Source organism: Jaculus jaculus, chromosome 12 (assembly GCF_020740685.1).
Source record: "Jaculus jaculus isolate mJacJac1 chromosome 12, mJacJac1.mat.Y.cur, whole genome shotgun sequence".
In the NCBI taxonomy this organism is placed as follows: domain Eukaryota; kingdom Metazoa; phylum Chordata; class Mammalia; order Rodentia; family Dipodidae; genus Jaculus; species Jaculus jaculus.
Window position 1 is genome coordinate 24306203 of NC_059113.1, and position 62825 is coordinate 24369027.

General features: G+C 44.1%; 2 protein-coding genes and 2 pseudogenes across 5 annotated transcripts in view; 2 read left to right on the forward strand and 2 right to left on the reverse strand.

Annotated features, from left to right (window-relative positions):
- Pomk (protein O-mannose kinase) overlaps window positions 1-6471 on the forward strand; it is a 15220-nt gene extending 8749 nt beyond the window's left edge. For all 4 annotated transcript variants that reach the window (XM_004671506.2, XM_045130903.1, XM_045130902.1 and 1 more), the window contains exon 3: window positions 5496-6471. In XM_004671506.2, the coding sequence (XP_004671563.2) occupies window positions 5496-6266 (771 nt within the window). In that variant the 3' untranslated portion in view covers window positions 6267-6471. The remainder of the gene's footprint in view (window positions 1-5495) is intronic.
- A 2258-nt stretch (window positions 6472-8729) lies between these two features.
- Window positions 8730-9057, reverse strand: LOC101609359 (annotated as a pseudogene).
- A 9050-nt stretch (window positions 9058-18107) lies between these two features.
- Hgsnat (heparan-alpha-glucosaminide N-acetyltransferase) lies at window positions 18108-55917 on the forward strand. Its single transcript, XM_045130901.1, has 18 exons — window positions 18108-18244; window positions 20197-20312; window positions 26008-26144; window positions 26339-26451; window positions 29461-29530; window positions 35770-35839; window positions 36854-36963; window positions 38544-38620; window positions 40064-40094; window positions 42576-42736; window positions 44347-44462; window positions 48409-48530; window positions 49112-49238; window positions 50604-50690; window positions 52997-53074; window positions 54027-54097; window positions 54198-54310; window positions 55262-55917. Exons 2-18 carry the CDS (start codon window positions 20223-20225, stop codon window positions 55441-55443), a joined length of 1755 nt encoding a protein of 584 aa, XP_044986836.1. The 5' UTR covers window positions 18108-18244; window positions 20197-20222; the 3' UTR covers window positions 55444-55917.
- LOC105944991 lies at window positions 47825-48377 on the reverse strand (annotated as a pseudogene).
- Window positions 55918-62825: the final 6908 nt, after the last annotated feature.

Genomic DNA, 62825 nt, shown 5'->3' on the forward strand with positions numbered 1-62825 from the left:
GAGAAGAAGAGTCCCTTTGTCTAAGCGAGCATGTTCTGTTTGTTAAAGTGAATCGTAACTAGCTGGTGTTGTGGCACATGCCTGTAATCTCAGCTACTAGGGAGACTCCAGGCAGGGAGAAACAGTAGCTAAGTCTACTGCGGGCAACATAGCAAGAAAGGAAAGGGGGAAAGGAAGGGAAAGGGTGTGAATGAAATTCCATAATGACTTAAAAAAATTTTTTTTTGTTTATTTTTATTTATTTATTTATTTGAGAGCGACAGACAGAGAGAGAGAGAGAATGGGCACGCCAGGGCCACCAGCCACTGCAAACAAATTCCAGATGCATGCACCCCCTTGTGTATCTGGCTAACATGGGTCCTGGGGAAACGAGCCTCAAACCATGGTCCTTAGGCTTCACAGGCAAGCACTTAACCGCTAAGCCACCACTCCAGCCTCCATAATGATTTTTTTCTTTGAGGTAGGGTCTCACTCTGGTCCAGGCTGACCTGGAGTTCACTATGGAGTCTCAGGGTGGCCTTGAATTCACAGTGATCCTCCTACCTCTGCCTCCGAGTGCTGGTATTAAAGGCGTGCACCACCACACTCGGCCCCATAATGACTTTTTAAAAACTATTTTATTTATTTGTTTGAGAGAGAGAATGGGTGCAACAGAGGATCCAGCCACTGCAAACAAACTCCAGACGTGTGCGCCCCCTTGTGCATCTGGCTTACGTGGCTCCTGGATAAACTTGGGTCCTTTGGCTTTGCAGGCAAGTGCCTTAACCACTAAGCCATCTCTCCAGCCCAGCTCCCCCCGTCCCCGACTTTGGTTGAAGCTTGGCCTCCTGTTAAAATATTTGACCAGGGCTGGAGAGATGGCTTAGCGGTTAAGTGCTTGCCTGAGAAGCCTAAGGACCCAAGTTCGACTCCCCAGGACCCACGTAAGCCAGATGCACAAGGGGCGCACGCATCTGGAGATCGTTTGCAGTGGCTGAAGGCCCTGGTGCTCTCATTCTCTCTCTCTCTCCCTCTCTCTCTCTCTGTCTCTCTCTCTCTCTGCCTCTTTTTCTCTCTGTCTGTCACTCTCAAGTAAATTAATAAAATAAATAAAAAAATGTTTTAACCACATGAGTGTTGTTAGCAGCATGGGTCAGGAACCTGGCCTGCCTTGTCCCCAATTAGATCCCCAGTTCCTGTGTGAGGGCTGTTCAGGCGCAGAGGCAGCTTTCATTATCCTGAGTTCAGTCACTTACTGAGCAGCCTCCCAGGAACCCATTTCCCACGCTTGCCTCCACTTGTCCCCATGCCAGCCCCCACAAACTCTGGCCCTTTCCAGGAAGGAAAGCACAGGTTTTTCTATAGGAACTTCTGAGGTTCCTACTTTGAAACCCGCCAGGATTTTCTAGCTCTCTGCTAGATTTCCTCAACTTTTGTGACACCTCAGACTCTTGAGCCCATTGCTTTTATACTTTCTGAAATGCCATCCTTGGGGTTTTATTCTCATCATTGCTTCACAGAGTTTGCGACAGCCATGTGGGAGAAGGAGAAGTGCCCAGCTTCCACACACACCTCAGCTGAGCCCTCAGCCCAGCCCAGCCTGCCTCAGTAACTCCATTCCTGCTCTGTCTCAGCTAACCGTCTTGTCTTATGAGTTATGAAAATAGAAGCCATCCACAGGGAACCTTTGAGCCCTCCTTGCACAAGGTCTGCAAGCCTTCCTGACTTCCCACACTGTGATTTATGGCAGTGGTGCAACCCATTCAGAGCTGCGTGCCTGTTCATGCAGACAAGCCCTCTTGATAAGGAAACCAGGCCCCCTTGGTTCCCCACTCCTCTGTGGCTGCCAAATTTTCCTGTCCCTGCTACAGGAAAGCCACCCTCACTCTGTCATCTTTGTCCTCTTCCAGTGCACTTTCCAAACACAGATGCCAAGGACACTGCTCTTCTTAAGGTCGCCAGCTAACTGCAAGGTGGACACTTTATCTTCTTCCTTGATCCTTTTAACAGTTTTGGCCCAGATGACTCCTGTCTTTGCACTGAGGCCTTCTGTGGTAACATCCATTTTTTGTCTCCCTCCTCCTTTGCTGACCTACATTCTTGTCTCACCCACAAGTCAATGGTTGTCAGCCAGCAGCAATTTTATCCTTGGGAGTCATTAGCAGTGTTCGCAGATGTGTGGGTGTCACTATTGGAGAGTAGATCTCTTACTGGCCTTCAGTGGCTGGAGGCAGGGGTGCCGCCAGGCTCTCTGTAACACAAGACAGGCCTGTGCCCCGACAGACAGTTGTCTGGACTGAATCGTGGTGTTACTGAGGTTGAGAAAACATGAAGTTTCATCCTTGGATATAACCTGCTATTGAGACTTAATCTACTTATATTGCTTTTCATGCAAAATGTCCTCCAAGAATCTTAGATGTCTATCTCTAGCCAGTCCCTCTCCCCTGACCTAAGCCAGATTATATGCATCCAAATAGTTATTTGACATCTCTACTTCAGTTTTCTAAGCCTGTCAGTATGTCCAGTGTGGAACCTGTATGCGTATATCATGTGTGTGTGTTTTCTTTACATATATGTTCATTTTTATTTATGTATTTGAGAGTAGCAGAGAGAGAGAGAAAGAGGCAGATAGAGAAAGAGAATGGGTGCGCCAGGGCCTCCAGCCACTGCAAACAAACTCCAGACGTGTATGCCCTCTTGTGCATCTGGCTAACATGGGTTCTGGGGAACTGAGCCTGGAACCAGGGTCCTTAGGCTTCACAGGCAAGCGCTTAACCACTAAGCCATCTCTCCGGCCCAGTGTGTGTTGTCTTTTTGAGTCAGGGTTAATCACTGTGTAGCGCAAGCTGACCTCAAATTCATAATCCTCCTGCCTCAGCTTCCTGAGTTCTGAAATCACAGGCGTGTATCCCCACAGCTGCTTCGTGTGAAACTTTTGATAGTCGCCCTTGTGGAGCCTCATGTTCTCCATTGCAGTTGCTATATCTCCATTGGCCCAGGTGCTCAGACAGCAGCCTGAAAGACATCTTGGACACTTCCTTCCTCCTCTCATGTGCTTATAAAGGTTGTGCCTTATCTCCAGTCCCTTTCCTGGCACCCACAGGATTAGCTTCTTATGCCACTGTGAGGCTCCATCTTGCTGTGGAGTCAAGTGACCATGGTTAGACCCTCTGAAGCCATGAGGAAAACTAGATCTTCTCCTTCTTTAAGTGTCCTTGTGGCAGCTTTTTTTCAAGACAGGGTGTCATGCTAGCTCAGGCTGACCTGGAACTCACTCCATAGCCCAGGCTGACCTGAAACTCACTCTGTAGCACAGGCTGGCCTCAAACTTACAGCAGTCTTCCTACCTCAGCCTCCCACATGCTGGGCCTAAAGGTATTTTCCACCACACTTGGCTCTTCTGTTGAGCTTTTTTTTTTTTTTGAGGGGGGTGCGGTTCAAGGTTAGGGCTCACTTTAGCCCAGGCTGACCTGAAATTCACTCTGTAGTCGAGGCTGACATGGAATTTACAGCAGTCCTCCTACTTTGCCTCTCAAGTGCTGGAATTAAAGGCATGTACCCACCATACTCAGCTTTACTTTTAACCTTTTTGTTTTGTTTTGTTTTGTTTTGTTTTTCAAAGTAGGGTTTCACTGTAGCTCAGGCTGGGCTGGAATTCATTATGTAGTCTCAGGGTGGCTTTGAACTCATAGCAGTCCTCCTACCTGTGCCTCCCTAATGCTGGAATTAAAGGCATGTACCACCACGCCTGGTTTTTGTTTTTTTTTTTTTTTTTTTTTTTTATTGACAACCTTCATTCATATACATAGTGTAACCTGATCATGATCCTTTCTTTTCTCCCTCCTGAGTCCCCATCCACTGAATCTCTTCTTTTCAACGAGTCTCTTCTCTCTTCACGTCATTTTGTTCCCTCCTATAACGCGGGTCTTATGTAGGTAGTGTCAGCTACTGTGAGGTCATGGCCGCTTTGTCTGAAAGACAGTATTATAAACACCCCCCCCCTTCCTTTGGCTCTTACCTTTTTTCCACCACCTCTTCCACAGTGGTCCCTGAACCTTGGAGGGTGTGATGGAAATGTCTCAGAGCTGAATACACTCCACTATTATTTCTTCTCAGCACTTTGATGAGTTTTAAGTCTCCCCAGTGGTCACTGACTTCTGAAAAGAGAAGCTTCCCTAACCAAAAATGAGAGAAGCATTAATATTGAGGCCTAAAAATAAGTACTTTGAAGGCAGTTTGGTGGACATAATTTGTCCATTTAGCCAGACAGTAGTAGTAGTTCCCCCCTCGGGCTTATGACTTCCTTAGCCATGGGCTTTTCATTAGGTTTTTAGTAGGTATGAATTTTCTCCCATGGAGCAGGCTTCAAATCCAATCAGAGTAGTTGGTTTCTCCCATAACAGACATCCATCATTGTATCGGTTGGCACATTTTGTCTGGCTGGCGAGCCATGTGGCTTGCAGGGTCCACTGCCAGTTAAGACTGTTGGTGACTTTTCTCTCCCAAGAGGCTGCATAGCACTTTGTAGCACCGTGGCATATTGCCTTAAATTTAGATGTTGAAGTTTTGCTTTAAACCCACTCCTCAAATACTGCTTTTGAAAACCTTAACTTTGCAGGCCAAGCGTGGGGCTCAGCAGTAGAGCACTGGGCTAGCCTGTGGAGGTCCTGGGTTCGATCCCTCATGCCACAAAACAAGCAAGCCCCCTAGCCTGTCTTAACAGTAGAGACATGTGCAGCCTGGGGCAAGAGTTCTTTGACTCCTGAGCCTGATGACTGTTTTACAGCATTCTGCCTTCTCTCTTAGGGTTTAAACAAAAGACCAGAGGTTTGTTCCTTAATTGTGGTGCTTTCTGCTAGACTTAGCTAATAAAAAAAGAAAATCCACGGTGGTATTGTGTACTCATTCTCCTGTTACCTATGCCATATGGACAGGTCCTGCTTTGAAAACAGTTGGAAGTGATGGGAAACTGTTCCTATTTATGGTGTGCTGTGCCATTGTCATTGGTAGCACTGATTTGTGTCTTGCTCGGGGCCTGACTCCCTTACAGAGCGGGCTTTTCAGACTCTCCACACACACCCTTTCCAGGCTCCACCCTCCCCCTCCCGCCTCCTCCCCGCCCTTTCTACTGGAATAGGGTGGACCTAGAGTCCATTGCCAGTCTGGGCCTTTATGCATGTAACCTCCCCTCCAGGCCCCAAACCCACAGTCCTGCTCACCCTTTGAGGTCAGCAGTCAGGAGCAACCCCACTTCCTGTCTGGCTGGCTTTCAGACACCGGAGGGCATCCCTGTTGCCCCACTTCCTCTGACACTTTTATGTGTTAATACGCTTTTCATTTGCTGCGTGGTGTGTGTGTGTGTGTGTGTGTGTGTGTGTGTCTACAACTAGAATAAGTGTGGCCCTAGGATGGCTGGGTCTGTAGCTCATTCATTTCTGTCCTCTGGACCTTCCCTGCCTCGTAGGCAGGCACTTGTTTCCCAGCTCACTACTGGGTGATGTTCTGCATTGTCTCAGGTCTTTCTGTCTGAGTGGAAAGAACGTAAAGTCGCGCTCTCGCGGCTCACCAGCCTAGAAATGGAGGATGATTTCATCCACGGACTTCGGATGCTGAAGGCTCTCCAAAGCAAACATGTGGTCACACTGCTTGGCTACTGTGAGGAAGACAAAACCATTCTTACTGAATATCACCCCTTGGGTTCCTTGATCCACCTGGAAGAAACACTAAACCTTTCCAAGTACCAGCGTGTGAACACCTGGCAGCACAGGCTGCGGCTGGCCGTGGATTACGTCGCCATCATTAACTACCTGCACCGTAGCCCGCTGGGCACACTGGTCATGTGTGACTCCAATGACCTCCCCAAGACGCTGTCCCAGTATTTGCTGACAAGTAACTTCAGCATTGTGGCCAATGACTTGGATGCCTTGCCCCTGGTGAACCACAGCGCTGGGATATTTGTGAAGTGTGGACACCGGGAGCTCCACGGGGATTTTGTGGCTCCAGAGCAGTTGTGGCCCTATGGAGAGCACATGCCTTTCCACGATGACCTCATGCCCTCATATGATGAGAAGATTGACATCTGGAAGGTTCCAGATGTCTTCAGTTTCCTTTTGGGGCACGTTGAAGGGAGTGATATGGTTCGGTTTCATTTGTTTGATATCCATAAGGCCTGTAAGAGCCAGGCACCTAAAGATAGGCCCACAGCTCAAGAAGTTCTGGACACATATCAGAAGGTTTTACAGTCACTTGGAGATGCTGTGTCATCTCAGACGAGAGAAATGCTCTAAAAACCAATCTTTTTTGTTAAAGGATGGGATTTACAGGCTGAACGGAAGTTATAGCAGCTGTGTTCTGCTGACACAGGTGTTGGTGTGAGCTTCCTGTTTTGTTGATTTTTTTTAAATTATTTTTATTTATTTATTTGTAAGTGACAGAGAGATAAAGAGGCAGAGAGAGAGAGAGAGAGAGAATGGGCATGCCAGGGCCTCCAGCTACTACAAACGAACTCCAGATGTGTGTGCCCCCTTGTACATCTGGCTAATGTGGGTCCTGGGGAATCGAGCCTCCAACTGGGGTCCTTAGCCTTCACAGGCAAGCGCTTAACCACTAAGCCATCTCTCCAGCCCTGTTTTGTTGATTTTTGCTGTGAGCCCTCCACCTGCCTCTCCTGGAAACATGGATAGAAGTGCTAAGAAAAGAGCAAATGAGGCCTGATTTAAATCTTGGTTCCTGGTAAAGATACAGAGAAGCAGTGAATCCACCCAATATTTAAATAGAGGCAATAAAGCAGTAGTCCCATCACTTACTACAAATAGCAAGATATGTAAGATGGTAGGAAAGAGAGGAAATCTTAAAATGGCAGCATATGAAAGATCATGTACTGGGTCTTCAAAGAACATTTTTCCCCACCTCATTAAAAAAATGTCGAGGGCAAGAAGTATAGCTCAGTAGTGGAGCGCTTGCCTAGTTTGTGCAAATTCCTAGGGTCAGTCTCCAGTGCACATGTGTGTGTACACATACACACACACCAGTAATGATGGTACACACCTGTAATCCCAGCACTTGGGAAACGAAAGCAGAAGGATTAGGAGTTCAAGGCTGACTTGGGCTTCATAGTAAGACCCTGTCTCTTCCCCCCCCCCCCCCAGTTCTTTGCCGTGGCACTGTCACTGTCATGTGCAGGTGAGGAGGGATTTGTATTTGTGGTCACTAACACGGTAGTGCCTCTTCCCCGAGCTTGGTCAGAGTCACCTGGAGTCACAGTGAGCTGTGCCCATTGCAGAGACTCTGACTCCATAGATCTGACGTCCAGAAGTTTGCATTTGTAACTGGTTCTCAGTGCTGCTGATGCTCTGGGGACTACATTTTGTGAGGCCCTGCCCTTAACCATCAGACTGTGGAAATCGGCAGAATTAACACTGTACTCTGTTCTGCTGCCTGTGGTGAGTTGGGTCTTGTCGCTGAGAGGATAAGCTACCCAAGGTGTCTCAGCTGTCTCTGTGACGTTCGCAGCATGCTCCCTTCACCTTGAATTTATTTTCTTAAAAAAAAAAAACTTCCTTCGTAGCCCACTGGGTTAAGGATATTAACTAGTGTTTGTGGCAGTATGAATTAGCTGGAAAATGCATGATGTTGCTGGGGGAAACAGTCTGATAGGTCCTCACACATTTAGCATGGAGTTACCAGATGTTCTAGCAGTTCTTCCTCCAGGTAGAAAGGCAAAAGAGTTGAACACATGTTCACACTGTCTATGAATAAATAAAAGGTAAATATTACCTAAGTGTCAGTCAGTCATTGACTAGGTAAACAATATATGTCTGTGTACTGGCATATTATTCAGTCTTAAAGAATGAAGCTCTGGTGCTTGCCACAATGGGCGAACATTGAAAACGTTATTCTGACTGAAAGCAACCACTCACTGAAGATGGCACGTTATGACTACATTTGTATAGAATATCTAGGCCTAAAATTCATAGCAACAGCAAGATTGGTGTTTTCTAAGAACTGGCAGAGTGTTTGCTGTTGAAGAATGGGAATTAAGTGTTCTGTGCAGAGGGATGTTTTGGTTGGTGGAATGTGCTGAGTTACACTTACGATGGCTGCACAATTCTTACTGGACTGAGCACCGCTGAAATCTCAACTCCGACTTCCAGTTACTGAGTGTACGGTTCTCTGTATTAATCACCAGACTTCTCAGGTTTACAGTGACCACTGGATCCACAACTTTGTCTCTACTAATCACCACTGAATCAGATTAAAGAGGCAAGTTTTATGTTATTTTAAAAAGTTGTAAAGTTTAACAAGACTTTTACTTGGTATTTTTGAAAGTTTTTCTTCATCTTGGGCTTTGCATGTGAGTAGAACTGTTAGCTTTTTAAACTAGTTTACATATTTTTCTTTTTTTTTTTCAAATTTTTATTAACAACTTCCATGATTATAAACAATATCCCATGGTAATGCCCTCCCTCCTCCCACTTTCCCTTTTGAAACTCCATTCTCCATCATATCCCCGGCCCCTCTCAATCAGTCTCTCTTTTATTTTGATGTCATCATCTTTTCCTCCTATTATGACAGTCTTGTGTAGGTAGTGTCATACGCTGTGAGGTCCTGGATATCCAGGCCGTTTTGTGTCTAGGGGGAGCATGTTGTAAAGAGTCTTACGCTTCCTTTGGCTCGTACATTCTTTCTGCCACCTCTTTCACAGTAGTCCCTTGCTTTTCCAAAGAAGTGGCAAGGAAGAGCTTGGTGGCTCAGTTGGAAAGGCTCTCCGAGAAGGCGGGCTTGGACCGCTGCAGGTGCTCCAGGCGGCTCAGGATGAAGTGGCTGGTGTCGAGGAAGCGCCCCACGCAGTTCACGAGGCAGCCCTCGGCCCTGCCGTCCAGCCTGGGCCCCGGCCTGTCCGCGCCCTTGTCCCTGCACAGCTCGGTCGTCTGGTGGATGAGCCGCTGCGCGCTGCTTCTGCGCGTCCGCGTCCAGGAACCGCTGCAGCTCGGGGTCCAGCGACGAGGACCATGGGCCGTCCAAGCCCAGCTCACGCGCCACTCGCCGGTGGCAGTTTACATATTTTTCAAAGAACATTTGTTTCTAATTGTTTTGATTTTTTTTTTTCCCAAGGCAGAGTCACATTCTAGCCCAGGCTGTCCTCCTATCTCAGCTTCCCAAGTGCTGGCATAAAGGTGTGTGCCAACACAACAGGTTCCAATTTACTTTTAAATATATTTTTAATAATTTATTTTATTTTTAATACATTTATTTATTTGAGGGGGGATGGGCACAACAGGGCTGCAAATGAACTCCAGACTCATGTGTCTCCTTGTGCATCTGACTTACATGGGTCCTGGAATTGAACCTGGGTCCTTTGGCTTTGCGGGCAAGCGCCTTCACTGCTAAGCCATCTCTCCATTCCTGCATTTTATGTTGACAGTGAAGCCCAAGTAAACAACACAGTGCAAGGGAAAGGCTGCTCACTGGACAAAGGTTAGAAGACCCGAGTAATCATCCCAACTCTTTCAATGATTAATGGTGTGAACTCAGCCTAAAATGAAATTTTTTTTTTAATTTGTATGTTCTTATATTTTTATTTGCCATTCTGGCATTTTCAAATAAAATTTGTTTTTGTTGATTTCTTTCTCTTCTGCTATCTCCAATCTCCTTCTCCTTCCTCCTACCCCACCCCAGTTCCTCTCCCTTAAAGTGAGAAAGTTTATGGGAATAATCTCCAAATTTCCAAATTCTGTCATGCCTACTTAGGCTTTCTGTGCTGTTTTATAGTGCCATGCTAATCAGGGCCATTGTTTGTTGAGGTTCAGCTTTTTAAAAAAATATTTATTTATTTGAGAGAGTGAGAATGGGGAAGAGGCAGACACACACAGAAAAAGAGAGAGAGAGAGAGAGAGAGAATGGGCGCACCTGGGCCTCCAGCCACTGCAAACAAACTCCAGATGCATGCGCCCCTTGTGTGTCTGCCTTACGTGGGTGCTGGGGAATTGAACCAAGGTCCTTTGGCTTTGCAGGTAAATGCCTTAACTGCTAAGCCATCTCTCCAGCCCAGATTCAGCTTTTTAAAAACATTTTTGTTTGGTTTTTTTTTTTTTGAGAATGTGTATGTGGTCACACCAGGGCCTCTTGACACTGCAAACAAACTCCAGATGCATGTTCCATGATGTGCATCTGGTTTTACATGGGCACTGGGGAATTGAGCTCTGGCCAACAGGCTTTGCAAGCAAGTACCTTTAACCACTGAGCCATCTCCACAGTCCAAGGTTCAGTTTTTAGCTCATGCTTGGATTCAGTTCAGTATCATTAGAACTACAGAAATTATGAGAGGAAGTCATATTTAACTGAAACTGAGATGGAGAACTCATTGCCTTTGTGACTTGTCTCATTCTCAGAGATATCAGATGAGACAATGACATGGATCATTCTCGAAAGTACCACCAAGCATTCCATGCCCTCCCTGCTTATCTGAGTCCAAGTATTAAAAAAAAAAAAAAGAAAACTCCAGAGCCAGGTATAGTGCAGCATATCTTTAATCCCAGCACTCTGGGGAAAGAGATAGGGGGATTGCTATGAGTTCGAGGCCAGCCTAGGACTACAGAATGAATTATAGGTCAGCCTGGGCTAGAGTGAGACCCTACTTCAAAAAATTGAAACAAACCCCTCCAGTTTGTGGTTTGCAATATAATTCCACATTTTCTCATGTAAACACAGTGATTTTTTTTTTTTTTTTTTTTTTTTTTTTTTTGGTTTTCGAGGTAGGGTCTCACTCTAGCCCAGGCTGGTCTGGAATTCACTATGGAGTCTCAGGGTGGCCTCGAACTCACAGCAATCCTCCTACCTCTGCATCCTGAGTGTTGGGATTAAAGGCATGCGCCACCACGCCTGGCAACACAGTGATTCTTAATCTTTCAGCAGAGACAGAAAGAAAAGTTGGAAGTCCCTCAAGTGGGGTGGATGCTGACCTCACACAATTTTCATTGGAAAAAGTCCTATATTGTGTCCCTTCCCCACGTTTTACTCATCTTCAGTAATCATTCCCATATATATATATATATATATATATATATATATATATATATATATACACATATATATATGGTGGTTTGATTCAGGTGTCCCCCATAAACCTAGGCGTTCTGAATGCTAGGTTCCCAGCTGATGGATATTTGGGAATTAATGCCTCCTGGAGGGAGTGTATTGTTGGGGATGGGCTTATGGGCTTTATAGCCAGTTTCCCCATGCCAGTGTTTGGCACACCCTCCTGTTGCTGTGTTCCACCTTATGTTGGCCAGGGGGTGATATCCACCCTCTGCTCATGCCATCGTTTTTCCCTGCCATTGTGGAGCTTCCTCTCGAGCCTGTAAGCCAAAATAAATCTCTTTTTCCCAGAAGCTACTCTTGGTTGGGTGATTTCTAACAGCAATGCGAACCAGACTGCAACAGTAAAGTGGTACCAAGGAGTGGGATTGCTGCTAGACACCTGACTATGTGGCTTCAGCCTTTTCTAGCTGATTTTCAAGAGGAAAGTGGAAGGAGTTGAAACCTTGGCCTAAGAGATGCCTTGCAGTGCTGTAAGTACAGCCTGATGGACTATTCTGGTCTGAGCTGCAAGACCTGAAGGCAGTAAGAACTACGGACTGTGAGGTTTGGCTTATGAGGGTGAGAAAGAGCTTTGCCTGGACTGGGCTAGCAGTTTGTGTGAGAAGCTTGCTCTTATGCCCATGTCCTGAGAAGTTGTGCAGGGTTGCTTTGCGTAGAAATGAACTGGTGTGTGTAGAGGGATATGGCACAGAAAGAAAAATCTTTGGGTGAACTGTTGCCCGTTCAGCTGCAACTGAGAGATTACAACCTTTGAGACTGGGCTAGCTGACCTGCGCTGGGGCAACAAAAAGAATGTCAACTCTTTTGAAGGGCCCTGAGTGCTCAAGGAGTGTCCTGTTCTTCAAAGTCTGCTTTATTCCCCCCTGGATTAACAAATTGGCACCCTACCTGGTATCGTGGAGTATAAGAAATGCTGGAAAGAAGGTCATTGAGTTTGCAACACGGTCTTGTGTTTTGGAAATGGCCATGGGTAGTGTGAAGCGGGTTTGCTGGTTGCCTGCATAGAGACCCCATGGGGCCATGAGGATGAGCCATGGCTTGCAGTGGAGACCCAGTGGAGATGCCGGGACCATGAGATAGCTGCCGAGGAGCTGCCGGCCCCGATGAAGTTTCCCAGGACGGTGAGTAGCCTAGCTGGAGGGGCGGAATTGGAATGCCAGAGACTTGTTGCTGGTTAGAATTATCGGACTTGAAGATTTGTCACTGGCTAGAGTTGCTGGACTTGAAGCTACAGAGTTTGATGTTTGCCCTGGTTGTTTTAAATCTTGTATTGGTTGAATGTTTCTTTGCTATGCCCAATGCCATCTTTTGCAGTGTGAATATTTATTCTGTGCCATTATGGGTTTTTTGAGGTTATATTTTGGTATTATGGCTCAGTTAAAAGATCTTGAACTATGGGGATGTATGATCATCATTGAGATTGATAAAAACTATGGGACTTTTAAAGTCAGACTGAATGCATTGTATTTTACATCATGCACGGATATCAGTTTATGGGGGCCAGCGGCGGAATGTGGTGGTTTGATTCACGTGTCCCCCATAAACTTAGGTGTTCTGAATGCTAGGTTCCCAGCCGATGGATATTTGGGAATTAATGCCTCCTGGAGGGAGTGTATTGTTGGGGGCGGGCTTATGGGCTTTATAGCCAGTTTCCCCTTGCCAGTGGTTGGCACACCCTCTTGTTGCTGTGTTCCATCTTATGTTGGCCAGGGGGTGATGTCCACCCTCTGCTCATGCCATCATTTCCCCCTGCCATCGTGAAGCTTCCCCTCAAGCCTGTGAGCCAAAATAAACCTCTTTTTCCCAGAAGCTACTCTTGGTTGGGTGATTTCTACCAGCAATGCGAACCGGACTGCAACAAGTGGTATGTGTCAACAGCAAATGTCAGACAAGGAAGTTAATAAATCCCATTTATAAAAGCTACCAAATAGGACTGGGGAAGTGGTTCAGCAGGTAAGAGTGTTTGCCACGCAAACATGAGGGCTTGAGTTCGATCCCCAGCACACAGATAAAAGGCTGGGCATGGCCTCGCACACCTGTAACCCGTCCTCAGGGGAATGGAGACCACTGGGACTCACTGGTCAGCCAGTCTGACTCAAAATGGCAGCTTCCAGTCCTGTGAGAGACTGTCTCGAGTAGAAGAGCAGAAAGAGAAGGACACCAACATTCTCCTCATGCATTTGGACGCCTATGCATGGGGGACACATCTGCACATGCATGTGCATGTACCACATCACACCACACCACACATACCTCACGTGCAAAAAAAAAAATAAGCTACAAAATCATATGCCAATTTCATAGGTAAACTATCTCTACAACAAAAACTAAAAAACAGGTGTGCCTTAAAAAAATATTATTGATTTATTTGAGAGACAGAGATAGAAATAGGCAAGTAGAGAGAGAATGGGTGCACTAGGACTTCCAGCCACTGCAAACGAACTCCAGATGCATGCACACCCTTGTGTATCTGGCTCATATGGGCTCAGGGGACTCGAACCTGGGTTCTTTGGCTTTGCAGGCAAGCACCTTAACCGCTAATCCATCTCTCCAGCCCAGGTGTGCTTTTTGTTTTTTTTTTTTTTTTTTTTTTTTTTGGTTTTTCAAGATAAGGTCTCACTGTAGCTCAGGTTGACCTGGATTCCACCATGTAGTCTCAGGGGGGCCTCAAACTCATGGTGATCCTCCTACCTCTGCCTCCCGAGTGCTGGGATTAAAGACATGTGCCACCACGCCAGGATCCAGGTGTGCTTTTTTCATAGCACTTGGAAGACAGAAGTAGGATGATCAGGAGTTGTAGGCCAGTTTCAGCTACATAGTGAGTTTGAGACCAGCCTGGGCTACATCTTCAAAAACCAAGCAATAAAACACTAAGTAGCATTTATGAAAGAAATTAAAGACAACACATACATAAAATGGCAAGTCACTCTATGTTCCTGAAGTTGAAGGATGTTGTTAATACCCCAAATATCTATTCAAGTGGATATATATCCAAAGAAAATGAGTATGGGAGGACACTCACTCCTTTGTTAACGTCAGCCCAGAAACGGAAACATCAGTCTGATGGATAAAATGTGATACGTAATACACAAATACCATTCAGCCACACATTCAATGTCAATGTCATTCTTCACAGAACTCATAAAAGTAGCCTCAAAATTCATATGGAAGGCCTGGCATGATAGTTCACACTCAGGAGTATCGTCATGAGTTTGAGGCCAACCCAGACTACATAGTTCCAAACCAGCCTGACTACAGAATGAGACCTTGTCTCAAAACAACAAAAATTGTATAGAAACCCGACCACACTGGAAAAATAATTCTGAAAAAAAAAAATGGTTATGCCCATGTAGAAAAGTGAAACAGATCACTATCTTTCACCAGTGAAAATATTCATCTGGAAATGGGTTACTAACTTAAATGTAACAACTAAAACCATGAAACTTGCCAGGTATGGTGGCATGTGCCTGTAGTCCCAGAATTTGGTAGGCTGAGACAGAATGATAGTGAATCCCAGGCCAGCCTGGGCTACATGGCAAGACATTGATGGTTTGAATCAGATGTCCCCATAAACTCATGTGCTTTAAATGCTTGGCTTTGCCCCCCCCCCACAGTTGAGGAGGTGCATTGTTGGGGGTGGGCTTTGGCTGTAACAGCCAGCTCCCCCTTGCCAGAGGTCACCCCACTCCCTTGCTCTTGTTTCCTAAGTGCTGTGGCAGAAACGATGTTCAGCCTCTGCCCATGCCATGCTTCCTGTGCCATCATGAAGCTTGCACTGCTACTGTAAACCAAAGGAAAAGCTTCCTCCCATCAGCCGCTTGTTTGGGTGTTTTGCCCCAGCAACATGAAGGTGACTGTAACAAACACCATCTCAACAAACAAACAGAAACAAATATCACATGGTTATCTACAAGCATATATATATTTTTTTAAATTTACTTGAGAGAGAGAAAGAGGCAGAGAGATAATAGGCATGCCAGGTCCTTCAGCCACTGCAAGTGGATTCCAGACATGTGGGCCCCCTTGTGTATATGTGTGACATTGTGCACTTGCATCACTGTGCGTCTGGCTTACATGGGACCTGGAGACTTGAACATGAATTCTTAGGTTTCACAGGCAAGCACCTTAGCCGCTAAGCCATCTCTCTAGTCCCAGTAATTTTTTTTTTATGCATCTATTGAATGTATGTTGTGTGTGTGTACCAGTGTGCATGTGGAGGCCAGAGGTTGACATTTAGTGTCTTCCCTGAGTGCTCTCTTCATTTTCTGAGGCAGAATCTCTCACTTGAGCCCAGAGCTCAATAATTCACCTAGTGTAGCTAACAAGCTTGCCGCACACTATTCTGTTGCCACCTTCCCCAAGCCCACATTCATGTGCATGCATGGATCTGCGGTTTGGTCCTTTCTCTTGTGCAACTGTTGCTTTACTGCAGAGGCATCTCCCCAGACCAACGAAATTATTATTATTAATTTTTTGTTGTTATTTTATTTATTTTAGAGCGACAGACAAAGAGCAAGAGATAGAGAATGGGCCCGCCAGGGCTTCCAGCCACTGCAAACGAACTCCAGATGCGTGCGCCTCCTTGTGCATCTGGCTAACATGGGTCCTGGGGAATTGAGCCTCGAACCCGGGTCCTTAGGCTTCACAGGCAAGTGCTTAACCGCTAAGCCATCTCTCCAGCCCTGTTTTTTGTTTTTGTTTTTTTTTTGAGGTAGGGTCTCACTCTAGTCTAGGCTAACCTGGAATTCACTATGTAGTCTCAGGGTGGCTGCGAACTCACAGCAACACTCCTACCTCTGCCTCCTGAGTGCTGGGATTAAAGGTGTGTGCCACTATGCCTGGCTTTTCCAAAATTAATTATTTTTTTAATTTTTATTTATTTATTTGAGAGTGACAGACACAGAGAGAAAGACGGATAGAGGGAGATAGAGAGAGAGAATGGGCGCGCCAGGGCTTCCAGCCTCTGCAAACGAACTCCAGACGCGTGCGCCCCCTTATGCATCTGGCTAACGTGGGACCTGGGGAACCGAGCCTCGAACCGGGGTCCTTAGGCTTCACAGGCAAGCGCTTAACCGCATAGCCATCTCTCCAGCCCAAAATTAATTTTAAAATACCAAAAATTAGCTTCAGAATCAATTATGAATAAATTAAACTTTGTTTTGTGCCTTATTTATTTATATATTACAATAGCTGTTTTAACATTTGGGAATGGGTTATGTATGTATGAGAAATGCTAGAAACTTGTAAGATAAAGAATGTGACAAGCTGTATATACAGTGTACATAATTATGGCCATGCTAGTCTATAGTCATCCTCATCTAGCCTGGAACTGCTGTTAAACTATCCTCCTAAATTAGTCCACAGAAACTGGAAGAAGTAATAAAGTTGTCAGAAAGTAATTCAAACTTTGTCAGATTTTAGACTTTTCTTAAGTATAATTTTGCATGGTTCATTTATTGTGATAGTAGGCAGATTTATCTTTTAGCAGGACACTCCATTTTTTAAAAAAATTAGGTTAAAGACAGAGAATTGTTTTAGGATTTGATCAATTAATACTGGGTAATATGCCTCCATCATAATAAAAAAGTGCCAGAGGTACACAGTGGCACATGCATCTGGAGTTCCTTTGCAGTGGCAAGAGGCCCAGAGCACCAGTTCCTGCCCCTCACCCCTAATAAATAAATTTGGGAGCTGTGGAGAAATGGCTAAGCGGTTAAAGTAGCTTGCAAAGCCTGTCAGCCAGGTTTGATTCCCTAGTACCCAAGTAAAGCCCGATGAAGAATAAAGTGGTGCATGTCTCTGGAGTTGTGTGTGCGTGCGTGCGTGCGTGTGTGTGTGTTCGCGCGCATGTTGGCAAAAGGCCTGGGACGCCCTGTGTGTCGCTCTCCTCCTCTCTCGCAAGTAAATAGTTTTTAAAAAAGAGTTAAAGAGTTAAGGCCCTAAAATCACTTAGGAGGTAAGTGGTAAAATGGCAACTGGCAAATCAGTGTAACTTCTTTAGCCTGAAGCCGGACTTGGAGGGGTTGTGGTGCTGCATCTTCTGTAAATTGTAAATGTCTACCTTAATCTTGAAGAGCAGGACGAAGATACAGCATCTCCGTTCTTTGGAGTCCTGTGTCCCTGACTTCCTTGTTTTTCACTTTTATTTTAGAGATAGGTAGAATAAGAATCCAGTACCTCCAGCCATTGCACACAAAGATCAGTTGCGTACGCCGCTTGTGCACCTGGCTTATGTGAGTCCTGGGGAATCGAACCAGGGTCCCTTGGCCTTGCAGGCAGCGCCTTAACCACTAAGCCATGTCTCCAGCCCCTAAGCTGACTACTTTTTGTACTTTGCTCTAGTCAGTGTCCACGGGGGGCGGGGGGCGGGGAGGCGGGCGCGGCGCAGCTGCGTCTTCCGGGCCCGGGCCGAGCCACCCCCGTTCACGCGGCGAGGGGCCTGGGGAGGCTGTTCCGGGCCGGGCGGGCCGTGGGGCGAGACCGGAGCCAAGGGCTGTCTGCGGGACGCTGCCCTCCCGGAGGACGAGGCCCGGCGGCGCAGAGCCTCCCTCTCCGAGCGGCGCTCGGGAGGAAAGTGCGCGTCGCAGAGACCGCACGCCGCCCTCTCCCGGAGGCCCCGCCCCGCCCCGCTCCGTTGCAGGGCTCCGGCGGCCGTGACGGCGCGCGGCGGCGATGACGCGCGCGGGGCCGCGGGCCGTGCGCAGGCGGGGGGCGGAGGAGCGGCGCGGGGCCGCGCCAGGGGCGTCGCGCGGGCCGGAGCGGCGAGGGGCGGCGGGCGGCATGCGCGCGGCGGCGGGGGCCACGGGCCCGGCGCTGGCCGCGCTGCTGCTGCTGCTGGCGGGCTCGGTGTTGAGCGCCGCCCTGCTGGGCCCCGGGCTGCCGGCGCGGCCGGGTGAGGAGAGAGCCGGGCGGCGGCCGCTGGTCCCCGCTGGGGAGGGGGAGGCCTCGCGTGGTTCCGTGCAAGCGGGAGGGAGAAGCCCCGGTGTGCCGGGCTGGGGGCGGGGGGCAGTGTCCACCCCGGCTCGCTGGCCGCGTCCTGCAGCGTGTGCGCCTGGGACCTCTGGTTTACTGATGAGCCTGAGACGGGGCCGGTTCGGAGTCAGGCTCAGCTAGCAGAGAGTGGATGTTTCACTGCTGGTGTTCGGGTCCTGAGCACCCCTCCACTGTAAGCTCTCCACAGGACACCACTGAATAGAAAAAAGTCAGAGTTACCTACTGCATTCTGTCCTTACTGAGGTCAATCACGGTGAACTCAGATTTTGAAAAAATGAGAGATTTACGCTAAGTGAAAAATCCGTGAATTAGTCATTTTGAGGAGTAACTTGGGAGGCCTGAAGGAAGCTTTTTGGTTTTGTTTTGTTTTGTTTTGTTTTTTTCGAAGTAAGGTCTCACTGTAGCCCAGGCTGACCTGGAATTCACTGTGTAGCCTCAGGGTGGCCTCGAACTCACCAGGATCCCCCTACCTCTGCCTCCGGAGTGCTGGGATTAAAGGCGTGCGCTACCACGCCCAGCTACGAAGCTTTTCTATTTTAAAATAAGAGACTAAATTCATACCATTTAGTGGTTATTAGGTTCCCTTCACATTTCCTTTTTTTTTTTTTAAATTTATTTCAGAGTGACAGAGGGAGAGAGAGAGAGAGAGAATGGGCTCACTAGGGCCTCCAGCCACTGCAAACGAACTCCAGACGCGTGCGCCACCTTGTCCATCTGGTTTACTTGGGTCCTGGGGAATTAAGCCCCAAACCAGGGTCCTTAGGCTCCTTAGGACCACAGGCAAGCGCTTAACCACTAAGCCATCTCTCCAGCCCCCTTCACATTGCTTTTAATTAGAAAGTAGAGGGCCATGATCAAGAAACTAGAGAGTAAATTCATTTCTCTTTCACCTATCACTGCAGTGTGGACCATTTAGTTTAAATGAATCACTGTGCTTTAACTTTAGACAACAGAAGTTCCCTTTGTTTTACCAAATTGACAAGACATAATTTTAGACTATTCAGCCATATTTGTGTGTGTGTGTGGTTTTAGGCTTTGTGCAGAGTAGACATATTCTGTACTATGGAACCGTATACTCCAGTGTCTGAATGTACATTATCTGTGTATCATTCTAAGAATGTCATCTAAGAAGCTGGTGCCCTGTCCTTTTTTTTTTCATTTTATCTTGTACTTGTCAATTAATACATATAATGTATTTTGATCATATTCATCCCTTTTACTCCCTCTTACACCCTCCTTTTTCCCCTAAACCCATTCTTCCTAACTATGCCTACTTTCGTGTGTGTGTGTGTGTGTGTGTGTGTCTGTGTGTGTGTACGTGCACATGTGCTTGTGTGTGTAACCCACTTAATTTAGAGTTGCTGTTTGAGCATGGAAGCTTGGATGGGAGGTTGTTTACTGGAGCATACTCCATAACTCATCACAGGGGAGAGTGTCCTTGTGCTCTTGGTTGAATGCTTATGCTTGGGGTATTTCTGCCCTTAAGACTGCTAAGTCCTTTCCCCTCTCAACTCTGTCATGAAAACTGGAGGGAAATTCAAGACTCCCTACCAGAGTGATGGGAAGCAGATCTCAAACTGTAAAAAGGTTCATTGGCCTAGGAATCCTGCCTGCCTGTGCATGGAACTCAGAAGGGCTGCAGTATGTGTCCCTCACAAGCTGCCTGGTGTGAGCTCCAGCATAGTAGAGGAAAGTCTGGATGTGGGAATCATATGTTTGGCTCACATCAGTAATTTCATTGAGAAATTATGGTCAGGGACATGGGCAATCAGTCATTTTAGCTTTAATTTATTCTTCCATAGAGAGAATACCTAGCTCACGAGGTTGTCATTATTTCAAAGAAAGTACTAAGTTGAGTACATATCACATCTCAGCACCTGATGTATACTGGTTCCTTACAAAGTCCTTATGCACACTGTAGGAGAGCCATCTGCAGTAGGGTGTGTGTGTGTGTGTGTGTACACACGTGCGCGCTCTTGCACATGGGTATCTACACTGAAAGCTGGAGCTTGTGAGCCCCAGATCAGGTATTTGAGAAGCACTTCTGGTATGTTTGCCTTTAGCACACCTATCAGGTTGGTTTTGTTGTTTTGCTTTTATGTATTTTTTTCCCACTCCTTTCAGATTTGGACCAAAAAAAGCACAAGGAGATGAAGATGGACCAGGCTTTGCTCCTCATCCATAATGAGCTGCTGGGAACAAACCTGACTGTCTACTGGAAATCCGAGCTCTGTTACCAGGTATGTTCTGTGGGCAAACTCAGTTTGGTTGTTTTGGGCTTATTTGGTATGCTCTTCAGTGCTCTCAGATCTAATACTTTTTTCATGTTAACTTCAGACTTGATGTAAGGAAGCACAGGCTATAATAAGGAAGTAGATGGGAGAAAATTAAGGTAGAATGCTTGGCAGTGAGCACTGTTTCTTATGCTTTCCATACTTTTATTTATTATTGATTCATTTATGAGAGAGAGAGAGAAAGAGGCAGAGAGAGAGAGACAGGGAGAGAGAATGGGTGCACCAGGGCCTCTAGCCACTGCAGACAAACTCCAGATGTATGCAACACCTTGTGCATCTTAGCTGGGGATGGTGGCTCCCAGCACACTGTGAGATGGGAGGCAGAGACAGGAGAATTTCCAGGAAGCTTGCAGTGAAGAACAGCAGGAGAGCAAGATTCATAATCACAGAAAACAGTTCATAGACTAGATTTTATAGCTTTGCAGACAGCGTAAGACATAGGAAAATCTTTAGGCTATGCCAAAACAATTACTCTGAAAATTTTAACTGTAAATGTTTGTAAGATAATAGAAGCTGTGGCTGCTGTTGACCAAGAGGTTATCTGTGTCCCATGCACACCTTTGGTCCTCCTTAGTGCAGCAGAGAGGGTTATGTGAATGATGGCACTGAGATTTCAGGAAATGCCGTGACTTTTTCTGAGTCACCTGTTAGGTAGCATCTGTAAATTTTTTTTTCTTTTAATATTTTATTTATTTGAGAGTGAGAGAGAGACAGTGAGAAAGTGGGTGTGCCAGGGCCTCTAGCCACTGCAAACAACTGTAGATATATGTTCCATCTTGTGCATCTGGCTTATGTGGGTACTGGGGAATGGAACCGAGGTCCTTAGGCTTCTCGTGTCTAAGGACCTCAGTGCCTTAACTGTTAACCCATCTCTCCAGCCCCCCCCCATTTTTTTTTTAAAAATTTATTTATTTATTTATTTATTTGAGAGTGACACACAGAGAGAAAGACAGATAGAGGGAGAGAGAATGGGTGCGCCAGGGCTTCCAGCCTCTGCAAACGAACTCCAGATGTGTGCGCCCCTTGTGCATCTGGCTAATGTGGGACCTGGGGAACCGAGCCTCGAACTGGGGTCCTTAGGCTTCACAGGCAAGCGCTTAACCACTAAGCCGTCTCTCCAGCCCCAGCCCCCTTTTTTTAAATTTATTTTTTATTAACATTTTCCATGATTATAAAAAAATCCCATGGTAATAACCTCCCTCCCCCCTCACACTTTCCCCTTTGAAATTCCATTCTCCATCATATTACCTGCCCATCTCAATCATTGTAGTTACATATATACAATACCAACCTATTAAGTACTCTCTTCCCTTCCTTTCTCTTCCCTTTATATCTCCTTTTTAACTTACTGGCCTCTGCTATTAAGTATTTTCCTTCTCATGCAGAAGCCCAATCATCTGTAGCTAGGATCCACATATAAGGGAGAACATGTGGCGCTTGGCTTTCTGGGTCTGGGTTACCTCACTTAGTATAATCCTTTCCAGATCCATCCATTTTTCTGCAAATTTTGTAACTTTATTTTTCTTTACTGCTGAGTAGAACTCCATTGTATAAATGTGCCACATCTTCACAGTTGAGGGACATCTAGGCTGGTTCCATTTCCCAGCTATTATAAATTGAGCAGCAATAAACATGGTTGAGCACGTACTTCTAAGGAAATGAGATGAGTCCTTAGGATATATGGCATCTGTAAATTTATCCCCTCTCATTTCAGAGGCTATGCTCCCTCAGAATTCTGCTTTATTAGTCAAAAAGAGAAGGGGAAATGCAAAAGTGTTGAGTTAGGGATCTCAAAGTTTTAGAGAGCTAACAATGTAATATAATTAGAAACAAGAGAATTGAAGTGAGCCAAGCTAAGACATTTTAAAGTAAAAACCTGCACAGTTGCTAGGCGTTAACAAGCCTTACTTCCTTATAGTGTACTAAATAAACTAAAAAGCAGAGTGTGGTGGCACACGCCTTAAATTCCAGTACTTTGGGGGCTGAGTAGGAGGCTCACACTGGGTTAAAAGCCAGCCTGGACTAGAGTGAGACCTGTGTCTCAAAAAAAAAAAAAAAAAAAAAAAAAAATTAAAACTAAAGAAGAAGAAAAGAAAAAGAAAAAACCTGACACAATTGATAATTTCACATAATAGTGGAAATTAAGGAAACTAGAGACTAAGATAAATATGTCAACTGAAATTAAATATTATAGTCCAGCAAGCAGCTATAAGACGATAAGACTCAAAGATTGCTAGGCATGGTGGCTGGCATCTGTATTCCAAGCACTCAGGAAGGCTTAGGCAGGAAGACTGTGAGTTTGAAGCCAGCCTGAGTTTCAAAAGGATTTGGAAATCAGCCTAAGCTGTGTAGTAAGAAAGACTTTGTTTCTGTAAAACATAAAAATTGATTTCCAGGCTGGTAATACAAGCTCAGTGGCAGACCCAGTGCTTAATATAGGTGTAGTCCCAGCACTCTTCAGAAGTTTTTAGTTTTCTGTAGAAATATAATTTGAAAATGAGCTCAAGAAATACATAAAAACTGAGTAAACTGGGCTGGGTGTTACAGTGCACACCTTTAATCCCGTTACTTGGGAGGCAGAGGGGGGAGGATCGCTGTGAGTTCAAGACCACCTTGAGACTACATAGTGAATTCCAGGTCAGCCTGGGCTAGAGTGAAACCCTATCTCAAAAAACCAAAAAAGAAAAAAAAAGTTCTTATCCTATGTAAGTTATCATCTTCCACCCCAAATGCAAAAATAACAAAAAGGGCTTATGGTCTGATTTGTTCTGTAATATGTATAGTACCTCAGTTTTATTTATTTATGAGCAAGACAAGCATGCCAGACCCTCGTGATGCAGGATTTTTGGGTTCTGTACTACCTTTAATAAAGAATATATGAATTATTAAGTTTATGTAGGGGGAGATCACAAATTGTGGGGTTTATTTAAAGGAGATTGGGGTCTAGGAAGGGAGGCTAAACACATGGAAAGTAGGAAACATGTTCTCATGTGGAAACACTGTACAGTATATAAGGTTCATTTAAGAGAAATTGAGGTCTTTAGAAAAGGACTAGGATGGAGTTGTAAGCACATGGGAAGTAGAACTTGGATGCATATGTAGAGAAACTCAGAAAACACACATGGCATTCGCCATGTGCTTTCCTGAAGAGGGAAAGTATCAAAGCAGAAGAGAAATTGAGGGGGAATTAAACTGAGACTTTTAAAGAGAGATTAGGACAAAGCTGTGAGCATGTGGACTTAAGAGAAACTGAGGCTTTTAAAGAGAAATTAGGGTAAAGCTGTGAGCACGTGGACTTAAGAGAAACTGAGACTTTTATTTATTTTTTATTTATTTATTTTTTTAAATTTCCTTTTATTATTTATTTATTTATTTGAGAGCGACAGACAAAGAAAGACAGATAGAGGGGGAGAGAGAGAGAATGGGCGCGCCAGGGCTTCCAGCCTCTGCAAACGAACTCCAGATGCGTGCGCCCCCTTGTGCATCTGGCTAACGTGGGACCTGGGGAACTGAGCCTCGAACCGGGGTCCTTAGGCTTCACAGGCAAGCGCTTAACCGCTAAGCCATCTCTCCAGCCCGAAACTGAGACTTTTAAAGAGAAATTAGGGTAAAGCTGCAAGCATGTGGACTTACGAGAAACTGAGGCTTTTGGAAAGCAGACTCTAGAAGCTTGTAGAGGGAAAACTGCGAGCATGTGCACTTAAGAGAAACTGAAGATGACAAAACAGTGAGGCTCAAGGAAAAAGACTGAGAGGGCAGTTATCAAAGAAGAAACCAAGAAATTCAGAGAAAGGAGTGATGAAGAGAGTTACACTCATGGTTACCCCGAGTTTAGAGTAAGTACATAGGTAGCAAGTCTAGAGATGGTGACAATACCCACAGTATATTTGGAGATCAAAGTCATATCATGTCATTAAAGTGAGAAGTTACCCCAAACTAAAGCAGAAGCAAGTGGAAAAGGGTAGATCAAGAGACTACGTAATGCTCTCCTGGGTGGGGGTCGAGGCCAGACTCACGGGTGTCAGAACAGTACAGGATAAGAGCCAGAGAGACCCACACACACCTGGGGTCACCCCAGAGGAGAAGGAGGGGCTGGAAGGCTGCAGCCTTTATAGCATCAGTAAGGGGAAGACCTGATAGGCTAGTAAATTTGGAGGATGAACCTGAGGGTCAGCCCACCCAGGTAGTGCAGTAGACTGGGTAGCAGGGGTGCTGCAGATATGTCTGGATCAGATGAGTTTCATTTTTGTCAAGAGTTTTGTTCTTGTGTTAGGGCAAGGTGGCATGTGGGTCAGCATCTCATGGTTTTCTTTGAGCCTCAGTCCCTAATTGAAACTGCCTAAAACAGCTAGTTTTCTCCTACCGTCCTTCACTCCTGCTGCTGTAAATAAACTGCAGGTACATGTGCCACTTTGTGCATCTATCTGGCTTTTTGTGGATGGGTACTGGGGAATTGAACCTGGGATGTCAGGCCTTGCAAGGAAGTGCCTTTAATCACTGAGCCATCTTCCCAGCTCCAGGATCTTAGTTTTAAAAATCTAAGTCAAAGATAAGAAAATAAATACAAGTCAGTCTTTCCAGTTAAGATGAATACAAAAATCTTAAATATTTTTTTGTTTGTTTGTTTGTTGTTTTTTTGAGGCAGAGTCTCATTCTAGCCTAGACTAACATGGTACTCACTCTATAGTCCTAGGCTGGCCTCTAACTATCTCTGCCTCCCAAATGCTGGTTAACCCAACTAAAATCTTTTAATTTATTTATGTAATTGGGAGAGAAAATGGGCACATTAGGGCCTTTAGCCACTGCATTCTGAATGCTAGGTTTCCAGATGATGGGGATTTGGGAATTTACACCTCCTGGAGGCAGTGTATTTTGGGGGGCGGGCTTATGGGTGTGTTATAGCCAGTTTCCCCATGCCATTGTATTTGGGACACTTTCCTGTTCCTTTTGTTCATCTGATGTTGGCCAGGGGGTGAGGTCCACCCTCTGCTCTTGCCATTGTTTTCCCTGCCATCATGGAGCTTCCCCTCGAGCCTGTAAGCCAAGATAAACCTTTTTTTTTTTTTTCCCCTAAAAGCTGCTCTTAGTCGGACGATTTCTGCCAGCATTGTGAACCTGACTGCAACAAGTCCCCCATAGTCTCAGGTGTTGTATGAAGATTGTAACTTGGGTCTCCAGGCACTTGGCTGGAGGAGATGTCACTGGGGGTGGATCCTGGGGCCCAGACAAAGGGTGTGTGTGGGGACTGATCTGATTCAAACCCAAAGGTGTGGGGAGTAGCAGTCTGAGCTCTGTGGGTACTGCTTGCTGCAGGTTCATGCTTGCTGCTTTTTGGGGTGTTTGCTGGTTTTTTGATGGCTTCTGCTTGGTTCTATGAAAGGGGGCCAGCTCCTTCTGCCATTGTGGAACGTCCCTTGGATCTATAAGCTTGAAATAAATCCCTTCCTCCCATAAACTGTGTCTGGTTTGAATGTTCATCCCAGCATTGTGGAACTAACTATGACAACATCCTAAGATCAAAATTTATGATATATGTATGAAAATATAAAACATGGAATAAATAAATAAATAAAAACTGTTTAAAAAAAAAAAGAGAGAGAGAGATACCTAACAGTTTTTCCATCATGCTTTTATCTTCCAGTGCTTGTTTCAGTTTCTGGCAAATGTTTCTGCGAGTGAAGATCTTGGGAGACCAAATATTGCAGCAGTCTCTGTCAACACCCAGCATGGGTCCATCCTGCAAGTTAATGATCCCTCAGAAGAGAGAGGAGTTTGTAGGTCTGTGCCTGCCTTGGTGTGATCACACTGGTCTGCATTCTCTTTTCACACTCTTTCCTCCATGGTTCTGCTTTTCTTCTCTATAAGCTTTTGGTATCTAGTAATGCATGTCATTCTGCATTGGTGATGTTAGCAAAGCCTAACTCCTTAATCCTGGTCTAACCACTTGTCTTAATTTTCCTTTATTTTTGTAGGCTGGAATACAAATTTGGAGAATTTGGAAATTATTCTCTTTTCGTACAGCGTACCTACAATGAAACTGCCTGTGACATACTTGTTAATGAGAATCCAGTTGACAGTAACCTTCGTATGTATATGCACATCAGTGGTCTTTAAATTTGCATTTTCCAAGGTGTCCATTTTAAGTTGTTAAATAAAATAGTCCATGATACTTCTGTATCTTAAACTATAGATTCTTTTATATATATATGTGTGTGTGTGTGTGTGTGTGTGTGTGTGTGTGTGTGTGTGTGTGTATGTATATTGCTAGAGATTAAACACAGAGCTTTTCATATTCTAAAAAGTGCTCTAGTGGGAGCCCCCACTCCTAGCTCCAGTTATATTTTTATTGTCATGGGTATAATTATGTGATGTATTAAAAAACTGCATATCAACACATTTTAATATTATTAGGTTTAGTTATGAAACATACATTTTAAAAGTTATTGCAGTGAAAGGAAACTAGAAATAGAGCAATTAACTTTGTTTTGGATTTTAGCATGTGGTGCTTCCTGTGTGCCTTACACTGACAGCCAGCTCAAAGCCTCTTTTATTCTCAAACAATGCCATTGAAAGAAGACCACCACCCTGAGCTCCTCATGATAATGCTGAGTGTTAATGATTTTAAGAGGTGAAAGTGAATCTGTCCACAGATAGCTATTAAGACTGGCATTTTAAAAAGTATTTTAATTTTGTTTATTAGAGAGAGAGAGAGAGCGAATGGGAGCACCAGGGCCTCCAGCCATTGCAAACAAACTCCAGACACATATGCTACTATGTGTATATGGCTTACATGGGTACTGGGGAATCAAGCCTGAGTTCTTAGGCTTCACAGGCAAGAGCCTTAACCAGTAGGCCATCTGTCCAGCCCAAGACTGGCATTATTTTGAAAGAATGTAGAGCTGATATGAAAGGCCTAATGTGGGATATTTTAAGCATTAAAAAGAATAATGAATTTCACTGATACATAACAATATGCCCCAAATCTTAAAGCTACAGGGTTACTAAAAATATAAAAATAAAAGCAATTGTTTGGTAGACTTTGGAGGTCACAAGGGTACTTAATGTTGAATGGAGAAATTTAAAATTTTCACTTGGAAGTTCTAGCTAGTTGGGTGGTAATCCCAGTTCATAGCAGGCTACACCAGAAGGATTGTGAGTTTGAGGCCAGACTGGGCTACATACAAGTCTCTGTTTCCACATAGAAGAAAGATTTATAAATATATCCAGTTGGGGGCTGGAGAGATGGCTTAGCAATTAAGGCACTGCCTGCAAAGCCTAAGGACCCCATGTTCTGCTCTCCAGATCCCATGTTTGCCAGACACACAGAGGTGAGGCAAGTGCAAGGTCATACATGCCCACTAGATGGTACAAGCATCTGGAGTTTGATTGCAGTGGACAAGGCCCTGCCAATTCTCTCTCACCTCTCTCTCTAAAATAAAAAATAAAAATAAAAAAATATATATCCAGTTGGTCCTAGTGGCATGGCCTGTAATTCCAGCTACTTTGAGGTGAGGTTGGGGCTGAGGCAGAAGAATCACAAGTTCAAGATCTTCTGAGCTGCAGAGCAAGTTCAAAGTTACTGTGAGCAACTTAGTTGAAATATCAAAAGTAAGAACAGGGTTCAGGGGAGGTAGTTCAGTGGTGAAATGATTGCTTAGCAGTCTGATCTCCAGTACCTGAAAAAGAAAATGTGTCTTACTCTTCCTATATTAACTGTAACTCAAGGCAAACAATTAGTCTTATTTGGCAAGATTTCATTCTTTTTTTTTTTTTTTTTTTGGTTTTTCAAGGTAGGGTCTCACTCTGGCTCAGGCTGACCTGGAATTCACTATGTAGTCTCAGGGTGGCCTCGAACTCACGGTGATCCTCCTACCTCTGCCTCCCGAGTGCTGGGATTAAAGGCGTGCGCCACCACGCCCGGCTAAGATTTCATTCTTTAAAGAATTGCAGCTAATTGGCAAAATGGTAGGATATTTTGCAAGTCCTAATGAATAATCAATTCAGGCAAAAAATCACAAGATGAAAGGAAAAGTAAATACTGGAGAGTCAGGTTTTCACCCAGCCGGCACAGCCATGTCGCTCAGTGGGTGGTAGAAGAGGGGAGCTCCTCAGTGTGTCTGAAGACAATGACGTCGGTGTTGTGGTTATAAGATAGTTTTAAGTTAATAGGAATGTTACAAAATTTTTTCTAGCTGCTCTTTACCTGCCTTCACTTATGCTCTTAAACTGCATAATCATAATTGCCCTGTGTACAATGATTGCAGCTAGGACCTTAATGTTTTTGCAGTCCTGATCTATAGACGTTTACACTTCTCCAATTACTCCTTGGAATGTCCTTTTTGAAGTCCAGGATGTAAGCTAAGAGTGAGTATTGTGCTGAGTGTACAATGGCTATGGTTCTTCAGCCCACCATGGCCCTCCAGCCTTTGTCTCTTAGGACCTGGGTGGTTTGAGGAGTCTGGGCTGTTTTGTAGACTGCTCCTGGATTTGGATTTGCCTGATGCTATCTCAGGACTAGGTCGAGATTTCCTGTTCTGCGACAGAGCACTGTGCAAGTAACGCATTCTCCAACATGTGCCCAATCAGGAGATTCATGAGGTTAGCATGCCTTCTACAAGGCCCATGCACTAGAGATGCGCTGAAGTGTGTAGGTATGAAGTGACATGAAGTCTGCGATTTATTTAAAACACGTTAGCAAAAATGGACGTGAGTGTTAGTAGTAGACAAAACAGTGCGATCATCTTCGTTTTGCTGAAAACACAACCCAGGGTGTTAGGAGTTCTAGGCAAGTCTCCTTCACTGAACTACCTCCCCAGCCCCAAGAGTGACAGTATCTTGATGGTTCTAGAATCTGGGTGATAGGTATATGTGGGTTTATTATACATTCTTATGCATTTTTGTGAATATGTAACATTGTTCATGAGAAAAATTAGTATTTCCCTCATGATAAGTTCAATGTTTATAGAATATTTTCATAAAAATGTGAGTTTTTCCTGCATCTCTTTATTTTTCATTGACAAAGCAAATGTAGTGATATGAAATTTTAATGCTTATCGTGGCATTTTGGGAATAATGTTTTTGTTTTCTTTTCTAGCTGTGAGTATTGCATTCCTTGTTGGCCTAGCGCTCATCCTTGCAGTATTCTTCTTAAGGCTCTTGCTGAGGTAAGTTGGTGGGAAGGAAATAACTGGGAAACACAGAACACGGAGGTAATAGATCCAGAAAGGGGAGTTTGGCCTCCAAGCAACCATTGTTCCTTTCCAGTGCCATCACCAAAACCAAACACACAAAGGTGACAGTTACTTTTTGATTAAATGACCATTGGTGCATGTACCGTGTCTATTCTAGTCCTGGCTGTCAGAATGTGTGTAGACTAAGACGTGGTCTCTGAATATAGGCATTTGATAATGAAGGTGCTAATGGATTTTTTCCCTTCTGTTCTTCCAGTGAAGAAAATGCTTAAGAAATAATTATTTTCTGTTTTTTCTCTCAGTCCCACTGAACCCCTTCTTCCCAACTAGTTCCCCTTCTACTTTGATCTTTTTTTGTTTTCTTCTGACACACTGAGTTTTAGGTTTGCTTGTTGGAGCATGGGCTATTTACCAATGGCTAAACCACTGAAGAAACTGTCTTCCCTTCCCCAGCAACCATTAACTACAAGTCCCTCATCAGAGAGGGGTAGGGCCTCTTGAGCCTCCTCCCTGTCCACGATGGAATGTTGATGGGTCCAATCTTGTGCAGGTCTAATGCGGCCATTGTGAATTCATGAGTGCAATGGCCATGTCATGTCTGGAAGTCAGTGCTCCACAGCACTCCTCCCCATCTTCCAGCTCTTGCATTCTTTCCTTCTCCTACTCCATAATGTTCCCTGAGCCTTGGAGGGGTGATACAGATGTTCTATTTAGGTCAGAGCACTCAGCAGTCCCTTCTTCTCAGCACTTTGACCAGTTATGAGTCTCTGCAGTAACCAGTGCTCACTGCAAAAAAGAAGCTTCTTTTACCAAAGCAGAGAGCAGAACTCTTCTAACCATGAACATGAGTATTTGGAAGGTAGCTTGATGGGCACATCATGTCCATTTATCAAAATGACACTAGTAGCTTGCTCCTAGGGTCTATGTCCTTCCCATCTGCTGACTAGGTTTACAATATCAGGCATCCCTCCTGCGGAGTGGGCCTCAAATCCAGTCAGAAATAAATAATTATTTACTAATGAATCTCCCAGGTTGCCATTTAGTGAATAGAAGTGGCTAATGGTAATTTTAGGAGGAGGCTGCTACACTGGACTCCCTGCTCTCTTTCCTTTGAGCCCCAAGATAGCCATTCCAGTCCAAATTCCCCATGCCTGCTGACCCAGCAGCCTTGGGGCCAAGGAAGAGCACAAGGGCTATGGATAACTGATCACCCCAGTATGGACTCTGTCCTTTGATAGAGGCGGCTGATTGGAGAGGGCATTTGCTCTTCTCTGGTTAACAGTCACTGTGGTGAGTGAATCAGACTAGAGAAGAAAAACAAAGTAAGTTAGATACAGGCGTGGTTTAATCAGCTGTTTTTCAGGTTCTTTTATGACTTAAAAGGAATAAGTGGTGGCCATGGTATCACACACCAATAATCCCAGCACTTGGGAAGCAGAGGCAGGGGGGTCTTGAGTTTGAGTTTAAGGCCAGTCTGGGCTATAGAGTGAATTGTCAGGAGAAAAAAAAAAATAATTGAGTTTTGCATGCTTATCCTGCTAGGATCTCAAGAAGGACCACAGATTTTTATTGGTGAGCTGTATCCAGACTGGAAGAAAGAAAATTTAACCTTTATGTTGACTATGTTGAGGAAACCGTGAAATTTCAGGGAGTTTATGTTTTCTAACTTTTTAGCTTTAGGAATCTTAGATAATTTGATTCAATGTCTGAGAGACCTGACAGTATTTGTAAAAGTACTACTTGCTGCTTAATAGTAGATATTTAACTCAACTGCATTTTAGGAGCATAGTAGAATTCTATTCAAGTCTTACTTTTTTTTTGGAGTAAGGTATTATCTTGTCAATCTTTGGTTCTAGCTTAATGTGTTTTCATGTGAATAGATCTATACCATCCCTACAAAGCAATTTTGACAACTGAAATGCAAAGAGGAGATTTCCATCTCACTCTGCTGTGCCATTAAAACTCCTGTTTGTGTGCTTCTGCCTCTGCTGCCTGTGGTTAGAATGCCGTCGTGGCGTGTCGCCGTGTCTCCTGTCAGTGGTGGAATGCCGTCGTGGCGTGTCGCCGTCTCTCCTGTCAGTGGTAGAATGCCGTCGTGGTGTGTCCCCGTCTCTCCTGTCAGTGGTAGAATGCCGTCGTGGCGTGTCGCCGTGTCTCCTGTCAGTGGTAGGATGCCGTCGTGGCGTGTCCCCGTCTCTCCTGTCATTGGCAGAATGCCGTCGTGGCGTGTCAGCGTGTCTCCTGTCAGTGGTAGAATGCCGTCGTGGCGTGTCGCCGTGTCTCCTGTCAGTGGTAGAATGCCGCCGTGGCGTGTCGCCGTGTCTCCTGTCAGTGGTAGAATGCCGTCGTGGCGTGTCAGCGTGTCTCCTGTCAGTGGTAGAATGCTGTCGTGGCGTGTCGCCGTGTCTCCTGTCAGTGGTAGAATGCCGCCGTGGCGTGTCGCCGTGTCTCCTGTCAGTGGTAGAATGCCGTCGTGGCGTGTCGCCGTGTCTCCTGTCAGTGGTAGAATGCCGTCGTGGCGTGTCGCCGTGTCTCCTGTCAGTGGTAGAATGCCGTCGTGGCGTGTCGCCGTGTCTCCTGTCAGTGGTAGAATGCCGTCGTGGCGTGTCGCCGTGTCTCCTGTCAGTGGTAGAATGCCGTCGTGGCGTGTCGCCGTCTCTCCTGTCAGTGGTAGAATGCCGTCGTGGCGTGTCGCCCTGTCTCCTGTCAGTGGTAGAATGCCGCCGTGGTGTGTCGCCGTCTCTCCTGTCAGTGGTAGAATGCCGTCGTGGTGTGTCACCGTCTCTCCTGTCAGTGGTAGAATGCCGCCGTGGCGTGTCGCCCTGTCTCCTGTCAGTGGTAGAATGCCGTCGTGGCGTGTCAGCGTCTCTCCTGTCAGTGGTAGAATGCCGTCGTGGTGTGTCGCCCTGTCTCCTGTCAGTGGTAGAATGCCGTCGTGGTGTGTCACCGTCTCTCCTGTCAGTGGTGGAATGCCGTCGTGGCGTGTCGCCGTGTCTCCTGTCAGCGGTAGAATGCCGTCGTGGTGTGTCGCCGTGTCTCCTGTCAGTGGTAGAATGCCGTCGTGGCGTGTCGCCGTGTCTCCTGTCAGTGGTAGAATGCCGTCGTGGCGTGTCGCCGTGTCTCCTGTCAGTGGTAGAATGCCGTCGTGGTGTGTCGCCGTGTCTCCTGTCAGTGGTAGAATGCCGTCGTGGCGTGTCGCCGTCTCTCCTGTCAGTGGTAGAATGCCGTCGTGGCGTGTCAGCGTCTCTCCTGTCAGTGGTAGAATGCCGTCGTGGTGTGTCAGCGTCTCTCCTGTCAGTGGTAGAATGCCGTCGTGGCGTGTCGCCGTGTCTCCTGTCAGTGGTAGAATGCCGTCGTGGCGTGTCGCCGTGTCTCCTGTCAGTGGTAGAATGCCGTCGTGGTGTGTCGCCGTCTCTCCTGTCAGTGGTAGAATGCCGTCGTGGCGTGTCGCCCTGTCTCCTGTCAGTGGTAGAATGCCGTCGTGGCGTGTCGCCGTCTCTCCTGTCAGTGGTAGAATGCCGTCGTGGTGTGTCACCGTCTCTCCTGTCAGTGGTAGAATGCCGCCGTGGCGTGTCGCCCTGTCTCCTGTCAGTGGTAGAATGCCGTCGTGGCGTGTCAGCGTCTCTCCTGTCAGTGGTAGAATGCCGTCGTGGTGTGTCGCCCTGTCTCCTGTCAGTGGTAGAATGCCGTCGTGGTGTGTCGCCGTCTCTCCTGTCAGTGGTGGAATGCCGTCGTGGCGTGTCGCCGTGTCTCCTGTCAGCGGTAGAATGCCGTCGTGGTGTGTCGCCGTGTCTCCTGTCAGTGGTAGAATGCCGTCGTGGCGTGTCGCCGTGTCTCCTGTCAGTGGTAGAATGCCGTCGTGGCGTGTCGCCGTGTCTCCTGTCAGTGGTAGAATGCCGTCGTGGTGTGTCGCCGTGTCTCCTGTCAGTGGTAGAATGCCGTCGTGGCGTGTCGCCGTGTCTCCTGTCAGTGGTAGAATGCCGTCGTGGTGTGTCGCCGTGTCTCCTGTCAGTGGTAGAATGCCGTCGTGGCGTGTCAGCGTCTCTCCTGTCAGTGGTAGAATGCCGTCGTGGTGTGTCGCCCTGTCTCCTGTCAGTGGTAGAATGCCGTCGTGGTGTGTCGCCGTCTCTCCTGTCAGTGGTGGAATGCCGTCGTGGCGTGTCGCCGTGTCTCCTGTCAGCGGTAGAATGCCGTCGTGGTGTGTCGCCGTGTCTCCTGTCAGTGGTAGAATGCCGTCGTGGCGTGTCGCCGTGTCTCCTGTCAGTGGTAGAATGCCGTCGTGGCGTGTCGCCGTGTCTCCTGTCAGTGGTAGAATGCCGTCGTGGTGTGTCGCCGTGTCTCCTGTCAGTGGTAGAATGCCGTCGTGGCGTGTCGCCGTGTCTCCTGTCAGTGGTAGAATGCCGTCATGGTGTGTCGCCGTGTCTCCTGTCAGTGGTAGAATGCCGTCGTGGTGTGTCGCCGTGTCTCCTGTCAGTGGTAGAATGCCGTCGTGGTGTGGTAATGCCTCTGCTGCCTGTGGGTAGAATGCTGTTGTTTGGAAAGACAGTCTTTATTCTTGCCCTTTTCTTTTCCTTTATGCCTATTGGAGTCTAAGAGAGGTTTTGTTATTTTGAGCTAGAAAATGTAGAAAGAATAAAGAATCTCTTTTGCTTTCACTTGATGCACAAGCATATGTAAGAGAGGGGTTTTAAATTTACTTATATTTTTTAAATCTCACCTTCTCCTTTTTGGTCCTTCCTTTAATGTGCCTATTTTAATGTCTGTCATGTAATGGTGACATTAGCAATGCTGATTATGCTGGAAATGGTAGTTGTTTGGAGGATGAAACCGAGAAATTACAAGTGGAAGCATCAGTTTACATGGATTATGTTTGGATACTGATTTGAACAACTGAACCATGAAAGATATATGAGCCAGAGAAACTGAACTGGCTATTTGATAATATTAAGGAATGACTGTTAACATTTAAAATGTGATAGTGGTATCATGATGCTGGTTAGAAATAAGTGTAGGTTTTATATTTTACAAATGTTAAGTATTTATGAATGAAGTGATGCCTTAACTTTTCTGTAAAATAATAAGAGGCAGGAATAAGAGTCTTGTGGATGGAGTATAGAAGAAATAAGATTACCCATGTGTGGATATTTGTTGAAGCTGAACAGTTTGTTGCACTGTTTATTTCTGTTTCTGTACATACTTGGAACTTCTTACTAGAAGAAAAGGACAACAAATTTTCTGTACTGGCTAATTTGAATGTGGCAAAGTTCATGAAAAAATACATGGGTGCTTTTGCTTTAGCCAGTTTGAGATAGACATTTTTTGTTTGGTTGGTTGGTTTGAAGTAGGGTCTTGCTTAGCCCAGGCTGACCTGGAATTCACTATGTAGTCACAGGGTAGCCTCGAACTCATAGCAATCCTCCTACCTCTGCCTCCTGAGTGCTGGGATTAAAGGTGTGTGCCACCGTGGTCAGCAAAATAGACTTCTTGGAGAAAATTTCTCCAAGCAGAAATCTCACTTTAAAGAAAAACCAGCTACGCTTTTCCAGCCATGCATATAAATATAATGGACATCTTTAACTTAAATAAGCCATATGAAAAAAAGAACTGAATACATTAATCATTTGCATCACTGCAGATTGTTTTCCAGCTTTCTCAGGGATATTTCATTGTAAACATAGGTTGGTTTTTAACTTCAGTTTATCATCGCACTTTTTATGTTTACAAAGCCCACATTTTCATTACTTTTCTAGCTATATCTCATCCTATCATATATCTGTTAATATCCTGTGTTGAGTCATTTCTGTATTGAGTGAATTTGTTTTTTGCCAAGGTTTTGTATTTCTGATTTTAATAATAATAATAATACTATTTTATTAATTGTCTTTAGTTATTACTATGTAATTAAATTCTATTTAATTAATTGTAATAATACTATTATAATGCTGTAATAATACTGGCCACAGAGAACTATTATCTCATAGAACCTTCACAACTATTAAAAGGCTCTGTCATTATTCTTATTTAATTGATGAAGAAATAATTATACACCTAAGCATTCATAAATGTGGCTGCTATAAACGTTGATTTCTATTGTCCTGTTGCTGAAACCTTTGATAGTATTTATGAACCTTAGGTACTTTTCTTTCAATATTCAAACATTTGAATTTTTTCTAAAGAAAGTAAATTAACTGAGGCTTTTTTTAAATGCACAGATTTGATGAATTTAATGATTGGATTTCTAAAGCAATAAATTTTCAAGAAACTGATCGCCTTATCAATTCTGTGAGTTATTAGGATATATATCATGTGTTGTCTGGGTGGTTCTAAATTTGAATTTGTAGTTTCTATTTTAATAAGCATTATTGTTCAGTTTAGTAAATTTTTTTTTTTTTTTTTTTGAGATAGGGTCTCACTCTAGCTCAGGCTGACCTGGAACTCACTCTGTAGTCCCAGGCTGGCCTAGATCTCATGGAAATCCTCTTACCTCTGCCTGAGTGCTGGGATTGAAAGCATGTGCCGCCATGCTTGGCCAGTTTAGTAAATTTTGTATTGTGGAAGACCACATGATGGTCCCTGATTTTTTTTAACTTTTTATTTTTATTTATTTATTTGAGAGAGAAAGAGAGAGAAAGAATAGGCACATTAGGACCTCCAGCCACTGCAAACAAAGTGCAGATACATGCGCCACCTTGTGCATCTGGCTTACATGGGCACTGGGGAATCAAGCCTCGAACTGGGGTCCTTAGGCTTCACAGGCAAGCAGTCAAACACTAAGCCATTTTTCCAGCCAGTGTCTGATTTAAAAAAAAAAAATCCTGTGCTGATGAGAATCTAACACACGGTCTTGTATCTTGTACATGCCAGGCAGGTTCTCTACACTGTGTGACAGCTTTAGCCCGAGTCCCGTATTCTGTCGAGTACTGGAATTCTAGGTGTGCCACCATTCCCAGTATGTATTCATTTTATTTATTTATTTATTTATTTAAGATAGGGTCTCTTGTAGCCCAGGCTGGACGCTTAACTTGATATGGAGCTGAGAATGACCTTGAATTCCCGATTCCCCTGCTTCTACCTCCCCAACACTGGGATTCCAGGTGTGCACCAACATGCCATTTTCTAGGATGTTCGGGGTTGGACCTAGGGACTCGGGATGGCAAGGCAAGCACTCTCCCAACTGCACTACATCCTAAATGCCCTCATGTAGTTTTTTTTTTTTTTTTTTTTTTGCACGTATATGTAGGGGTGGTGTGTGCCTCCTTCATTCCTCAGTAGCATCCCTCTCCCTTTGTTTGGAAGGAGCTGGGATCCCCCAGCAGAGAAGACCCTCTCAGTGCTGGCTGCCAACCAGAGACACGACGCCCATCTGCCATGTCACACCGTCTCCGTTGCGTGGACACGTTTCGGGGGTATGTGGGGCTCCCTGATAACATGATGGGCACAGGTCCTTGTCAAATACATACAAATGCAGTTTCAAATGAAAGCATTTTGCATTGTTTAAGATTTTCTAGGTTAGAAAGAATCACTTGGATAGAAAAATAAAATCAAGCTACGTGTAGTGGTACATGCTTGTTGGCTAGGCACTCAGGAGTGATGCAGGAGGATTGCTTTGAGTTTAAGGTCAGCCTGGGCTATCTAGCAAGGCCCTGTCTCAAATAAATGAATAAACATACATACAAAGTCACCAGCCTCTCTGTTGCAATCAGGTTCGCATTGCTGGTAGAAATCATCCAGCCAAGAGCAGCTTGTGGGAAAAGAGTTTTATTTTGGCTTCCAGGCTCGAGGGGAAGCTCCACGATGGCAGGGGAAAATGATGGCATGAACAGAGGGTGGACAGCACCCCCTGGCCAACATATGGTGGACAACAGCAACAAGAGAGTGTGCTAAACACTGGCAAGGGGAAACTGGCTATAATACCCATAAGCCTGCCCCCAACAGTATACTGCCTCCAGAAGGTGTTAATTCCCAAGTCTCCCTCAGCTGGGAACCCAGCATTCAGAACGCCTAAGTTTATGGGGGTTACCTGAATCAAACCACCACACTCTCCGTATTTGAAAATTGTCATGATTAGGGGCTAGGACATAGTTCTATGTGGTAACCATTTACCTAGAATGCACAAAACCTTCAGGTCATTCTTTAATACCACAAAAAGCAAACAAACAAATGAAACTAGAAATATAAAAACATTTTTGTTTTGTTTTGGTGTTTGTTTGTTTGTTTTGGTTTTTTGAGGTAGGGTCTCACTTTGGTCCAGGCTGACCTGGAACTAACTCTTTCATCTCAGGGTGGCCTTGAACTCATGGCAATCCTCCTACCTCTGCCTCCCGAGTGCTGGGATTAAAGGCGTGCGCCACCATGCCCGGCTTGGTGTTTGTTTTTTGAGGTAGGGTTTTGCTCTAACCCAGGTGACCTGGAATCCACTGTGTAGTCTCAGGGTGGCCTCGAACTCATGGTGATCCTCCTACTACTGCCTCTTGAGTGCTGGGATCAAAGGTGTATGCTACCATACCTGGCTCAAAAATTTTTGACATCATATCCAGTATTTGCTGAGAGAGGAGTGGTGGGACAAGGCCAGAGCCAGTTCCCACTGGTGTGTACTGTCTGCCAACTTTAGCTGATTTTCTTGAAATCAGTCAGTCCTGCCATTCCAGTAAGTAGCCCAACAGATTAGAAGATGTGCGGGTCTACAGATGAATCCACCCCCATGAGTAAGAATCACTTTTTGCCTTCACTAGCTGAGTATCAAGCCTTTAATAGCAGGTCCATAGTGAAATAAAATAAATTATACAGTCTTGTAGTACAGTGTAAATTTTTCTTAAGGCATTATGTTGGGAATGTTGGCAACAGAATCTGAGTGTATGGTCCCAAACACAGCAGTAGTAACTATTGTGTAGAATCATGTTATTTCGTGATGCACCTGGTGACTGTGAAAGTATGTCCGCATTAAGCTGTTCCTTGTCACATTGTATTCTCTCTGTTGGCTTTGCAGGATAGCACTCATCATCATGGTCTTTGTTAATTATGGAGGTGGGAAATACTGGTACTTCAAACATTCAAGTTGGAATGGTAAGACATCTCCTAAATATAGCATTGCCATGGCTCCATTCAGAGAATGGCAGGTCAGGAGGATCACTCTGTATTTGCTTGGTGCAACTCCACCAAGGCCCTTCAGCTTCTTCTGAGCCACTGAAATCCTGCACACAAACAATGACCTTGAACTTATTCTGGAAGCTTTTGTTTTCTTCTTCCTCAGAGTGTTACGGAGCTGTAACTTACAGATCTAGAAACTACCACTTTAATGACATGATGACGGTGAAGATTTCAGCTGTGAGACTGTGGGTCTTGATGTAAAATGTAAAGAATTTGGTTTTAAGTGATATTTGTCATAATCTAAATATGACGGCTGCTGTATTTTTAGGGATTCTTCTAAGACTACCATTGAACTGTGTTGGTCTGAGTGATGCTCAGTAATAGTTGTAAATCTGACTTGGTAGTTGGTTTAAAAACAAGTTTTTATGGGAACCAAGAAAATCATGTGGAATATTTGACATTAACTTTTGAGAAATTCCAGTTGGCTTTCTTCTGGCCTGATTATGTCTAGCCTTGGATTCATAGCAATCCTATTTCTGCTTCTCAAGTGCTGGGATTATAATATAATTTATATCATATTAGATATTATAGATGAGAGTCACCACGTCCAGCCAGATCATGTCTGTGGAGGGCTGGGAAAGGCCCTAGAAAAGAGGCTCATTGTGAGCATGTTTGGCTGTGGCCGCCCACATTCCAGTATTGATCACCAGGGGCAGCCATGCCATCTTTGTGGGTCTGTGGTGATCCAGCTTGCTATGAAAACCTAGAGTCCAGATGTTTAAAGAACCCGAGTTGGGTTATGATATTTAAAACAAAAGTCTTAGGCTGGAGAGATGGCTTAGCAGTTAAGGCACTTGCTGGCAAAGCAAAGGACCCAGGTTTGATTCCCCAGTCCCTGTGTAAAGCCAGATGCACAAGGTGGCGCATATGTCTGGAGTTCTTTTGCAGTGGCTGGAGGCCCTGGTATGCCCATTCGATCTCTAACTGCTTCTCTCTCTTATTTTCTCAAATAAATAGAATATTTTAAAAAACCCATAAAAGTCTTAACCTCCCATTTGTACTCACGCCCTAGCTTCTCTTTGTACAGCTGGGTGTTTGCGGTTATGTTCTGTGCTGGACATTCTGCTGGGAAGCAGTGAGGGGCATGGCCTTGGGCGTGGGGTGGGAGAGGACTGTGGTAGGATAACTAATTTGTCCATGTACTTCGAGTTTCATCCTCCCATGAAAGGTTTATGGTCAGCAGATGGCCCAGGCTCCGTGATTGGTTGCTGCATCGAGGGAGAGTTTGTGTGTGTGATACCTATCGATATAAGTTGTACTTTTTACATAAAAATCCACTGACAAATAGGAATGTTGGATTTGGAAGGTATTTATATCTACAGTCTTCTTCCTCACTGTTTGTCTCATGTTGCTTTGCAGGACTGACGGTGGCTGACCTTGTGTTCCCATGGTGAGTTGGCATCTGTCATCAGACCATGTCCAGTCCTTTGTCTCTGAACTGCTGGAGCGCACATGTGGCAAGCCATGCTTTTGGCATATAGTCTGCACTTACTGCTAGGAAGCTGTTCTATAAGTTGTGTTACCAGATAGTTCTTATACTTCACATTATGTCTATATGTGTGTAGATAAAAGATGAATGAGAGAGAGAGAATGTGTTGCTGCAGATTGAACCTAAGGCCTTGTGCATGCCACTGGTCTCTAACCACTGAACTATAGCCCCAGGCTAAAGGAGGAATGATTTTGTGGGGGTAACATTTGATTAGAACAGATATGCTGTGTTTGAAGCTAAAGTCTTATAAGATGTTATCAATTCTGAATATAAGTGTAGTTCTTTTGATTTCTGAAATATGTACAGAATCATTTCCTTAAAAAATGCAATATATTGTTATCTGTGAATACAAATAAAGGTGTGCAGGAAATTACAGAAGTAACTTAAAATTTAGTATACTAGTAGAGCAAGAAAACTCTCGTTTCACCTGTAGCTTCTAGTGTTTATTGTTTCACCACTGATAGAAACTTGAAGTTTAGGGAGAGTTTTTTATTTTTTTGAGGGGATATGTGTAGGATGAGGTTTTATTTATTTATTTACTTTTTCGAGGTAGGGTCTCACTCTAGCCCAGGCTGACCTGGAATTCACTATGGAGTCACAGGGTGACCTTAAACTCATGGCAGTCCTCCTACCTCTGCCTCCCGAGTGCTGGGATTAAAGGCGTGTGCCACCACGCCTGGCTAGGATGTGTTTTAAATGCCTGAAGATCTGATAATGACTCCAATATAGTCTTTGTATAGTCCCCTACAGAGAAAACTCCAATGACTACAGACTTAAAAAAAAAAATATTTTGTCTTTATATACTTATTTGACAAAGAAAAGGGGAGAGAGAAAGAATGGGCACACCAAGGCCTCCATCCACTGCAAATGAACTACAGATACATGCACCACTTTGTGCATTTGGCTTTCGTGGGTCTTGGGGAACTGAACCTAGGTCCTTTGGCTTTGCAGGCAAGTGCCTTAATTGCTAAGCCATCTCTAAAGCCCTGACTACAGACTTTTTTAAAAAACATTTTATTTATTAACTAACAGCTTCCATGATTATAAAAAATATCCCATGGTAATGCCCTCTCTCCCCCCTTTGAAACTCCATTCTCCATCATATCCCCTCCCCATCACAGTCTCTTTTATTTTGATGTCATGATCTTTTCCTTCTATTATGATGGTCTTGTGTAGGTAGTGTCAGGCGCTGTGAGGTCATGGTTATCCAGGCCATTTTGTGTCTGGAGGATCACATTGTAAGGAGTCCTACCCTTCCATTAGCTCTTCCATTCTTTCTACCACCTCTTCTGCAATGGACCCTGAGCCTTGGAAGGTGTGATAGAGATATTGCAGTGCTGAGCACTCCTGTCACTTCTTTCAAGCACCATGATGCCTTCTGACTGACTACAGACTTATATCTGATGGTTGATCCTAGAGAGGAAACCAAGGGTCCCCAGAAATGCAGCAAGAGCAAGTGTTCATTTTCCTAACACTGAGCCAAATAACTAGAAGATTATATTGTGTTGGTTTCTTTTCTCATCACAGGGATGAGGTACCTGACAGAAACAAGTTAGGGGAAGAAGGATTTACTTTAGTGTAGTTTCATGGCAGCAGGAACATGAGGCAGTTTGCACCCACCTGGGTAGGAAGCAGACCTGGATCTGGACCAGGGGCCATTATAACCCCCAGCCCTGCTGCTTCAGCTCTAAACTGGACAGCTGGGCCCCATGTCTGAAAGGATCCTTAACCTTCTGCAACACCACCATAAGCTGGGGACTGCTGTTCAAGTATGTGAGCCTTTGGGGGACATTTCACATTCAAATTGGAACAATTTTCTTTCAATAATTTGTATAGTAAAAGAAAGGAAGAAGAAATAAATGTGACTTTAACCAAATGGGGAGAAAAAAAAATGAATGATCAAACTGTTTCTCATTGGCTTTGAAGACACCAGTGGCAGTATTATCACTTGGGTCATGGTATCTGTGGCTTCTCTCAGCTATTCAGGAAGGTTGTCTTTAGAAATTCTATTTAGTAGTTACAGATTTTCCTTCTGAGGCTGGACTTGAAGATGTCCTATTGGATCTCTCACAACCCAACATTGTTATATTTGAGACCCTTCCCATGTTGTTGGCCTGATGTTACTTAATGTATTGCTTCTCTTGTGTATATTATAAAATATTAATAATATTAGCCAGGTGTGGGGTTGCATGTCTTTAGTCCCACCACTCGGGAGGCAGTAGGAGGATCACTGTGAGTTCGAGGCCACCCTGAGAATATGTAGTGAATTCTAGGTCAGCCTGAGCTAGAGTGAGACCCTACCTCAAAACAACAACAACAAAAATTAAAGATAATAGATAAAAATTGTAAATAGCTACCTATTAATAGCTTTTTTCTTTTTAGGTTTGTATTTATTATGGGATCTTCAATTTTTCTATCAATGACCTCTATTCTACAACAAGGGTGTTCAAAATTCAAATTGCTGAGGAAAATTGCATGGAGAAGTTTCCTGTTAATTTGTATAGGAATTGTCGTTGTGAACCCCAATTATTGCCTCGGTCCATGTAAGTGTTTCTGCTGCCTTATTAGTATAGAGTTACATTGAAATATGTAAAATACATTTAAAAAGTTTTTCAAGTTCTGGGAATCAAGTCTAGGGCCTTGCACATGCTTTCCACCACTGAGCCTCACATGCTATAATTTGAAAGCAATGTATTTCCTTCATCTTGGGTACCTCCTGAAGGAGTATTAGAAAAGTATGCCTGAGCTGATGGTGCATACCTTTAATACCAGCACTCAGGAGTCAGAGGTAGGAGGATCGCTGGAAGTTTGAGGTCAGCTTGGGACTACAGAGTGAGTTCCAGGTTAGCCTGGGCTAGAGTGAGACCCTACCTCAAAAAAAAAAAAAAAAAAAAAAAAAGGAAAGACAAGTATGTCCATTGCTTGTATATATTTGGGGGTGATTACTATCTTGAGATTTTAGTGTTAGGCAGGCCACTGAGGCTGCTCGAGCTCTGTCCTCACCTTAGTGCAGCTGTGGTGCTGGGAAGGAGGCTCTGATCACTGCTATGGTGCAGGGATGTGAGCTTCGTACTTGAACCAGTATCAGAGCCGGGGGAGGCAGGCATCCCTGTCCTGTATGGTCTTTCTCTGTGTTTGGCCAAGAGGACACCGATTTCTCCACAGTAGCCAGATCTCACACACATACCCTCAGGCAATAAATACCTTCACTGGAAGCCTAAACTCTTGAGAAGAAAGATTGAGCTCTTAAAACATGAAAGCCGGCATAGAGGCACACACCTTTAATCCCAGCACTCAGGAGGCAGAGGTGGGAGGATCGCTGTGAGTCTGAGGCCATCCTGAGACTCTATAATGAATTCCAGGTCAGCCTGGGCTAGAGTGAGACCCTACCTCGAAAAAAAATCGTGAGCCATTGATCCCAGAGGACATGATTACAGGGTTTGTTGTAGGGTTGGTTATCCTTTTCCTGGGATATAGACTGTAGTCTATTATACGAGGAGAGTCAGTCACTGCTTGTGTTTGGTCTGCAAGTTACTGATGGATCTAATGGGAAAGGGGCACTTAATAGAATTCAGACCAAGGAGAGTCTTTGTGTTATCTCCATACCTGAATAACTCTAGCTGTTACCTTCTCATTTTTGGCTCAGAACACCTGACCAGAAGCAATTATGGAAGGCAAGGGTCTATTTTGTCTTGGTTTTGAAGAGAGGTTTCATCATGGCAGGAAAGCGTGGTAACAGCAGTCAGGCGGGCATCACGTAGCTTCAGGGAAGAAGCAGTAGAGTGAGCTGAGCCAGCACCAGCAAGTGGGGCTAGACTATATGACCCCAAGGCCACCCCCAGTGACACACCTCCTCTAGTAAGACTTCACCTCCCAGAGGCTCCACAACTTTGCCAAATTGCCACCAGATGGGCACCAAGTAATCAAAACACATGAACCTATGGGGAACATTTCACTCAAACCATCACAGGAAGGTTCGTTTGTTAGTTGTCGTCTTAGCCACATCCCCCAACCATGCATATTTCCACCTCCAAGAGCCTAAGAGAATTTGCTTGCATGTAATAGAGGCATGTCTCCCTTGTGGAGAACCGTATATTCTTGGAATGAGATGCAAAGTGCAGGTTTTGCCTTAGCTGATTTGTGTCTTTGGCAGTGTCATGGGATAAAGTGCGAATTCCTGGTGTTCTTCAGCGGTTGGGAGTGACATACTTTGTGGTGGCGGCATTGGAACTCCTCTTTGCAAAACCTGTGCCTGAAAATTATGCCTTGGTAAGATATTCCAGTATTTAAAATAAGGGGGAGGTGCTAAGGAGATGATTCCGTGGATAAAGCATGTTCTGTGCAAACACGGGGACCGAAGTTCAGTTCTCCAGAAACCACATCAAAGCCAGAGGCTGTGGCCAGCATCGATAATCTTAGCATACCTATAATGGAAAGCAAGGTGGTGACAAGAGAATCCTCTGCAAGTCCATGGGCCAGCTAACCTGGCAAACAGTGCCTCAACCAGGGTGGAAGGCAAGGACTAACACCAAAGTTGTCCCTGGCTTCACACGTGTGCTGTGATATGCACATGCTGGCACTCACATGCACACACACACACACACACCCAGAAAAGGGAGGTAATTCACAATACAGTCTTCAGACATTTAAAAATTCTTAGTGTACTGTTGTACTTCTGATAATGAAATGCATTCTTTTATTTAATTTCTTTTAAAAAATATTTTTAGCTAGGCATGGTGCTGCATGCCTTTAATCCCATCACTTAGAACGCAGAGGTAGGAGGATTGCTGTGAGTTCAAGACCAGCCTGGAACTAACTACAGTGTGAGTTCCAGGTCATCCTGGGCTTGAGTGAGACCCTACCTTAAAAATACAAAGAAATTAGCCGGGCGTGGTGGCGCGTGCCTTTAATCCCAGCACTCGGGAGGCAGAGGTAAGATTGCCATGAGTTTGAGGCCACCCTGAGACTCCATAATGAATTCCAGGTCAGCCTTGGCTAGAGTGAGACCCTACCTCACAAAACAAAACAAAACAGAATACAAAGAAATTATTCATTTATTTATATGCAAGCAGTGGGGGAGAGGGTGGGAGGGAGCAGGGGAAGGGAAAGAGAAAGAGGATGGATGCATCAGGGCAGGGCCTCTAGCTTCTGGAAACAAACTCCAGATATAGGTACCACTTTGTGCATTTGGCTTCATATGAGTACTGGGAATCGAACTTGGGTCATTAGGCTTTGCAGGCAAGAACTTTAACTACTTTGCAATCTCTCCAGCCCTGATTTCTTTTTCTTTTTTTTCTTTCTTTTTTTTTTTTTTTTGGTTTTTCGAGGTAGGGTTTCGCTGTAGCCCAGGCTGACCTAGAATTCACTGTGTAGTCTCAGGATGGCCTTGAACTCACGGCAATCCTCCTACCTCTGCCTCCCGAGTGCTGGGATTAAAGGTGTGGGCCAACCATGCCCCATTTCCTAATTTCTTTTTTGATACTGCTTTTTAACTATTTTTTATCTTCATCCATGTACCTCAGATATCTTAATCATAATTCCCTCTCATTATTTTCTCTTGCTCCCCGCCCCTTATTCCTCTTGTACTGTATCCCTTCTTTCCAAAGTAGTCCCAGTAGCAGTTTGGTTTTTTAATCTTCCTCTATTGTCCATGACCATCCCTAGTCCAAAGTTTTTACTAAGACGAGATGCTAGATTTTGTTTTCTGTATCTGAGGTGATCATGTCATTTCTGTCTTGAGCCTACTTATGTGATCTATTATACTTACTGACATTCCTGCATCTCTGCAGTAAAGCCTGCTTGACTGAGGTGGATGATATTTTTGATGTACTCTTAAAATCAGTTTGCAGTATTTTGTAGAGAATTTTACAATCTATGCTCATCAGAAATGCTGGTCTATAGTTTTCTTTTTGTTGTGTGTGTACCTGGTTCTGCTGTTAGTGTAATGCTCTTCATAGAAGGAATTAAGGAGCATTCCTTCCTTTTTTTTGTTTTTTTGTTTTTTGTTTGTTTTTTCAAGGCAGGGTCTCACTCTAGCTCAGGGTGGCCTCGAACTCACGGCAGTCCTCCTACCTCTGCCTCCCAAGTGCTGGGATTAAAGGCATGTGCCCCACGCCTGGCCTCCTTGAGTTTAAGGCCACCCTGAGACCACATAGTAAATTCCAGATCAGCCTGAGCTCGAGTGAGATCCTGCCTCAAAAAAAAAAAAAAGAAGCCAAAACTGTTCCAGTTTTGAAAAATTGTGGTGCAAACTGTTGTTATGATGGTTAACCAAGCAAGGAAAAGCACCATCAAATCATGTTATAATCTAAATCTATAGTCTACTTCAACTGGATTATGGGATGGTGTTGGTCTTGTATTATTGGATGTCACACAGGTATGGATATGATACAATAAATCCTCAGAAGAAGCAGTTGTCAAATCACAACTTACTCAGGTGTAATACTGGAAGAACTCAGCATTTCTAACATAGCATACCAGAAAAGCTAGCTCTTATCTGCTCCCTACCTTATAACCTCAATCACCAGAGAAACTTTGATTATAATGAATATTTTCAAATTAATAGTTTCTTAAGAAAAAGATTATTTAAAAAAATTTATTTATTTGCAAGCATAGAGAGACAGAAAGAAGAGAGACAGAGAGAATAGGCACACCAAGGCCTCCAGCAGTTGCAAACAAACTCCAGATGTATGTGCCACTTCGTGCATCTGGCTTTATGTGGGTACTGGGGCATCGAACTGGGGTTGTTATGCTTTAAGGCAAGTGCCTTAATTGCTGAGCAAGCCATCTCTCCAGCCCCAGAAAAGGTTGTTTTTGATGAGGACAAAGGCAACTGAGAAATCTCCTAAGCAATTAGGACCTAATTTAAACTTACTTTTATAAAGTGGTGACTTTAAAAGTATTGATTAGAGCCGGGCATGGTGGCACATGCCTTTAATCCCAGCACTTGGGAGGCAGAGGTAGATGGATTAACATGAGTTTGTGGCCACCCTGAGACTACATAATGAATTCCAGGTCAGCCTGAGCTATAGTGAGAGCCTACCTAGAAAAACCAAAAAACAAACAAGCAAAAATAGTATTGACTAATCATAACAGATTAGTTTAGCCTCAAAGACAAAAATTCAGTAAGATTTAGAAGTTTTTTTTAAACTTTCTTTTTTTCTTTTTTCTTTTTATTTATTTATTGGACAGAGACAGAGAAAGAGGCAGATAGCGAGACACAGAGAGAATGGGTGTGCCAGCGCTTCTTGCCACTGCAGAGGAACTCCAGATGCATGCACCACCATGTGCATGCATCTAACTTTCATGAGTAGTGGATAATCAAACCTGGGACCTTAGGCTTTACAAGCAAGTGCCTTATCCAATAAGCCACCTCTCCAGGCCTAGAAGTTTTTTAATTTGATGTTTTGCTACAACTTGACTGGTGTGTCTTTCCTTGCTGTCTTTACTTTAAGCCCTGGGGCCAATTCTACTTTGAGTAAATGTTTGATAGCTTTTTACTTGAGAACAGTCTTAGCACTTATTGAGCATGCAAGGCTCACAAAAACTTTGGCAATTAAGTCTAATACTTCCTTCATAGTGTGGAAATTGTGCCACAACCACCAAAAGAGGGCCCCATCTACTCAGATATTTTAGTGCTGTACCCCAGGAACAAACCCCTGTGCATTTGGATTCAGATTGCTCTTAAGTACAAGTTCTTCCAGAGAGGAGCCATCCCTGATAATTAGGTCATTAAATTGGTCTTGGATTTGGTCCATAGTTTGTGGGAGATCTTGTGCTAGAATGAATCGCTCATGCTCTTCCTCCTCTAGCATATTTCTTGGAAACAGGGTTCAATAAGTTCTTCTCACAATTCCTCTTCTATTTGTCTGTTGAATTCCTTTTCATTTAATTTTCCATTTTCAACCCGCACACACTCTGCAAATGGATTGTCATCTTCATGAGAATACAATCACGTCTTCATTGGTGATGCTTGGGCTGGTATTGCTGCAACTTGGATCTTTTTCATGCTGTCATTACACAGCAGCAGGAACAGCAGCCAATGAGTCCTGTCAGCCTCTGCGGATGCCCACAGGCAGTGCTTTGGGGCCCCCTTCCCCATTTTATTAGATGCACAAAGGTCAAGGAAATGATCACTAGGCACTTCCCAAATTCATGCACCATTGAATTCTGTTCTCTTTGCATTCAGTTCATGCACGTTTTTTTCCTCACTCAGGACACATGCTGCCCTTCTCTTCGAGATATAACTTTCAGCTGGCCACAGTGGCTCCTCATTTTGATGCTGGAGAGCATTTGGTTGACTTTAACATTCTTCTTACCTGTCCCTGGATGCCCCACGTAAGTGAATTTTGCCAGGTAATCTCTTTTGCCAAGTCAGAGGTTCGGGGTTTATAACATTGAGATTTCTCAAGTCAGAGGAATTCCCTGTCAGACTTTCTTCTCCTTTGAGGCTCACTTCTCACTGGGAAGGGAGCTGGGTGATATTTCAGCAACTATCTCAGTGGAAAGTGAGCCTCCTGCCTTCCAATGATGGGAGTGATCATGTTAAAAAATCATGGAAAAGGGCTGGAGAGATGGCTCAGCGGTTAAGGTGCTTGCCTGCAAAGCTTAACCACCTGGGTTCGATCCCCCAGTACCCACTTAAGGTAAATGCACAAAGTGGCACATGCATCTGGAGTTCATGTGCAATGGCTAGAGGACATAATGCACCCATTCTGACTCACTTTTTTTTGTTTCTCTCTCTGCTTGCAAATAAATAAATATAAAAATTTTAGAAAAAGCACTGAACTGATTACAGGCCAAGGGGCCAGTGTGGGCTTATGCATGGCTGAGGTTCTTTGAACAGGGATGCCTGGATAGCCAGTTCTGTCCTTATCCCTTCCACAGTCTTGTCACTGAAGTAATTTCTGCTTCCCTAGTGGCTACCTTGGCCCTGGTGGTATTGGAGACTTTGGGAAATATCCACGCTGCACTGGAGGAGCTGCTGGCTACATTGACCGCCTGCTTCTGGGAGATGACCACCTGTACCAGCACCCATCCTCCGCTGTGTGTGAGCTTTTACCTAGAACCGGAAGTGAGGGGAATGGAAAGAACTGGCCAGCTTTAGACATTGTCCATTTAGTGAAATTTCATGGGAAATCCTCTTCATTTGAAAAGCTGGCTGCTTTAATGATTTTTTCATGTTCATTACATAGCAGTAGGTGAAGATTACCTTTAAAAATTATTATATTATTATTATTATTCTTTTGAGGTAGGACATCACTGTGTAGTCTCAGGCTGACCTGGAACTCAGAGAGCTCCTTCTACCTCTGCCTCCCAAGTGCTAGAATTACAGGCATGTGCCACCACGCCTGGTGGTGAAGATCATTTTGGGGTGTAGAACAATAGTGCACTATATGAAATGAATAGCATTTTAGTACTTTTCTGTGTCATGCTGGTTTCAGCAATAAGGACTCATGTAGAATGTGTAGCAGGAAGTCCTCACTGGATCTGTCAGTCATGGGGAATGTAAGAAACAGGATGGGCAGAGGGAGAACATGGATTTCACAATGATCCTGAGAATGGCCTCAGCGACCTCATGGGGCTGCAGGGGCACCTCAGAGCCTGTCTGATCTGCACTTAGGACTTGGCCTCGTGTTCCTTGTGGGACATGGACTGTCCAAGACAGGCAGTTCTCTCTGTCTGTCTGCTGGTGATCCAACCCAAGGCCCAACACATGTTAGGCAAGCATTTTACCACTGATCCACACATGGAGTCTGACAACTCTCTTTAGTCAAGGACAGTTCAGGAGGCATACTTGGCTGAGAGCTTTTGGTAGTTAGTATTTCTTGAAGCTCAGAGAATAAATGTCTCGGTGCAGAGAGAGCTGAGGGATATGGGTGGTGTGCTACCACAGATCATGTTCTGTATCCCCAAAGTTCTACAGTTTGAGCATTTATTTTATAATAAAAAAATACAAATGTACTAATTGGCCTCCTACATGCTAAGCCTGTTCTCTGCCCCTGAGCAACTCTGCCACCACACATACATTATTAAACATAAGAAGATGGGAAGCTGTTGAAACTGCAATAAGGTTAGCCAAATCAGAATAAGTATTGGCACTATGAAGATGCTATGCATTTGTATTTGTATTTGGTTAGGCTTGGACCTGTCACTGTTTGCAAGCTTGATACAATGGCTCCAGCTGGTCCATGACTCGTCCCAGTAGAAGTCCTTTGAGTATAGTATCCAGAAATGGCCCATGGAGTTCTGCTGCTCCAGACAAACAAAAAAAGGACTGAAAAAAGAAAGAAAAGGAAAAAGAACCAAATTGCATTGGTTGCCGGGATGCATCCAAGTGTGTGTTGAGTCTGAGAGTTGTGTTCATGTTGTGGCCAGTGAGTGACTGTCACCTTGCTCTGTTTTGCTTAGGTGCTCTATCTCACTCAGGTGGCCTATGATCCAGAAGGACTCTTAGGGACCATCAACTCCATTGTGATGGCATTTTTAGGAGTTCAGGTAATTGTTCATTTCACCTGGATACACTTTTCTGACAGTGTGTGAGTAAGTACGGCTTTGTCACTAGTTAAACATTTCACCAAAATAATCGGAAGCTCATCCTCTCCTGTGCTTCAGTTGTGGTGGAGTTGGTTGAGGATTGATCAATGGAGGAGAGAGAATTCAAGCAAGTAAGTAGTCGGGTGTAATTCTTGCACTCTAATATCAAGTTCTTACTAGTTGTGGGCTTGTCTTATCCAGCAGGGTCTGGATAAAGACTTCTGTCAGTAAACTCTGATGGCCACACCTTTAATCTCTGAATTTGGGAGGTTGAGACAGGAGGATCTCAAGATTGAGGTCAGGTTAGTGTGACCCTGACACAAACAAAGAAACAAAGAAAACAAGCAAAATGCAACACAAGATTTTCATCTGGTGTTTTCAATGTGTTTGGATATGGACATGAGGAAGTCAGCACGCAGCTTGTCCCATTTCTTTCTGGTTTACTTGCCTCATGCAATTGTGTTGCTGTAACAAAATGCCAGAGACTGGTAAATTCATAAACAACATACATTAATTTCTCACAGTTCTGGAGGGTAAAACTTCAAAAACTGGAAGGTTCATTGTTGGGTGTGGTCTAGCCTCTGCTTCCAACAAGGGCTCTAGAAACAGTCTTCTCCAGAGGGGTGAGTACTGTTCTCACACATGGTGGTACTTGGAAGGGTAAACATACTGGGGCATAAAACATGGCACATTCAGTTCCCAGAAACACTTTCTTCTCATCCCATCACCTTGGTGATTATATCATCACAGGAACTTGGAGGGACATAGCTATTCCAGCCACAGCCAGCATTCAGGGCCTATTTTATGCTAAAGTCAGTCAGTACTGGTTAGTTTTGGACTATCTCATATATAGCTTTGTTAAAATTCTGAATAAGCTAAAGTTTTCTACCTGAAATTTACCATGGTGTTTGAAGCTATTGTTTAAGGGGAGCAGGGTGGGAAGGAGAAGGACTTGTGCTTTCAGGGCCAAGAGTGCTTTCAGTGGTAGGAGGAATATTCCTTTCTCACCCGGAAGCTGTTGGAAAGGAAGCTGTTGTACTGGAGCGGGGCTGAAATACGACGGAAGACCTCTATTTTTAATCTTACTTCACTTGATTTAAAAGTTGCACAGTCACACATGTCTAGTGGCTCCCATGTTTGGTAGTGCACGTCCAAAGCATACATTTTGGTGATTAAACGATTTTGTACATTGAAATCCTGCATGTTTTTATACGCACTCATTTAATCCCTCTGCAAACTGCAACTTGCTGACACAGCCAGTCTGCTGAGAGGAGAGGTTAAGCGTGCAGACCTGAGCGCACTGCCTGTCATTAGTGAGCTGGGTGGCCTGAGGCATGTTGCTTGACATCTCTGCATCTCTTTAGCTTTTGCTTCACAGAGCTGCTGTGAGGATTAGATGAGTTTATACAAAATTCTAAGAACTGACACATGGGAATCACTGGTAAATATTAGGTATTACAGATTATTAATACTCTTTATCCTTTGGTGTTTTCAAAAATTTGGCCTTAATTTCAGAGGAATTTCATTCAGTGCTCTACTTTCATGTTTACAGGGCTTCCCTGCCTACAGTGCCCTTCAATGGTGCTGCCAGAGTGGGCGACGTAGTAGGCTATTCCAGGGTGGTCCCTTGTCACTTTGGCAACTTTCCTGGGGTCACATCACATATGGAGGAAAGTTCCTGCCCAAACTGAAACCCCCTGAGCCAACCTGCCTGTCCCCTTTTTGGCACTTTCCAAACCTCTGGCCTCCTACAGGCCCTTAGAGCACTGTGGTACCGTCCTGTCTTCGACATGCTTCCGTGTGCACGTCTGTTTCTTCGAGGATGCCTTCCTGCCCTGGCCGGCCTCAACTCTCCTGAGTGATGCTCCACTCCCTTGGTCCTTGATCCTATCTCATACTCCACCCGTTCGGGCAGGGGTCAAGGTGCATTCCTCCTTGTAAGTGCAGTGTCTAGAAAGTGTACCCAGCACCTGAATCTGTGTGTTGAATAAGGAGATGGATAAAGAAGGAATAATAACTACATGAGGGCTGGAGAGGTGGCATAGTGGATAAGGCGCTTGCCTCTGAAGCCTAAGGATCCAGGTTCAGTTCTCCAGGTCCCACATAAGCCAGATGCACAAGGTGGCATATGCATCTGGTATTCATTTACAGTGGCTAGAGGCCCTGGCATACCCATTCTCTCTCTCTCTCTCTCTAATAAATAAATAAAAATATTTTTTTAAAAAAGAACTGTACATGATTCTCTTGACCTTATTGGTTTTTTCCAGGCAGGAAAAATACTGTTGTATTACAAGGGTCAGACCAAAGATATCCTGACTAGATTCGCTGCCTGGTGCTGTGTTCTGGTAAGTAACCAGTGTTTCTCACTAAAATTGTTTTTCTTCACACTTGCTTGTATTTAGCAAGTGTTCAGCCACCGTGTGATGGAACTTGAACAAAAGAGAGGAACAAATCTTTCAAAATGCATTATTATATTCTTTTGGTGTTAGGGATGGAACCCTGGCTCATGCCAAGCACACAGTTTACCCTTAAGATATATGCTCAGCCACAAGGACAAAGAAAACTTTTTTTCTGGATGAAATCTTTATACCTAAATCTCAGACTTTTTTTTTAAAAAAAAACCATGATAGACAAACAAATATAGTAGTGTTTGCCATTCAAGACTTGAGTGAGGAAAGTTGAAGGAAATATATGAGGGATTGATTCTATGATGGAATCCCTATCAGAAAGACTAGACAAATAATAACAGGGTTTCTTTCTGTGTATATGTGAGCGAGTGTGGGCATACATGTGGGAGGCCGGGAGCTTGTGCACGTGTGTGCTCGTGAGTATGGAGATTTATACTTAATAAAATGATTGTTTACTTGACTTTACTTCAACTTTGCAGTCATGTTTTCATTATGGTTCACTCTATTTAGCTTATCTTCTTTAATTCAGTGGAATACTGAAAAAATTTGGGATGTTTTAGTATGCATCTTAAAATATGTTTTTAGTAAAACAATAAAATGAAAGGTATGATTTTCAGTCCTTACTGAGCAATTACATAACAAAGTTTTGGTGTTAAAACACAATTGTGAGCTGGGTGTGGTGGTGCATGCCTTTAATCCCAGCACTCAGAAGGCAGAGGTAAAGGGATCCCCGTGAGTTCAAGGCCACCTGAGAGTACATTGTTAATTCCAGGTCAGCCTGGACCAGAGTGAGACCCTACCTCGAAAAACAAAAAAAAAAAAAAAGAAAAATTGTGTTTTGACAGTATAATTTAGAACTTTAATATTCTTTCCTTTTATCCCTTTACAGGGGCTTATTTCTATTGCTTTGACGAAAGTTTCTACAAATGAAGGCTTCATCCCAATAAACAAAAACCTCTGGTAAGCACATCAGAGCATCACTTAATGCTGATGGTTGCTCAGCTGGAAACCGTGCACTCCTCATGCGTACTGCACCCTTCCTGTCCTCCCTTCCTGACAGGTCCCTTTCCTATGTCACCACGCTCAGCTCTTTTGCCTTCTTCATCATGCTGATCTTGTATCCAGTTGTTGATGTGAGGGGACTGTGGACAGGAGCCCCATTCTTTTATCCAGGTGAGTCCCCTGTGACCCCCTCAGAGTTGGCGATTGATGCCAAGTAAGCTGGCCCACTACACTTACTGATGGCTCAGACCACTGATGTGGTGGCACATTTTCAAGAAACAAGCTGAAGAAACCAGCAGGGGCTGTGTTGTCCCAAGTCACACAGAACATTACTAGCCTGAGTTTCTAGTCAGATTGTATGATAATTGACAAGTTCTGTTTACCTTATTAACTAACTTTTGGTTTTGAAAGCCAACATAAATAAACACAATGTAGAATTTGGGAGTATTAGACATAGCCCATGGCATATTATCATTTTGGTACTTAAAAAATGGGATTGTGCAGTTTTTTTTGAGACAGTGTCTCATTTTGTAGTTTAGGCTGGTCTGGAATTCACTTTGTAGCCCAGGATGACCTCTTAACTTACTGTGATCCTTTTGCCTCAGGCTGTCAAGTGCTGGGATTGCAGGTGTGAGGCACCACACCTGGCTTATGCTTTTTTTCTTAATGTAAAGATTATGTATCATAAGAAATTGAAGGTGGTTATATCAAGGGACAAATGGAGTGGCTTTAGGTCTCCTCCAATGGACTGACAGTCATCTCAGCAATTTGTTTTAGCTCTTTGAGTCTCATATAGTGATAATATTTGGGCCTTAAATTATCTAACTACAAATATAAGTAAAGGTTATTCAGGAGTTTGTTGTTGGCCTAGAGTCACTAGCTCAGTGTAATCTTGTGCTTTGTATGTGTAGTGCCCTGAGTTCTGTCCCAAACACTGCAAAAAATATTAATAATTGTTATAGATTGAATACTTTCAATAATTTAAAAATGTCTAACATGCACTACTTATTTGGGTAACAGGCAGTAATACAAGTACATGCTTTATATTTTTCACTGAACTCATTTTAGGAATTGAATAAGTGATCCGCAGTGACTCAGGAAGTGTTTTCTTCTTTCTTTAAGGGATGAATTCCATTTTGGTGTATGTTGGTCACGAAGTGTTTGAGAACTACTTCCCCTTCCAGTGGAAGCTGGAGGATAACCAGTCACACAAAGAACATCTGGTTCAGAACATAGTTGCCACAGCTCTCTGGGTGTTTATTGCCTATGTTCTCTATAAAAAGAAGATTTTTTGGAAAATCTGATAGCACCTGCAGAAATGTATTGCTGGAAGATTCTAATGGCCTGAAACTCTTAGTAATGAGCATTGTCACCTATAAAGCTGACAGGATATGTATTTCTAGATAATCGGGGAAGATGCTTATTGCAAGGCTGCCCTGCTGATACATCAGTACTCTGCCTGTAGACTTGTGACCCATGTGTATTTGAAATATCATGGTCCTTTTCTCCATTTTCTGTGAAATGGACAAATTTTTGAAACGTTTATGGAAATTTCTATTAACTTTCCAAAGGAGATTTACCGTGGGCATTTTGCCTTTGTGATGTATGCAAGAAGCTAAGGTTGGGGGGTCGAGAATGTGACTCAAGGTTAAGTACTTGTTTGTAGTGCCCTGAGTTTGATCACTGGCACTGTAAACAAACAAACAACACAAGAAAAGACCTAAGTCTGATTCTTATTTTCTTATTTCCTGAAGCTTTCTTTTCTTTTTTTTTTTTTTTTTTTTTTTTTTTTGGTTTTATGAGGTAGGGTCTCACTTTAGCTCAGGCTGACCTGGAATTCTCTTTGTAGTCTTAGGGTGGCCTCGAACTCACGGCGATCCTCCTACCTCTGCCTCCCAAGTGCTGGGATTAAAGGCGTACGCCACCACACCCGGCTCCTGAAGCTTTCTTTCCATGTGTTGGTACATGCCAATAAAAAATACTGTGGTTTCTGTTGTAGCAAATTATAAAGCTTATGGAATGAGTATGTCATAATATTGTCTAATTTTGTTTTTTATTAAGTGCATTTTGTTGTTTCCAGAAAGCCAAAATAATTTTCTTTTCAGATCTGTAAGGCTTTGATAGGTCCACTTAATATTTTATCAGAAGCTCCTTGCTCCCTTCCCAAAGTACAGACGCATTATTGCCAAGCACTCTTGCTTATAGCTGCCTATCTGCCCACCCACCTTACTGTTTGCATGTCATCTGCCAGCCATGTCTCTGGATGGTAGCCAGGTACCCAGAGATAGCTGTGGGAGAACCAAGAACAGTGGATGCACTGGTGCCATCCCTCCCGTGTGAAATACTGGGCAAGTGTCTTGGCCTCTCAGAGCTTTGGTTTCCTCATCTTTGAAAGGAAGGAGATGGAGATGTCCTCTCAGATCCCTTTCACCTTTTAGATGTGGTAAGTTAGGGTATCTCAAGTACTCCATTGGGATGGATATTATCAAATCTTATCCAAATGACCTCCCACAGTAGGAGAGCCTTCATAATCACAAAACTCGAAGAGAAGGTTCCGTAGGAAGTGAAGGTAGGACACACAAACAGCCTGGCCCACACAGCATTTTTTATACAGTAATCCATGAGTTCCCACTTGGGAATGATCTGTAAGAATTACATGTTTAGGGAAAATCATAGTGGAGATTACATTAAATGTGTAGATTGCTTTTGGTAAGATTGCCATTTCACAATATTGATTCTTCCAATCCAGGAACAAGGGATGTTTTTCCATTTCCTAGTGTCTTCTGTAATTTCTCCTTTGAGTGGTTTATAGTTTTCATTGTAGAGATCATTTACTTCCTTGGTTAGGTTTATTCCAAGGTACTTTATTTTCTTTGATGCAATTGTGAATGGGAGTGATTCTCTGATTTCATCCTCTGTGTGTTTGTTGTTAGCATATAGGAAGGCTACTGATTTCTATGTATTTATTTTTTATCCTGCTACATAGCTGTAGGTGTTTATCAGCTCTAACAGTTTGCTACTAGAGTCTTTAGGGTCCTTTATGTATAGAATCATGTCATCTGCAAATAATGATAACTTTATCTCTTTCTTTCCAATTTCTATTCCTTTTATGTGTGTCTCTTGCCTTATTGCTACGGCTAAGACAGTGATCCACCTACCTCTGCCTCCAAAGTGCTGGGATTACAGGCATGTGTTACCATGCCTGGCTTCATCTTATTTTTTTTTAATCTAGAACAGGATTATTTATTTTTTCTTATTTTTGACATTTAAGTGTATGTTTACAATGCTTTTATTTATGAGAGGAAGAGAAAGAGAGAGAGACTTGGCACACTAGGGCCTCTGAGCCACTGCAAACAAACTCCATATGCATATACCACCTTGTATATCTGGCTTGTTTGGGTTCTAGGGAGTCAAACCTGGGTCCTTAGGCTTTACTAAGCCATCTCTTCAGCCCCTCACCCCCTTTTAAGGTAAGGTCTCACTCTAGTACAGGCTGACCTGGGATTTAGGTTTTATGAAGTCTCAAACCCTCAGGTTTTATGAAGTTTTAAAAAAATTTTATTATCATTTTCCATGATTATAAAAAAATATCCCATGGTAATTCCCTCCCCCCCCACACTTTCCCCTTTGAAATTCCATTCTCCATCATATTACCTCCCCATCTCAATCATTGTACTTACATATATACAATATCAACCTATTCAGTACCCTCCTCCCTTTTATAAAGTTTTATGAAGACCTCAAACTCAGAGTGATCCTCCTACCTCTGCCTCCCAAGTGCTTAGATTAAAGGTGTTCATCACACCAGACCTACAATGCTTTTTAAAAAAATTATTTATTTTAGAAGAGAGAGCGAGAGAAAGAGAATTGGGATGCCAGGACCTTGGTCACTACAATTGAACTCCATATGCTTGCACCACCTAGTGGGCTGTGCAACCTTGCACTTACTTGCCTCACCTTTGTGTGTGGCTAACATGCGGTCTGGAGAGTTGAACATGCGTCCTTAGACTTCACAGGTAAGCACCTCAACTGCTAAGCCATCTCTCCAGCTCCCACTATGCCTTTTGATTCTACTCTCCCCAATTACCCTCTCTCCCTTTCCCCTCCCACCAACACCATTTCTCTTCCTTTTGGATTTCCATCCTGCTTCCATGCCTCATGTATTTATTGTTTTACCACTGATTTATGTTTTTGACAGTTTTACACATGTAGTGTATTTTGATTATATTCACCTCCATTACCCTCTTTTGTACCCCTTCCAATCCTGCTGAACTCCTTTATTCTTCCCAACTTGTCTTCCTCCTACTTTGCTGTCTGTTTATATATATAATTTATATATATAATTTAGCAGAGAGAGTGAATGGGTGTGCCAGGGCTTCTAGCCACTGCAAATAAATTCCAGATGCGTGCACCACCTTGTGCATCTGGCTTACATGGGTACTGGGGAATTGAACCGAGGTCCTTCGGCTTTGCAGGCAAGCACCTAAACCACTAAGCCATCCCTCCAACCCCAAATTAGGGTTGCTTTTACAAGCATGGGTAAGAGGCTGTTTACCAGAGCACAGTGGCTACACTGGTGAAGAAAATGACTCACCCTCTTCCAGTAATTGTTACCTGCCATCAGCTCCTCAGGGAGGGAGGAATGGAGCCTAGTGACTCCTCCCCTATCCATGACAGGATGTTGATATAGTCTACTCTGGAGCAGGTCTTGTGTGGTGAGTTCATAAGTGCAATGGCCATGTCATGTCTGGAGGACAGCATTTCATAGCACTCTTTCCCATTTTCTGGCTCTTCTGTTCTTTCTATCCTCTCTTCCACAATTCCTGGAGGCTTGGAGGAAGTGATATAGATGTGTATCTTTTAGGGCTGATAACTCAATGGTTATTTATTCTCAGTACTTCGATGACAAGTTATGGAGTCTGTAGTAACTGCCACTCACTGTACAAGAAGCTTCTCTGACCAAGATGGAGACCATATTTATTTATTATTTAGAGACAGGGTCTTGAATGGTCCAGAAAGGCCTAGAGGTGTGCCCCAGGGAAATGGGAGCAGGGTGAGGGGATAAAAAGAATATAACCTGCTATATAAAATTAAAATTTAGAAAATAGTAGCCTTAAGATTCATCCACATTGTAAGAGCCTATTGCTAAGGACACCACAGTCTGTGGATACAGGACATCGAGAGACCACATTGGAACTTAGAAGGAAACCAGCTCCTTCGATGTAAGACCTGAAACTCTTAATTGGAAAAAATAAGGAGAATTTCTAGGTGTGGTGGCACACACCTTTAAACCCAGCACTTTGGAGGCAGAGGTAAGAGGATTGCCATAAATTCGAGACCAGCTTGAGACTACATAGTGAATTCCAGGTCAGCCTGAGCTAGAGTGAGACCCTACCTCAAAAAACCAAAAATAAATAAATAACCACTATAGCCAGGGATGCAACTCAATTGGTAGAATGCTTAGCTAGCAAGTACAAAGCCCTATGTTTGATCCTTAGCACCACATTAAATGAAGTCAGCCGTGCCTGACTGTGAGCAATGCCATAGTCTCAGCCCTGCCCCAGAGATGGGAGCAGGAGGATCGGGAAGATCTTCTACACATGGCTACACCTGGCACTGCCTACAGAAGATCCTCATTGGGAGAGGAAAAGATGGAGACATCAAAATAAAAGAGAAACTAATTGAGAGGGGGAGGGGATAAGATGGGGAGTGGATTTGTGAAGGGGAAAGTGGGGGGGGGGGAATTATCATGGTCTCTTGTCTAATTATGGAAGTTGTCAATTTAAAAAATGGAGAACTTTCCAGAATATAGGAGTGGGGAAAGATTTCCTGAACAAAACCCCAGTGTCCCAGGAAACAATCACTCAACTGGTGGCATCTCATTTCTCTAAAAAGCTATTGTTGTATATAGTCAGGCATACCATAAACACAGCCAACAGACAATCCACAAAATAGGAGGAAACATTGCCAGCTATGCCTCCAACAGAGACCTAATATCTAGAATCTACAAAGAACTCAACAAAAACTTAGGTAATTTTAAAAAATCAAACCATCTACTCAAAAAATGAATGGAGAATTGAACAGAGAATTCTCAAAGGAAGAAATAACAAATGGTCACTACTCAAAGAAATGTTCAACATCCTTAGCCACCAGGGAAATCTAAAGTAAAACACCTTTCTCCAATCAGGATGGCAATCATAAAATTCTAGTGACAATAAATATTGGCAAGGATGTAGGGGGGTACCAACTTGTACAACTACTGTGGAAATTAGTGTGGAGACTCCTGGAATAAAAGAAAATAGACCTACCATCTGACCAGCTATTTCTTTTCTGGGCAATTACCCTAAAGAGTCTATTCTTTACTTCAGAGATACTTGCTCAACCATGTTTATAGCTGTTCTAGTCAAATAGCTAAAAATTTGAATGAATCCAGATGCCCACCTACTGATGCATGAGTAGTAAAGATGTGGTATATATACACAATGAAATTCTAATTGACAGTAAGGAAAAATGAGACAATGAAATTTTCAGGAAAATGGATGGACTTAGAAAATATCATCTTAAGGGAAGTTACACAGTTTAAGAAAGACAAATGGCCCATGTTTTCTCTCATATGTGGCTCCTAAAATGAACCAGCTGAAGAGAAGGCAGTAAGCATTAAGACTATGGGTGTATTAACTAGAATGAGGCCAGAAAAAAGTAGAAAGAGAAAGGGGAGAGAGGAGGGGATACCAGAAAATCTTGTTAATGGAAAGAATATGGGGGGGGGAATGAAGAGGTTGTGGCAAGGGAGGATGGGAAGGGGAATTACACAAAACTAAAGACTAAAGTAGGTAGTACATTAGGAACCTTCCAGATAACAACAGTCAAGATATAATCTCCAATTAAGGGAGGTGGTCAGACCCGACTGATTTGCCCATAGAAGGTGGAGAAAGCTTAATCTTAAAATTGCTAGCTCCAGTTTGTGAATCTGAGGACCAGGACTGGGTTACTCCCTGTTGTAGTCAGGTTCACACTGCTGACAGAAATCACCTGACCAAGAGCAGCTTGCTTTTGGCTTACAGGCTCGAGGGGAAGCTCCATGATGGCAGAGGAAAATGATGGCATGAGCAGAGGGTGGTCATTACCCCCTCACCAACATCAGATGGACAACAGCAACAGGAGAATGTGCCAAACACTGGCAAGGGGAAACTGGCTATAATATTCATAAGCCCACCCCCAACAATACACTCCCTCCAGGAAGCATTAATTTCCAAATCTTCATCAGCTGGGAACCTAGCATTCGGAACACCTAAGTTTATGGGGGACACCTGAATCAAACCACCACACTCTCCACAGGGAGCAGTTGACCAGGGAGACCCATGAGATCCCAAAAACAATATTGATAAACACTTGGTTATCCACCTGAGCTAAAAGGCCTATTGCTAAAGGCAGCACAGTCTGCCATCTCCATCACTGAGAGACCACACAGGACCAGAGAAGAAAGCCAATTCTCTCCTGGCAAACCCTCACGGTGCTAGAAAGTGCTAAGGGAGCTACTGTAGTCACAAATGCATGAATAACTAAGAGACTCTGCAAACTATCTAGTCTGCCACCTGGTCAAGAAATACACACTTTTGATTATTTTTATTAGAGAGGGAATGGGCGCGCCAGGGCCTCCAGCCACTGCAAATGAACTCCAGATGCGTGCGCCTCCTTGTGCAACTGGCTAACGTGGGTCCTGGATAATCGAGCCTCGAACCGGGGTCCTTAGACTTCACAGGCAAGCGCTTAACTGCTAAGCCATCTCTCCAGCCCAAGAAATACACACTTTTGAAACATTGGCACACAGCCTCTGTGGGTAACCAACTACTCCATGATTGGACATAAGGCTTGCTCAATTGGAAGGAACTCATACCTGCTTCTGGGAACCAAGCAGGAAGCTCACCTGCCAGAAAGAAGCTTCCATTGTCCTCTGGACAACATGAGTGGTTATCCTCATCAAACGACTCAGTGTTATAGGCATATCCCCCTTAATCAGAGGTGCTCTCACTATTGGTTGGAGAATCTGATTTATTTTGCAGATGGCAGAGAATACTGGGAAGAGCCAAGAACCATCAATTCAACAACAAAAAAATAAAAACAAACAGCCCACCACAAGATGTGCCACCTCTACCACATTTATCAGGGTCCAGGAGAAAACACAGAGGAAGCAGTGATGAGCATTGCTCCCAGTGCTAGCCTGACAACTGCCCCCTCAGGGAAATTGTAACAACCATGGTCGAGAACAGAAACACTTCACAACAGAATTAGAGTCTGCAGAGAACACTCAAAACGGTGTTAACATGCTTATCAAGGGTCAGGGATTGTTGTGGAAGACAGGGTGTAAAGACTGTGAGAACCAAAGGTTGGGTAGAAATATCTTGAGGCACAATCCCCCCACCCCCAACAGACTGAGACCCTAACTACCCCTCAGTGAACACCAAGGAGTCTACTGAGGAAGGCCCTTAGGTAAACAGAGACTGGAGGTGAAGGGATACAAGATTATAATCTATGTCCAGAGAGATAAACACAGAGAGATAATTTTTGTTTTAATTTCCACCAGTGGATTTTATGGTAGGATTTTTATCTTATTTGTAATTTTTAATTTTTTTAAAATTTACTTATTTGCAAGTAGGGAGAAACAGAAGAGAGACACAGAGAATAG

Excerpts from the sequence above, each read along its gene's own strand:
- Hgsnat (XM_045130901.1), top strand. The coding sequence starts at position 20,223 with ATGAAGATGGACCAGGCTTTGCTCCTCATCCATAATGAGCTGCTGGGA. Across the intron at positions 38,621-40,063 it reads CAAACATTCAAGTTGGAATG|GACTGACGGTGGCTGACCTT; the intron begins GTAAGACATCTC and ends GTTGCTTTGCAG. Across the intron at positions 40,095-42,575 it reads GCTGACCTTGTGTTCCCATG|GTTTGTATTTATTATGGGAT; the intron begins GTGAGTTGGCAT and ends TTTTCTTTTTAG.